Here is a 64,922-nt window from a genome sequence, read left to right as displayed (position 1 = left end):
TAACCTTTATAAGTTGAATCACATTATGGCAAGCCAAGTAAGGCCTAGTCCACTCCCCCAGCCCCCCTTAGTATAGTAACTATCATTTGTTCAAAAAAAAAAAAATTTTCTTTTTAATTTGAGGGTGGTGGGTTCGTTTAATTCTACAAGGGATACTAAAAATTTCTCATATGGAACTTCTTCTTCTACTTTTTTTTTATATTTCTTTTTACGAATGCAATGTTGTTGATCCCTAAACTCTTAACTCCCAATTTCAATATGTGACTGAAAAACATAATTCTTTCATTTATTGGATAACTGTTAAGGGACTAAAAATTTCACATTTAGTTAAATTTACAAAAGAAATGTTAAGGAGACTCTCTCAAAGTGGGACTGTCCATGAATTCTCTGTCACCTCACAATTTAATGTTAATTTTCGTGCTAACATTTTAAAACATTGTGCTAAAAACATGAGGTAGTGGAGAGTCTATAGAGACTCCCATTTATGAGAGTCTCCTTAGCATTTTTCAATTACAAAGTGACATTAAAGAATGACCTTATAAATAAATGGTTTGGTCATGGTGCAACTTTGGGAAATAAAAATGAGAAATGAAAGTTTGGAAATGCTAGCAAGACTCACCTCAAAAGCGAGTCTGCTAGGACTTACTATCCACGTGGAGTTCCAGCTTAAATAAGGCATAAAAGAGTTGGGGTCACTTAGTACTACGATTTGGTGGTATTCTTCATTACTTGAAAGTGAAAGGTCTTAGGTTCGAATCTTGTGGATGGCGAATTCAATATCAAATTAAGCTGTCTATTGTGTGGCTTAGCCAAACTCCCATTCCCCTTAGTGTAAAAATATTGATGTACTAATTATTATTACTTAAGTGTTGGTTAACGTGTTATTATCTATTAGAAACACAACATTTAGTTTGCAAATTCAATTTAAATTTTTAATCTCCCTATTATTACCCAAAAAAGTTTGGCCCATTAGCTATGTTTAATATTCAATATTTCTATTTCCCTTTGTACCCTCTCTTCACCCAAAATAAAAAAAAAAAAGAATTTTCATGAAAAGGGTTTACGTTAAGTTTATTTTAATAAAAAACCATGCTATAAATTTATTTAATTAAAAAGACTTAAATTTAAATGAAAAACCCTTAAATTTTAATAAAAAAGACAAAAAAAACTTAAATTTTAATGAAAAAGACATAATTTTAATAAAAAGGACAAAAAAATCTGACGCCGGACTCACGGTACACTGTTTATAAAACTTACTACACTGTTTATGAAATTTAGGACACTATTCATGAAACTTACTACATTGTTTATGAAAACTTATGACACTATTTATGTAACTTACTAAACTATTTATGAAAACTTACGACATTATTTATGAAAACTTACGACACTATTTATGAAACTTACGACACTGTTTATGAAAATTTATGCTCACGATGGTATATCACTGTGTTCCGGGCATATTGAAAAGTTTCTCGTCATCATAACTACTATTGAAAAACAACACCACAAAAATAAAACTGAATAATGTAATTCAATTCGAAGTTTTTTTTCTTATTCTAAGCAAAAAAAAAAATAATTTATTAATCTAGCTGACAATAGGAGAAAAACGTGAGATAAAAAAGTGGAGTGTCGAAGGGGATGAAGATCTTCCTGACCACGAAATCTGGGCCATTCAATTTTAATCCAACGGTTCTAAACAGGGGGTCTCCTAAAAGTTATAATAATTACAACCGTTGGATTAAAATTGAACAGCCCAGATTTCGTGGTCAGGAGAATCCCCATCCTATGCTCAGAAGAGAATCCTCTTCCTGTCGAAGGGAAGGGGATGTCACGCGCCTAATTTGCTCAAGCTACAAGACGAGGGGTTTTCAAAGAGTTGAAAGCGCAGAATTATGGCCCCAGAATGTTCCAAGACTCAAGAGGAGATGGAGGGGGAGTTGGAAGAAAAGAGACAAAATATGCGACTGGAAAAGAAAGAGATTCAGGACAAGTCCTGTTTTTCTGTGCGCAAAAGTTGCAGCAATATTTAATGGTGATGTAGACAAGTATGTCGAATTCCTGGAGCAACTGCACCAATATTCCCAGAAAGATGTAGACCTGACCGAGTTTCTAAACATTGGCAATGACTCGGTTAGTGCCGACGACTCTCAGGATTTTTTTTTTAATTATTTTTTTGTCATTTTTATTAAATAAAATTAGTGGATGGTTTTTATTAAAATGTAAAAATTTGAAGCCATTTTCATTAGTTTTCCTTTTTAAAAAAAAAAACCCCAACAACACCATCTCCTCTTGGAGTTTGGGAGATGACGAAACCCCCTTCGCTGTTAGCCTTGGAGTCTGCAACCTCTCTGACCAGAGCTCCTAGAAATTTTCCTCTCAGAATTTCGTTCCTCAATTGAATTGTTGTCCTCTTCTCCCTTACAAAAAGAAACAGAGTCGCCGTCGTTGTCTTCTCCGGCAAGATTTGCCTAAAAAGAAATTCTACCAAGACTTAGTAGCCATTTAGCTTTTCAACCTCTCATTGAATTCTAGTTGGCTTCCTAATCTAACATCTAGTCTAACAAATCCATTGTTTGACAAAAAAAAAAAAAAAAAAGAAGACTTTTTATCCTATGCAATCTAGCCATTGTGCTTCTTACTCAAGAAAAGAAAAAGATTTTTTTTTAATCAACCATTAAACTCCTAGCTCTGCAATTTCCTTACCTACCGTTGAGAGTTTCGAATGAATGTCATACTTAATCTCTTTATTTACTATTCTTGATATAATTAGTAGGTTAATTATCTATATGGTCCTTGATTTTGTCAATTAGACTACGATTTTCCAAAAAGTTTAAATTTTTCGCCTGAATGAGGTAAAAAAGATCCTTGACACACATGAAGAGAGGTGAAAAACTTTCGCCCAAATGATAAAAGTGAAAGCTCATAGCACTCTACAAGAAAAATGTTTAAAAGAAGATAGATCCCAATTTAATGCGTGGCTAGATGAGGAAACATTTCCTTTTGTTCTTCGGTTCAAATAAGTTCCATTTAAAGTAGGGCTGGACAAACGGGTATAGGAACCACGAATTAGGGCAGGTAATCATGGTTCAGGGCAGGTACGGGGTCGGTTCCTAATTTTTAAAAAGAGAAATGGGGCGGGGCGGGGTGGGGCTTTGAAATTTTAAGGGCGGACCGGGTCCAGAAGTATAAATAAAAAAGGTACTTGGACCAACCCATTTGTGTAACACCCTACTTCCCTGTGTTTCCCCCCTCCCTCAATCTCTCAAACCTTCTCCATCATTCCTCCCCTTGTTTCTTCTCTCCCCATCTCTCCAACTCTTCTTCTCGGAGCATAGACACACCACCCACACCCCACCGCGATTTCCACCTTCATGGCGCACACTCCGTCGAGCACCATCACCACATATGGACCGTTCCTCCTCCCTTTCTCACCTCCCTGCGATCTCACTCCCTCTCTCTCTCTCTAGACAGTCAATGTGCACTATCTTCCCCAACGAAGGTGGAAGAGTTGAGGGGTCGGAATTCCTGTGATTGGGACTCCAGAGGCTTGAGGGATTCGAGGTTGAAGGAGAGGATGGCGTGGCCTTGGAGGAGTCCTCATAGATTCTAAGGCTCGATTTCTATCATCCTCTTCCACCTCTGTCGTCTCTAGAGCCTTGGTTTCTTCGCCCCGCAGGTCGTTGCGCCATCACTTCACTTCCTACCGCTTCCTCAGCACCTCCTTCACCGCTCGCTTCTTCTCTCATTGAAGCTTGGTCTTTGATCCCCTGCATCACCCTCAGAGTTGCCTGGTACACCACTCTGTTTGCGTACATCAAGCTCATAACCCAGATCACAAATTTTTCAGAAGATCAAAAGGGTTGCAGTTGCAAATCAAATTAGCTGGGAGTTAAATAATTTACTTGCATTTATAGAGAGAGAAAGTAGAAAATGAATCCCAAGTTTTGGAAATTTATGGTTTGTTGATTGCTGAGATGTGGCAAGCAGACAACTGCGATGTATTTATCATAGCGAACTTTGTCATGGAAAACTGGGGGTCGCAGGCTGGTGGTAGTATACCCAAAATCGAATAAAAAAAAGTAATTGGACCCCTGGACCCGTCCCGAACTTTGCCCGTTTGAAACGGGCCAAGCTATGTCCGGTTCCCAAACTCAAAATCCCTCTACCTGGCCCGTTACATTTTAAAACGGGTAGGGTTAGGTTTCTCCAAATTTGGGCCTGGCTTGGCCCACGCCCAGCCCTAATTTGAAGTGTGATTGGATCAAAAGGCTAGGGAAAATTTTTCCATTTCAACCATAATTAAGGTTCGGCCTAAAAAATTTGTCAATTTGGCCAAGGGAGAAGTTAGGCCACCTATTCATTTGACTTAATCAGAAAAGTTAGTCAGCCTAGAAGAAAAAGCCAGACCACCTATTTTTTTCAATGAAGACTAAAATTCGGTTGGCCTAGAAGAAAATATTCAAGTTTCTGAACCAAATACAAAAATTGACTCAGAAGATGATTCGTTAGAGGACTGCTCCAATGACAAATAGGATAGAAACACAGTTTTAGACCCCAAAACCATGGCAATTGATATAATTATTGGCGATAAAGCCAATATGGGTCAATTTCTTTTAGCTAAGTTATTCGAGTTAAAAGTCGAAATTAGCGAAGTAATTATGCTCGGAAGGCATAATGACTCAACGCATTTGGCAATCGAGAATCAAACATATTTGACCAAGTCAAGATTATTTAGAGATGATCCTTTATTCGGCCTAGAGCGGAATCAAATTAAAAACAAAGAGATAAAAAGATCTCTCGGAATAAAGCATTGTTGGCCTCCTTATCATCATGGCTATGCCACTCTTGTTTTTTGTTTTCTAGGAAAATAATTTTTATTTTCTTAAGTATTACTGTCTAGGCCGATACTTAAGAATATATAGAGGCAACAAGCGGTTGTCCGCAAAGAAAGAAGGAAAAAGGTAGTTGTTTGGCAAAAAAAAATAAAATAAATAAATTTGGGGCGGATGGGGCAATGTGTTTGGACCTAATTTTGCACACACTCAGCCCATACAGTTGAATGAGAGAAATATTAAGGATCAAGATTGGTTTCGGGATAAAGGTTGAATCAATTGCATAATCAACCTAGGTTCAGAGTTCTATCGAAGACGACGAGGCTTGGCAATGATAGAGTTTCAGCCAAGAATAATTTCGTGCATATTCAAAGAATATGCATATGCCAAAGAATTGGAATATTATTAGAATTATGTCATTCTGTAGACTTGACCATCATGGAATCACCTATAAATACAAGAGGTTTTGCAATGTAGAGAGCCCCCTTCAACTCAATAAACTCAAAACGCTTTATGTGAAAACCCTCACTCTGCGCGAAACCTTTTTCTCACCCATGAGAAAATACTAACTATCCTAACAAAGAGAGGGACTCGAAGCGGTGGAATTTCTTCTTAGGAACCTCCACTCCGCCTACACCGCTGCCTAGACAGCCGCCTAAACCGCTGCCTAGACAGGCGCTTAACAGCTCCCCGATTTTTCTTAGCGATTCGGACCTAATCGCATTGGCACCACCACGCCCAGGCCTAGGCGACTGCCTAGGCCCTCTTTTAAAATACTGCGTTTTAGATCAATCCTAAGAGATTATATTAAACTTTCATCGTTTCTGCATGGATCTTAATTTCAAAATAATTGAACAAATTTGGTATTCTTTTTCTTGGATTTAAGATTGTAACTTCTTGAGAAATATACTCTAGACTGAAAAACTACATGGTGTTAGTAATGTGTTATCAAATGAGTTAATGATAGTATCATGTGATCGTCATGTCACACTAAAAAACCTACTCTAGGCTGAGGAAGTAAGCAAATTAAACAAGTAAGGTAACATGGAGCTATCTAGTACAGAAGAAAGAAATTTAACTTATAAGTAGAAATAAGTGTGGTATAATGCATGCTTACGATGGCAAAACTTACATAACCAATCTTACGTAACCAAATTATTCTTGTTTATCTTCGGATCGGCAAGGTCTGGCTTAATATCTTCTTGGTAGCTAGGGTAAGATATTCTTGATCATACTTGCCTTAAATTACAAGTAGTGGAGGAATCATTTGCTTTTGGCTTGCCATATAACACATGGGATGCTTTAGAGGATATATAAAGTACGTGAAAAAGATAGATTCCATTTCCCCATTTCCATTATTAAAAAAAAAAAAAAAAAGGCATATCCTTTTGGCATCTCTTTCTTTTCATATTTTGCTTTTATTTATTTTTATTAATATGGCCTATATTTAACCTAATAGGAGATGGGACTTCTTGTTACAGTTACTAATGGGGGTTCAAAGCCAGACAAGACACGCACCCCTGTTAGAAAATGGTAGAAGGACGCTCATAAGGGAAAATGGGAAGGTATTAATTCCTTGGATAGTTTGGCATACAAGTTCTCTTTGACCATTGACATGATGATTTAGAAAACTCCCATCTTCTAATTGAATCTAGATTGATTGGGAAGGAAGATAAAAAGTAGAGCTCAATAATTTTATGGTACACATTCCTTTTCACTTTTGACTATTTTGGGATTTCTAGTTGCCACAAAAAATATTTCCAGATTTATTTGATCATACCATACCAATTACTGCATCTTATTTTTCTTTCGTTAGAAAGATGGTTTTGAACATTGAATCTTTAGTCTACTCTTGAACATCACCGATCTTATCAATTATTGTATCTTATTTCAAATCAACATCGTTTTGAAATGATGATCATTTTCTTTTAAAAAAATTAAAAAAATCAAATCTTAAGTTGCCTACCTCTAACCCTAGCCTCGCTGAGAAATCAACTTTGGTGCAAATTATGAAAAATAATGAAACTTCAAAAAGACCCTCAAAACTTAAAATGTAGTTTTGACGTAACAAATGAGTTCTGTTCTATTTTGATATAGCGTATTTTGAGCTCAAATTGATTGGAGCTCGAAACTCATGGTGGATTTTGTTGTTTCTGAACTTATTACTCCTATCTCAACCAATTTTCCTACATCACTATATTACTTGCAGAAGTAGAACCTATTAATAATATGTGGATAATCTCACTTGTACGTAAGACATTGATCATATAAGTCCATATGAATCTTACTTTTGCAAGGGATGTGATCAATCCAAAATGCACATACAATAGGCCAAGGTCCTCATCATATGAAAATGGAGCACATCACCATTGGAAAACACCATTGTGAAAAACGAAAAGGAAAAAGGAATGTGAAACAAAGAGTACACTTTGCCCATTGCCTCTCAGGTCTAGAAGATTTTTATGTTACATACAACAAGAGAGTGTACTACGCATGAGGGCGTATGTAGCTTTATATACATAAGAAGTGATTCAACGTATTTATTACAAGAGGAATATTTATATCATTAAGTGCAGATAAAGCTCTAGCTTATTACATATAGATCTTTATTTAATTAGCTAGCTAGCTACTAATTACTTATACCAAACTAATTAAGTACGATTAGCTAGGCCATTAGCGGCGACTCCTAGGATATTCTCTTATCTCTATCCCCCCAAATAACAAGGCTGCGTCCTTGCTAGTAAGAACAGGCTGATCTCCACGAGCTTGCTGATGATGATACTGATGAGCTGGTTTGTGAGGATCTTGAGTAAACGGAGGCCTTGTAGGGTCCCTCCCTGCTGGCCGGCCATAGTACTTGTCTATCATAGCAGAAGCCTCCACTCCAAGCTGTACTAGCTTTTCCTGCGTTGCCATGATAAGACTGCTAAGTTTACAAGTACAAAAGAAGCAGACACACAAATAGTGTATTCAGGTAACTTGCTTTGCCTTTGTTTGCTGGTAAAAAGGTTATCTACCAAGCCCCATTATATAGGAGTTAAAAAGGTGATCCCTTCATGGATGTGCTTTAGTATCTTACAATGGATAATATTTGGATAACGCGATAAAAATATCTCTTTAGAAAATATCTCTTCTTCCAAAGGGGCTTTCTACTTTTGGTGATTCCATTGAATTACAAACATTTGGAGTAAATCTTTGATTTTGGAGCTTGCTTAACTTGGAAATTCATGTAATTAATTAACTAATGTTGCAAATTACAAAATTAGTTTCATGGCATATTGGTCGAAAACACATTAATGAAAAATAGGAATAACGATCAAAATGGAATTTGGGAGGTGAAGATATTATCTTTATCTTCCTGAAGAGATTGAAAGGAATCGATATGGGGTTTACCACTTTATCTCGTTTTCCTTGGGTGGCTTGAGGATTTGGTACATGTTTTGCAAAAGTTGCTCCTCAATTTCTATCCAAAGATGATAATTATCACAACTTTACCAAAGCAAAGTCGATAACAAGGGTGCACAAAGATTTTAAAGGGAAAGACATCACCCGTAGTCATTATGCCAGGGAATACTACCCCAACAAATTAAATGAGTGGGAGCATCTTCAGGGATCCAAGGGTGGAAGTAATCAGTTAGCAGTTGGTTTACTATGCTACGTAGGTTATATAGACTACATGCATTAGCATAAGCAATTAAAACATGAATTTACTAAAAACCTTCTTGAACTACAACCCACTTAAACCTTATGGGTGGCTCCGCCATTGACTAGGATTTGAGGTAGGCAACTTTAGATTTGTTTCAAGCTTTTTTTTTTTATCTGAGAATTGTTATTGACACTTCAAATTTCTCATTCTACACTTCAAACTTTTTATATTTAGAAAGAAAAATACACTTGTGAGGAATGTAGAATGAGATTTTTAGAATGCCAATAACACTTCATTTTTTTTTTTTGAAAAGATAATGATCATCACCTCAAAACGATACTGATTTGAAATAAAATACAGTAATTGATAAGATCGGTGTTTGTCAAGAGTAGACTAAAGATTCAAGGTTCAAAACCATCTTTCTAACCAAAGAAAAATAAGATGTGGTAATTGGTCAGGATCAAATAGTTCTAAATCTGGAAATATATTCTGTGACAAATAGAAATCCCAAAACAGTCAAAAGTGAAAAGGAATGTATACCCTAGAATTATTGAACTACTTTCTATCTTCCTTCCCTAATTCAGATTCAAGAAGAAATGGGAGTTTTCTAAATCATCATGCCAATAGTCAAAGTGAACTTGTAAACCAAATTATGCAAGGAATTAATACCTTCCCATTTTCCCTAAGGAAAGTCCTTCGACCTTTTTCTAACAGGGGTGCGTGTGTTGTCTGGCATTGAACCCCATTAGTTATAACTGTAACAACTGACCCATCTCCTATTAGTAAAAAACAGGTTAAGTGATCATGTCTTGGAAATTCCAACGGTGACAAAATTTTATTTACTACTCCTCATGTAAGAACATGAAGCAAAAATATGAGTAGCTAGGAAGCAAAATCGAGAGATCAGGCAGCTGTAAGCCACCTCACATCATCGTCCGCAATCCCTCTCCTCCCACCGCCAATAAAAACTTTTGCTCTAAACCTCTTGCATCTCTCTCTCTTTTCTTCGCTACCCAGAGACCCACCTTCAACCAAAGAAAATCAAACACAAAATGATGATGGATAAGACCAAATTGATTTGAAGCCCACTTTCAAATTTAACACAAATTATAAGACCGAATTTTAAGAGGGGAACGCAGGTGATGAGAGACATGTAATGTGAGGGTGAAATAGGAATTTAAACTTGATGAGACATTGGAGGAAAAAAGTTTGTTATCGTTTGAATTTCCAATGCAGGAATAATAAACAATTTGTATTTTTTTTTTTGTTTAAGGCATGGCCCCCAACTGGAATTCAATGAGAAATTAAAAAGCTACGTGGCTAGTGAGTCCTGGCGGAATTCTTTTTTGGGCAAGTCTCGCTAGCAACTCCCAAACTATAATTGTATATCAATATATGACAATATACATAAAAAATATCATTAACCTACGTGACACTTTTATGATACTTTAAAAGTTTATCGCTCCTATACACTCTTCAATCAGGGCTTCAAATTTTAATTTTACTTTGAAATATTATTATCTTAAGTTTATCAGTATGGCATAACGATCATGTGATTCTATCAATCAACTCATACTATAACACACTAATAACACCATGTACCTTTTTAGCCTAGAGTAGATTTCTCGAGAATTTACAATCTCAAATCCAAAAAGAAAAGAAAAAAAAAAAAAAAAACCAAATTATTCAATTATTTTGAAATTAAGATCCATGCAGAAACCATAAAAGTCTAATATAATCTCATAGGATTGATCCCTACTTTCATAGCTGCAGTTGTCTCCATTAACTAATTGGTTATTGTTGGTGCCATAATGTCCTCTGCGAGATTGTTGAACTCCATGTCGCTTTAAGATGGAGGAAGATTCTCTACCCTTTCATGCTCTCATATTTGAACGATCACAGTTCAACCATGTTAACATTTTATATTGATTTTTTTTATAAAAATAATAAGACAAAAAATAATATGTGAGAGAAGGGGATGGAAGAGAATGGGAATAAGAGGGTAGAGAATCCTTCTCCCTTTAAGATTGTCTTTGACGAGCCTTAAGTAGGCTTTCAAGCTCTCTTAAATGAGTTAGTAATTGTTAGGCGTTCCACTGTTGGTCAAGACCAACAAATTGATTGATTGATTGTTTGTTTCAAGTTGCTTGTTTGCACCACAAGTAATTCAACTTAGTTATCGAAACGATTGTACAATAAAGAGGTTTAATCTATGTTAAGTTCTTTTTTATGTCTTGGTGACAAGAACTTTATATTTTCTTTATGTTGATGCCAAGAGAGAACCACAAACTAATCCAATGTATTCAAGTTAGTTTGCCATTCTCATGTGAATGTAAAGATAGAAAGCAAGATAAATTAGCCTGGAAAGTAGAGTGCTGAAACCAATGAAATGTAAAAGCATGCTAAATATTTAATCAACATAATAATAACTTGCATGAAAGGCTAATAACTTGAAGATCGACGATAATACAAACAATCGGGCAAGATTTGAACCTATTCGGGCAAGCTGATCGCTAGCCGCGCAAGTTATTGCAAGTAAAGGATGTATTTAAGGAAGGAAATTCAATACAAGAAATCGATACTACAAGGAAAGTAGTAGAGCTATAAATATAAAGAGTAGGCTGCAAAGCTTTGAAGTCGTTTAAACGTTGAGTTGAGTGTCCTTTTCTTTAACTTTTATGCTATCTTTTATAAAACCACATCTTTCTTCTAGAATAAGCCATTCCCTCTTAGTTCCTTCCCTCTGATCCAAGTGAATGATGTAATTATTGTCACATAATGAGTTTTTACTTAGATACTCGAGCTTTTATCTACTTGAAACTACGAACTTGCCATTGGAAAGTACTTTTCTTCTGTAAAACTCGACCAAGCAGTCTTCGATCCTTCTGTGTAAGAGGGTATTTTTTTTCTGCCAACAATTGCAGTTTGTTAAGCATTGTTCTTTGTTCATCCTTTGTATTTGAATGTATAATGAAGGATTGAGATTAGACTAGCTCATAGGCTAGGATTGCACTAGTTATCATAGCAGCTGATAGTGTTTTAAGTTGTAACCGTGCCCTGCACGTCAGCCTTTCAAGTGTGTGGAGCGTGTGAGTTTGTAATGGTTAGTTTTTGTCCTCTCTTCATTCATTTTTATGCTGTGTGTGTTAAGAAGCAACGTACTCCATTGTTCTTGCTTCCATCATTTTCTTCCTTCTCTCTTAAATTCCAAAATCTAATTTCTGCAAAATACAGAACACAGAATCTAATAATGCAAGGATAAAGTGTCCAAGAAGGGTCCTGGGTATTATCAGAGGCTCATGCGCTTGAATCGAATAAATTTCTGCAGTGGAATCTAATGCATAATTCCAAAACTACACAAAATTAAGGAGGGGAAAAAGGTATAACCTGGGTATATTATTCCCTATATAACATAATTGTATTCTGTGGTAGATCTATAATAATGTAGCTCTTGGCCGAACCTTATCAGAATATTGCTTATCAGGACCCAAATTCATCTCAATCGATTCAATTTGATTTAGGAACTATACAAAGAAAAACCTCATTATCGACAACGTGTATTAATCAGGGTAGTAAATAGAGAATCAAAAAATTTAATAGTGTTGTTGTTTGGACCATGCTTACTAATTACATTGATGATCACCCCTCTAATCCGTTCTACATATATATATATGGGGTCAACCTCTGTTAAGTAATACAATAGGATACAATAACCAAGATCTAACAACTGAAAAATCTAACGTACAAAATACCTTGGAGCATGATAAAATTTTCGCTTTTGCTTAGTAGTGCTTTAGGTAAAACTTTGTTATTTTAAAATTCTGTAAATGCACTTGGAAAATTAAGCTACGCAACCTTTCAGTCAAACTTCGTTATATATTAATGGATAATCTCGAGACCTAGTACAAGCATACTTTCAACATAGTATCTGGGTCATAGTAGAAAGGATTTTTTCATAGATTCGTTTCAATAATATTATCCCTACTAGAAAAGGAAGCATAATGGAGAATCGCCAAGAAACTGATCAGAAAGCCCACTTGCGAAGCTCTCTGGGACTCCTATATATAATGTGGCTTGACTCTTAATTATTTCAGCAAGACAAGCACAAGGCAAACCAAGCTTGGTAGCTCCCCTTGATTCACTCATTGTGAGTTAGCAATGGCTGGTTATGAACGCGTTGTTATTAGAGAAACTGTATTTCACCGGAAGGTAGCTGCCCCCATTGCATCCGAACACCACGCCATCATCGAGGACTGCCACGGTGTGCTTTACAAAAATAATCGCACGAATGTGGCAACTGACGAGTACTACGATAGCTGGCCTCAGAAGATGATCAACGCTTCTTCTAGGCCTCCTCTTCCTCCTCCCCGTCAGCAGAATCAGATTATGATGCAGATAAAGGGCAATGCTATCCTCAATAGCACCGAGGCGGCCAAGCGCTATGGCGGATTTGTGACTACTGAATTTTACCCCAGGAGGTCGACCTAATTAGCTTCAGTTACATATCTTGGTACACAAGGCAAGGAAATCATGATTCTGTCAAGCTTCTAGCTAAGGATCTTATATATATGTATCGCCGCCTGCATATATAATATGTATCTTCTTTTCTTTTTACTTTATTTTTATTTCAATGGGCAGGACTTCCGGGGCAATCCAACAAGGATTGACCCTGCGAAAGTCGCCGGTGATTTATGTAAATCGAGTTGTCCCCTCAGAATCTGATCATCGTGCTGCTCAGCTTGTATTATTAGTTGGATATAAAAAAATGTGTAATTTACTATGCGCTTCTCTCTCTCTCCCCCTACCCCCGGGTTCTCCTTCTGTTCCTTGACGATGAAACTGTGTAATTTTATGGCATTTTAACTAAAATGGTTTTTGAGATTGGTATAAATCCTCACTTTGGTTTTTGAGATTTGAAATTGATAAAATCAGTCCATGAGTTTGTCCGCTGTCAATCATTTTGATCGTTCTGTGAAAAACTTATAAAATGCTGTTATTCCCATCCCAGTATCTTATCTCTCCACCCACCTTTTTCAATAAAAATTTTAATTACAATTTTGCCCATTTATAAAATAGCTAATAAGGATGTTAAAAGATATATAATAATATTTTCAACCATACCTATGCCACTAGTAGCAGGTAAAGAGAACTTTGCTTCCAGCTCAACTGAAAGATTTTGGTGTTTATTCATGATGTGAAATTTCGGTTTGTTCGGATGGTTTCAAGTTTATAATTTTACAGTTTGTTGGCTTCCATTAATATGCTTGAAGACTTGAAGTTCATCTGCTTGCCGTTTTTCGGTAAACATGGCTTCCTCCAGACTTGTCTACTTTTCCGCAAACCAGATACTTCCTTGTCTAAATCAACAATTCTCTTGTTCTTCTCTTCAATCTCTAGCTTTGTCATATGTTTGGCCCTTCTCAAATCTTCGGTAAGCTTTTCAATGGTAACCAGATTTTGTACTACTTCTAAGAACAATATAAATGCACTTGTCAAGTCTTGCTCTAATGACGAGCCATTACTTGGAGATTTTTTATGTTCTCATATTTCGCATTTATAACCTTGAAAAGCCTGTCTTTCTCTAGTCCAATAGCTTTTCTCTCCATCCTCGTGATATCATTTTTGAGATTTTCTATGTAGTTATCCTTTTCCTTACAAGGGTTCTTACTGTTTGTGTGAAAAATTACTCTCTTGAATTTAATCATGATGTGAAATTTTAGTACGTAATTATTCAAGAATAGAGAAGAATGTAGATATGTAAATTTCGTTGCATACAAATGATGCATCACAAAGCTCCACGTGGCATATGACTAATAAAAAATGGACAAGTCATCAATGACATGTGACATAAATCAAGTAAAGGAAAGTAGTAGAGCTATAAATATAAAGAGTAGGCTGCAAAGCTTTGAAGTCGTTTAAATGTTGAGTTGAGTGTCCTTTTCTTTAACCTTTCTGCTATCTTTTATAAAACCACATCTTCTAGAATAAGCCATTCCCTCTTAGTTCCTTCCCTCTGATCCAAGTGGATGATGTAATTGTTGTCAGATAATGAGTTTTTACTTAGATACTCGAGCTTTTATCTACTTGAAACTACGAACTTGCCATTGGAAAGTACTTTTCTTCTGTAAAACTCGACTAAGCAGTCTTCGATCCTTCTGTGTGTAAGAGGGTATTTTTTTTATGCCAACAATTGCAGTTTGTTAAGCATTGTTCTTTGTTCATCCTTTGTATTTGAATGTATAATGAAGGATTGAGATTAGACTAGCTCAGAGGCTAGGATTGCACTAGTTATCATAGCAGCTGATAGTGTTTTAAGTTGTAACCGTGCCCTGCACGTCAGCCTTTCAAGTGTGTGGAGCGTGTGAGTTTGTAATGGTTAGTTTTTGTCCTCTCTTCATTCATTTTTATGCTGTGTGTGTTAAGAAGCAACGTACTCCATTGTTCTTGCTTCCATCATTTTCTTCCTTCTCTCTTAAATTCCAAAATCTAATTTCTGCAAAATACAGAACACAGAATCTAATAATGCAAGGATAAAGTGTCCAAGAAGGGTCCTGGGTATTATCAGAGGCTCATGCGCTTGAATCGAATAAATTTCTGCAGTGGAATCTAATGCATAATTCCAAAACTACACAAAATTAAGGAGGGGAAAAAGGTATAACCTGGGTATATTATTCCCTATATAACATAATTGTATTCTGTGGTAGATCTATAATAATGTAGCTCTTGGCCGAACCTTATCAGAATATTGCTTATCAGGACCCAAATTCATCTCAATCGATTCAATTTGATTTAGGAACTATACAAAGAAAAACCTCATTATCGACAACGTGTATTAATCAGGGTAGTAAATAGAGAATCAAAAAATTTAATAGTGTTGTTGTTTGGACCATGCTTACTAATTACATCGATGATCACCCCTCTAATCCGTTCTACATATATATATGGGGTCAACCTCTGTTAAGTAATACAATAGCATACAATAACCAAGATCTAACAACTGAAAAATCTAACGTACAAAATACCTTGGAGCATGATAAAATTTTCGCTTTTGCTTAGTAGTGCTTTAGGTAAAACTTTGTTATTTTAAAATTCTGTAAATGCACTTGGAAAATTAAGCTACGCAACCTTTCAGTCAAACTTCGTTATATATTAATGGATAATCTCGAGACCTAGTACAAGCATACTTTCAACATAGTATCTGGGTCATAGTAGAAAGGATTTTTTCATAGATTCGTTTCAATAATATTATCCCTACTAGAAAAGGAAGCATAATGGAGAATCGCCAAGAAACTGATCAGAAAGCCCACTTGCGAAGCTCTCTGGGACTCCTATATATAATGTGGCTTGACTCTTAATTATTTCAGCAAGACAAGCACAAGGCAAACCAAGCTTGGTAGCTCCCCTTGATTCACTCATTGTGAGTTAGCAATGGCTGGTTATGAACGCGTTGTTATTATAGAAACTGTATTTCACCGGAAGGTAGCTGCCCCCATTGCATCCGAACACCATGCCATCATCGAGGACTGCCACGGTGTGCTTTACAAAAATAATCGCACGAATGTGGCAGCTGACGAATACTACGATAGCTGGCCTCAGAAGATGATCAACGCTTCTTCTAGGCCTCCTCTTCCTCCTCTCCGTCAAGGACAACATTTTCCTCCCCATCAGCAGAGTCAGATTATGATGCAGATAAAGGGCAATGCTATCCTCAATAGCACCGAGGCGGCCAAGCGCTACGGCGGATTTGTGACTACTGAATTTTACCCCAGGAGGTCGACCTAATTAGCTTCAGTTACATATCTTGGTACACAAGGCAAGGAAATCATGAATCTGTCAAGCTTCTAGCTAAGGATCTTATATATATGTATCGCCGCCTGAATATATAATATGCATCTTCTTTTCGTTTTACTTTATTTTTATTTCAATGGGCAGGACTTCCGGGGCAATCCAACAAGGATTGACCCTGCGAAAGTCGCCGGTGATTTATGTATACCATCGAGTTGTCCCCTCAGAATCTGATCATCGTGCTGCTCAGCTTGTATTATTAGTTGGATATAAAAAAATGTGTAATTTACTATGCGCTTCTCTCTCTCCCCCCACCCCCCGGGTTCTCCTTTTGTACCATGACAATGAAACTGTGTAATTTTACAATGGTATTTTAACTAAAATGATTTTTGAGATTGGCATAAATCCTCATTTTGGTTTTTGAGATTTGAAATTGATAAAATCAATCTATGAGTTTGTTCATTGTCAATCATTTTAATCGTTCTGTGAAAAATTTGTAAAGTGTTGTTATTCCTACCCCAGTATCTTATCTCCCCACGCACCTTTTCAATAAGAATTTTAATTACAATTTTGCTCATTTATAAAATAGCTAATAAGGATCTTAAAAGATATATAATAATATTTTCAACCATACCTATGCCACTAGTAGCAGGTAAAGACATTTTTGCTTCCAGCTCAACTGAAAGATTTTGGTGTTTATTCATGATGTGAAATTTCGGTTTGTTCGGATGGTTTCAAGTTTATAATTTTCAGTTTGTTGGCTTCCATTAATATGCTTGAAGACTTGAAGTTCATCTGCTTGCCGTTTTTCCGTAAACATGGCTTCCTCCAGACTTGTCATACTTTTCCGCAAACCAGATACTTCCTTGTCTAAATCAACAATTCTCTTGTTCTTCTCTTCATTCTCTAGCTCTGTCATATGTTTGGCCTTTCTCAAATCTTCGGTAAGCTTTTCAATTGTAACCAGATTTTGTACTACTTCTGAGAACAACATAAATGCACTTGTCAAGTCTTGCTCTAATGACGAGCCATTACTTGGAGATTTTTTATGTTCTCATATTTTGCATTTATAACCTTGAAAAGCGTGTCTTTCTCTAGTCCAATAGCTTTTCTCTCCATCCTCGTGATATCATTTTTGAGATTTTCTATGTAGTTGTCCTTTTCCTTCGTGTTTGTGTGAAAAATTACTCTCTTGAATGTTTAATCACGATGTGAAATTTTGGTACGTAATTATTCAAGAATAGAGAAGAATGTAAACATGTAAATTTCGTTGCATATAAATGATGCATCACAAAGTTTCACGTGGTATATGACTAATCATAAATGGACAAGTCATCAATGACATGTGGCACAAATCAAGCAAAAGAGGGAAGAAATCCTTTAAAATCAGCAAGGAGCCCAAATTGCTCCCAAAACCAGAAAGAAAACTAAACCATCTTCACAAAATAAGCAAGAATTGAAGATTGCCCACAAAATAGGCAAGAAAGCCTTATAATTCGTCCAAGAAAGGGAAAGTGGCTAAAACAAGACACAAAACATGCCTAAATTCTCCCATGGACGAATCAAGACACAAATCAAATGCAAGCTTTGAGAAGTTTATAAATACAAGGACCCAAGACAAGCATAAGGTAGACAATTTCTACATTCAAGGCTGAAATTCTCACAAAATGAGAACCTCTACCAAATCTTTGAAGACTAATATGTTGCCTAAGTTCTATTCGAAGAACATACAACCAAAGCCGAGGCTTTCTTTTGACAAAAGCCGAAGCATTCCCTTGAAGAATCAACAAGCATTTGTGCCGATTCCTTCAAGACTTTGTTGCAAGCTTAAAACTTGTAACAACATTCGATTCAAGATCAAGTCGCCAAGACCCTTGAATCAACAAAATCCCACATCAACATCACCTTTTCCGCAGGTCATACGCAAACCTAGAGGTGAAGACTATCAACGTATTATTTCAAGCTCAAAACTTGAAGCAATTGTTCAATCATTCGTCCGAGATCAAGTCATCGCGACCCTTGGATCAACAACCCACACATCTACATCAAATTTGAAGACTGAATTAGAGGAAAATTGTACACAGAGATTGTAACCCTAAAAATTCATCAATACAAATCTACTTTGTACACGTGTTCTCATCTCATTCGTTACAATATTTTCATGTTTGGCACGCCTAGTAAGACTTCTCTACCTTTCGTCTTTATCTTCAAATCCACAAGAAACACACATGGCATCAAGAAAAGATCAAGTTGTTCCTGTAACCAACGCGAAGAACAAGAACACCCTTGCCCCAAGTGGTGGCACTTTGGGCGTCACAACCAGAAGCAAGGCAAAAGCTCTCTCTGCCCTGCCTTCCACCCCTACATCAACTTTGCCAGAGAAGCAAGAGCACTCGAGGCACGAGTCCGTGATCACCCTAGCCTTCCTAAAGGTGCCAAGGGAAGAAAACCCGATGAGGTACTTCGAGTCTTTGACTTCCGATGCCGACTCAAGCAGTAACTCGTATCCCGTAGCCATGCAAGTTATGACTACTGGTACGACTTCAATCGAGAAGCAACTGGCACAAATGAGTGAAGCAATCGCAAGGCTAACAAGAACCGTGGAAGAAAATGACTTGTAGATTGCTACACTCGTCAATCGTCTAAAGGCACAACACGACGAGAAAGCTGACCCAAAAGTTAATCTACCAAAGAAAGAAACCGATGAAAAAGATGAGCTTCTGGTGGAGAAAGCCAAGGAGAAGCTAGAGGTGGACCGAGCTACCACGTTCATGGTATCTCTCTCTATCCAATAGCTACAAGAGATGATCAGAAGCATCATCAAGGCGCAGTACGAAGGGAGCTCACATGACTTTGTGCTGTACTCAAAGCTCTACTCCAAGAAGATTGACGCCTTGAGGATGCCAGGGGGTTATCAGCCACCTAAATTCATGCAATTCGATGGAAAGGGCAATCCTAAGCAACATATTGCCCATTTCATTGAAACCTGCAACAATGTTGGGATGGAGGGAGACTACCTCGCCAAACAGTTCGTGCGCTCGCTAAAAGGTAACGCTTTTGACTAGTACACTGACCTTGAGCCCGAGTCCATCAACAGCTAGGATCAGCTTGAAAGGGAATTCCTCAACCGCTTCTACATCATCCACTTCATCGTAAACATGCTGGAACCAACAAGTACGAAGCAGTGGAAGGATGAACCTGTCGTCGACTACATCAATAAATGGCAATCATTAAGTCTAGATTGCAAAGATCGGCTTTCTTAAACATTCGCCATTAAGATGTGCATTCAAGGTATACACTAGGGGCTACATTACATCCTCCAAGGCATAAAACCAAGAACTTTTGAAGAATTGGCAACTCGATCCCATGACATGGAGTTCAGTATTGCCAATCATGGGAAGAAATAGCCAATCATCGACTTAAAAAAGGATAAGGTGTTTGCTCCAAAGGTAGACAAGACTAGGAAAAAACCCACCAATGAAGCTTTTGCCTTTCATACTACCCCCATCAAGACCTCCGCCGCGCTCGTCAAGATCTCCTCCAAAAGCAAAACAAATGAGATGAAAAGTGAGCCTTTTTGCACCCAAGATAAGTACAAAAACACCTTGAGGGAATTGGAGCAGAAGACGTACCTTTTTCCTTACTCTGACATGGCTGCAATACTAGACGACTTATTGGAAAAGAAGATAATTGAGTTACCTGAATGCAAGCGCCCCGAAGAGATGAATCGCATTAACGATCTTAAGTACTACAAGTATCATCATATTATGAGTCATCTTGTTGGCAAGGGCTTCGTCCTCAAGAAGCTCATCATGAAACTAACACAACAAGGGCAAATTGAACTCGACTTGGAAGACACAGCCGCAACACACACTACCACGATTATGTTCAGATCCTTCGATCATGTGCCTCTCCAAGTGATGCATGACCATTCTTGTTCATGCTCAAGCTACGCATCACCTTTTGCACAACCAATGTTGGGGGCAAGTTACCAAAATGCTCCTACCGATGATGAAGAATGATGGACATTGGTGACCTACAAAATGACAAAGAAGCCAAGACCACAAGCCACAAGGCCAATGGTGGAACAAGGGAAAAAGCACCGCCACCGCAATAGTAGGAAGCCCAAAAAAAACGTAAGAGCTGCTAAGCCAAAGTACATTAGGGAACCTATGGAACAAGAGCATGCATTCCCGTTTCCTTGCACGAGTACTTCTCGAATGACTTCTTCCAACAATGCACTACCGTTGAAGTAGAGATAGAAGAGCCCTTAACAGGCAAAGTTATCTCTATTGAGGAAGAGAAGACCCTCAAGCCCAAAAAAAGCCTGCCAACATACTTTAGCATCGAGGAAGCACTACTATTGCCCAAGAAGAAGCGAAAAGCACGAGTAGCGGTATTGGCGAGTCTCGACGACAATGAAGTGTAAGAAAGCAAGGACAAAGGCTTGAAACTTCAGCCACATGAGTATGCCACGTGTTATGCCGCCAATGACACAATCAACTTCATTGACGAAGACTTGCTGCTAGGATCAAAACCTTACAATTGTCCTCTCTTCGTCTCTAGGTACATAAGAAAGCACAAAGTCAACCATGTGCTTGTGGATGGTGGATCGGCCATAAACATCATGCCAAAGTCAACAATGACCACAATCGGCATCAAGGTGGATGAACTATCCCGAAGTTGCTTCCTAATCTAAGGTTTTAACCAAGGAGGACAAATAGCGATAAACATGGTCCGAGTGGAGATGACCATTGGTGAACTCAAATCAAGCACGATATTATATGTGATTGATGCAAGAACTTCCAACAGCTTGCTCTTAGGAAGGCCTTGGATCTATGAGAATGGAGTGGTGCCATCAACCTTTACAATGCTTAAAGTTCTACAGAGAATGAGTCAAGGTGGGCGACACCAAGCCATTCACCGAAGCTAAATCACACTTCGCGGATGCCAAGTTCTACATGGATGAAGACATGGTCCCTAAAGCTCTTCCAATTGAGATCAAATACACAAGCAAAGCCGCACCTAAGAAACAAGAGTGGCAAGCCGTGCCTAAAAAGCAAGAAAGGGAAGTCGTGCCATCTTTAAACAAAGGCGATGATGAGCCTACCAAACCTATAACAATCAAAAGGAATGTGATGCCCTGAAAAGGACCAAACACACCCGTCTTCTGATACATCCCAATGTCGAGAAGAAAGAATGGGCAATCCCTATTTGAAACTATAACAAGCAAAGTCGACACACAGCTGCATAAGGACGATGTAAAACTGCTCAAGACAAATGCAGTTTTACCTCTGACACAGCTAGGCGACGCTAAAGTTTCAAAACCACCACAAGGTTTCGTAAAACCTCTGCCAAAAGGGGCATAACCAAGCTCTATTCCAACCAAGAAGACCGAAGAAGGTTTCGACCCAAAGGCTTACAAACTCATGTCAAAGGCTGGGTACGATTTTGCCTCATCTTCAAATCTTGGAAAGAAGAATGCAAACACCGTTAATGACAAAGAACGTGACATCACCAAGACTCAAAAGAAGTTAAAGGAGCATGGTTACGGAGTTGACAACAACAAAGCTGGACTTGGCTTCACACCAAATACACCTGTGAAGATTTCAAGCAAAACAAAAACGTTAGCGCTCAACACATTAATGTAAGCGTTCAATAAGATCAAAAGGCCTCTTGAACGTCAGTCTTCGATAGGCTGAATTGTTCAAAACCCAGAATTTCGACACTTGATCGCATTGGTAATCAAGACCAAACTTCTGTCTTCAAACGGCTCAACACACTAACACCCCAAAATTGTGTTTTCGAAAAGTTGTCAAAGCCTAATAAGCAAAGCAACACGACTGGCTCTCCTCCATGACGGTCGGCATTCGAAAGACTTAAAGAAGCTAAGAAGCCTTCTAGAAGAGGAAGACGTTTGAAGCTCAATTTCTTCAAGGATGATGTGCCAAGCAACCTTAGAAGTCAACAAAAAAGGACAACTAAAGGTAAAAAGGCACATCATCATACACACTGGCCAATCTTCACGCCAATAAGCCCAAGGGGACGGCACTAAAGAAGAGGTCCAAGACGTTTTCCACATCACGATCCAAGAAGACTAAAAGGACGAAACCCCCGAGGAAGATATCACTGCTGCACCACCATAACTCGAGGATAAGGGGCAAGCCACGATTGATAATCTCAAGGAGCTCAACTTAGGCACAAACGAGGAGTTAAAGCCTATCTTCGTAAATGCACTACTAAGTGCGGATGAGATCGAAAAGTACTACCAACTGTTATTAAAGTACAAAAACGTCTTTGCTTGGACCTACAAATAGGCCTTAACCCTACCATCACCGTGTATCGTCTTGCAGTCAAGCCTAGAATGCGACTGATAAAACAAACTTAAAGACATTATCGATCCGAGCTCATCCCATAAATTGAGGCCGAGATTGACAAACTAATCAAAGCAGGCTTCATTCGAGAGGTGCAATACCTTAAATGAATCTCTAGCATCGTCATTGTTCTTAAGAAATCTGGATAAATACGTGTTTGCGTAGATTTTCGTGACCTCAACGATGTTGCCCAAATAATGAATTTCCCTTTCCAATCATCGAAATCATGGTGGCGCAACCACTGGCCACGAGGCACTACTATTCATAGACAGCTTATCTGGATACAATCAAATCTGCATGGCTTCTGAAGACGAGGAACTAACAACCTTCCACACTTCAAAAGGTATGCACTACTACAAGGTAATACCCTTTGGCTTGAAGAATGCTAGAGTTACATATCAACGCTCAATATAGAAGATCTTCAACAACATGCTACATAAAAACGTAGAATGCTACGTGGATGACGTATTTGTCAAGACCAAAAAGAAATCTGATCACTTTAAGGATTTACAAATAGTGTTCAACAAACTACGGCACTACAACCTCAAAATGAACCCGTTAAAGTGTGCATTTGGCGCCACTTCTGGGAAGTTCCTCGGCTTCATTGTTAAGCACCGTGGCATTGAAGTGGACCAGTTAAAGATTAAGGCCATTCAAAGCATTCCCGAGCCAAGGAATCTACATGAGCTGAAAAGTCTACAAGGACGGCTATCATTCATTAGGCGTTTCATCTCTAACCTTGCTGGACGCTGTCAACCCTTCAGTTGACTCATGAAGAAATACACTCTATTCATATGGGATGACGCATGTCGTAATGCCTTCGAAAGCATAAAAATGTACCTGGCAAACCCACCTGTCTTAGGAACGCCCTTGCCTGGAAAGCCGCTCATTCTATACATTGCCACACAAAGGGGTTCCATTGGAGCATTATTGGCATAAGAAAATGAAGAGCAAAAGGAAAGAGCACTCTACTACCTAAGTAGAACTCTTACTTGTGCCGAGCTCAACTACTCACCAAATGAGAAGATGTGCCTAGCCCTATTCTTCGCCTTCCAAAAGCTAAGACACTACATGCATGCTTACACCATCCATTTGGTTGTTAAAGCTGACCCAGTCAAGTATGTTATGTTCAAACCCATTCTGACAGGGCGACTAGCTAAATGGGCGTTGCTTTTCAATCAATATGAGATCATCTACGTCCCAGTTGAAGCCGTCAAGGGGCAAGCCCTAGCAGATTTCCTTGCCAACCATTCAATCTCAACCAATTGGAAAATCTCAGACGACTTGCCTGATGATGACGTGTTCTACATCGACATCTTCCCGACATGGACAATGTTCTTCGACGGATCTGTACGAATGGACATAGTATAGGCAGGAGTAGTATTCATGTTGCCACAAGGACGAAAACTACCTATTCCTTCCGACTAAGCAACCTATACTCCAACAACGTCGCTGAGTACCAAACGTTGATCATTGGACTCCAAATGGCGATCGACATGGAAATCACAACACAAGAAGTGTATGGTGACTCTAAACTTATAACCAATCAACTCTTTATTGAATATGAAGTAAGGAAAGATGATCTTGTCCCATACTTTCGGCTAGTAACTCAACTACTACAAAAGTTCAAGGTCGTGACGCTAGAACATGTGCGGAAAAAAGAAAAGCAAATGGCAGACACTCTAGCTAACCTAGCCTCAAGTATGGCACTAGAAGAAGACGCAGCTGCAGACATGCTAGTTTGCCAAATATGGGTGATCCCACTCGTTACTGAAATGCTACTAGATGATACAAACGTCATCTCAGTACTTTCAGCCAGCACTGAAGAGTGGAGACAGCCGCTGATCAACTACTTGGAGCATCGAAAGCTTCCAGACGATCCTAGACACCGCTCTGAAATACATCAACGAACACCTCACTTTATCTACTACAAAGAAACACTATACTGACACTCTTTTGTATGAGTACTTTTAAGATGCCTAGGTGAGGAAAAAGCCAATCAAGCCATGGAAAAAACACACTCAGGCATATATGAAGTGCATCAGTCTGGATTGAAGCTACTCTTCCAACTCAAAAGAATAGGTTACTACTGGCCAAGCATGGTGAAGAACTACCTGGAATACGCCAAAAAGTGTCAAGCTTACCAGTTTCACACCAACTTCATATATCAACCACCTGAACCATTACACCTTACAGTTGCTTCATGGCTATTTGATGCATAGGAAGTTTACATCCTAGCTGCAACAGATTACTTCTCCAAGTGGGCTGAGGTTGTACCCCTAAGGGAAGTCAAGAAGGAAACTGTCGTCCATTTCATCAAGGAGCATATCATCCATCGATATGGTGTGCCTCGTTACGTCATCATCGACAAAGGAAAACAATTCTCCAATTGACTTATGGACGAGCTTTGTGAGAAATACAAATTCAAGCAACACAAGTCTTCCATGTATCATGCTTCGGCCAATGGTCTTGCGAAAACATTTAACAAAACGTTGTGCGACCTCCTGAAGAAAATGATCGGTCGAACAAAGAGAGACTGGCACGAAAGAATAAGTGAATCACTTTGGGCATATAGGACGACACATAGGACTCCTACCCAAGCTACGTCTTATTCTCTCGTATATGGCGTGGAAGCTGTTCTGCCACTCGAAAGTCAAATCCTCTCACTAAAGATACTATACAATAAGGCTTGACTGAAGAGGAAAATGCAAAGCTATGATTTCAAGAGTTTGAAGCACTCGACGAAATGAGGCTCGAAGCTTAACAACACTTGGAATGCTACCAAGCACGGTTATCCAAGGTATTCAATAAGAAAGTCCACCCAAGGTCTTTCCAAACTGGAAATCTTGTCTTGGCATTACGAAGACCTATCATCACAACTCACAAGACAAAAAGCAAGTTCACATCAAAGTGGGATGGACCTTAAGTTATACAAGAGGTCTACACCAACGACACTTACTTAATAATGATGGAAGACGGCTTAAAAATCGGCCCCATCAATGATAGATTCTTGCAACGTTATTAACCCTAAACTAACAAGCAATACTCCTCGCCTGCATGAGACTAAACTGCACACGGGACAATGCTCCTTGCCTGCATGAGCCTAAACTGCACACGGCACAAAGCTCCTCTCCTACATGAGCACAAAGTTTCTCGCCTGCACGAGCCTAAACTGCACACGGCAACAATGCTCCTTGTTCGAATGAGCTTAAAAGGTGACACATAACACTCCTTGTTCATACAAGCTTAGAAGGCGACACTCAACGCTCCTTGTTTTCATGAGCTTAAAAGACGACACTCAACGCTCTTGGCCCGCAAAAGCATAAACTGTGTACAGCAAAGCATAAAAGAAAAAAAAAATCAAAATCATCATCAAAATCACCATCAAAACCATCAAAAACAATCCATCACTCCTTTAAACTACGTATGACTTGATCCCTCCACAACCGAGGGTACGTAGGCAACTTGAAACTTCAAAACTTCAAGTACAATCACATCATCAAAAAAAAAAAACACAAACACTTTGAAGAATAAAGAGTAAATTCAAGAATGTGAATATTCTTTAAAAGAAGAATTCGGCTACAAAGCCTTATTACAAAATGAGCAACAAAAAAAAAAAACAAAGAAGGCTTAAAGTACCAGGAACGGAAGACACTACTTAAAATTTATGTCCCTAAAACTACGACAACTGTCTTCAAGCAAGCTTTCCAAAGTCTTCAAAGTCTCCACATCGGTGGGCGACAAAGTGGGCAACTCCATAGCCATGCATTTCTCTTGCTCTAGGCATGAAATCTCCTCTTGATACTAAGAAAGTATAGCTTCCTGCTCCGAAAGAACACCTTGAAGTCGTGATGATTTGATTTCCAACTGTTCTCGCTCTCGCGCCAACGCTTCTAAACGCAGGAAGGACAGAAGGATGTCGATCATAACTAAACAAAGATGCATACACAACGTGATAAAGGCCCACGTTAGTAAGCATATCTTTGAATTGGCTCAAGAGATCTTCAAGCCATTCCCAGTAAAACTCAGCAAATACAGCTTCTCTAGTAGTCGACAAGGTGTTATTCCAAGTCATAGCTTTGGTACGGATGCGATCGCCAAAAAGCTCAAATGAAGCCGGTGGATTGTCACGAACATGGTGTGAAGGATTCAAGATAAGAATCCTCGACGTACACGCCTTATTCTTCGTATTTGTTGACCAAAATATGTCACTTCCCAAGATACTTCAAAAGACCACGACTTGATATGCATCGAGTTGTCTTTTGCAGAAAGAACAAGCGTCTTAGGGCTAGTCAATGGTGCACAGAGTTTCAACGTTGTTCCCCTATCTTGCGAATCACTTTCCTTCACAAGAATAGTGATGGTATTGTTCTTAATGCACTTGAAAAACACCATGGCTACAACGAAAAAAAAATGACAACATAAGCATAAGGTGGGACGGCAAAGAAAAAAAAAGATTGCTTCACTAAAGCAAGAGACATGTAAGACAAACCTCGTAAGCATTAAAGGATGACGATGACAAAGTCACAACAACGAAAAGAAATCAACCACAGAGCTTGAGCAGCACGGCAAAGAGGGCAGTTATAAAACGGTCATTCAAAGTACACTACAGTAGCAAAGAAAACCAAAATGTTACATAATCACACTACGCAACCCCGCAGCGATTATGCAAGCAGTTTCTTGCACTGCACGGCAACGTCACTACCAAGGGAAAACTGTGACCAAAAGGCACTAGACAGCTTAACCCCGCTGCAATCTTTTGCACAGCACCACATGGTAAAAAGTAATGCACTACAACAAGCACCAAACAACAAAACTCACGACAGCAAGTAACAATTGCACATGACACAGTAGCAAGCACAATGGCAGTGCACGGCAAGGATAGTTTGTGACAAAAACACACACCCAATTGTTCTATAAATAAGGGTCAATTGCTTCCTAATGCTATAAGGAGAATACATACCAAATAGCCCATGAAGAAAATTTTCATTCAAGATCAAGTCTCTACAGCCCATGAAGAAAATTTTCATTTCTTTCAAGATCAAGCCTCTACGACCCTTGAAGAAAGTTTTCATTTATTCAAGACCAAGCATCCATGGCCCTTGAATTAAATTTTCATTTCATTCAAGATCAAGCCTTTACGGCCCTTAAAGAAAACTTGAATGAAACATTTCATTCAAGATTAAGCCTCTACGGCCCTTGAAGAAAATTTTAATTTCATTCAAGACCATGCCTTAACGGCCCTTAACGAAATTTATCATTTCAATTCAAGAAATACACCTCAATGGCCCTTGAAGAAGCAAACTAATTCAAGATAAAGTCTTGACGACCCTTGAGTTAGAAAATTCACATTATAGGACTTCAAAACACGTTTCCTACATGTGACAAGCACATGCCTACAACGCACCTTGAAGTGGGGGCATTTGTAGACATGTAAATTTCGTTGCATACAAATGATGCATCACAAAGCTCTATGTGGCATATGACTCATCACAAATGGACAAGTCATCCATGACATGTGGCACAAATCAAGCAAAGGAAGAATAAAACTTCCCCAAAACTCGGCAAAAGGGGGAAGAAATCCTTTAAAATCGGCAAAGGGCCCAAATTGCTCTCAAAACCATAAAGAAAGCTAAAGCATCTTCACAAAATAAGCAAGAATTGAAGATTGCTCACAAAATAGGCAAGAAAGCCCTATAATTCGGCCAAGCAAGGGAAAGTGGCTGAAACAGGACATAAAACGTGCTTAAATTCTTCCATGGACGAATCAAGACACAAATCAAAGCCAAATCCATCCAAAAGCAAGCTTTGAGAAGTCTATAAATACAAGGTCCTAAGACAAGAATAAGGTCGACAATTTCTACATTCAAGGCCAAAATTCTCACAAAAGGAGAACCTCTGCCAAATCTTTGAAGAGTAATATGCTACCAAAGCTCTCTTCGAAGAATGTACAATCAAAGTTGAGGCTTTCTTTCGACCAAAGCTAAAGCATTCCCTTGAAGAATCAACAAGCACTTGTGCCGATTCCTTCAAGACCTTGTTGCAAGCTTAAAACTTGTAACAACGTTCAATTCAAGATCAAGTCGCCAAGTCCCTTGAATCAAAAAAATCCCACATCAACACCACCTTTGCCGCAGGTCATACGCAAACCTAGAGGTAAAGACTATCCACACATTGTTTCAAGCTCAAAACTTGAAGCAATCATTCAATCGTTCGTCTGAGATCAAGTCATCGCAACCCTTGGATCAACAACCTATGTATCTACATCAAATTTGAAGATTGAATAAGAGGAAAATTGTAAACAGAGATTGTAACCCTACAAATTCATCAATACAAATCTACTTTGTACACGTGTTCTCATTTCATTTGTTACAGAATTTTCTATTTACAAAGAATTAATATAATGGGCTCAAGAAGTTGGGAGGGTCAATGGTTTTGTTATTGTGACGTTACGATTATGGAATCGAGGCAATGAAGTAATTCTCTTTTTCCTAAGAGACAAGTTTATAATTTAAGATACATATTAGAGGTTAGTTTAGGAATAATAGTGGGTGAGAAAATAATAGTTCAATTTTTTAACTTTTTATGGTGGGTGAGGAAATAGGACAATAAGGTGGGTCTAACAGCTCTCAATTTATATTAAATAAGAACCAAAATGACAAATATACCCTTAATTTAATAAACAATAGGCCAAAATGATTTGACCTAAGTTGAGAGTATTTTTGTCATTTTATCCTTATTTAACGGAGATTTTTCCCATAATGGCCAAAATGATTAACGGTTGACAAACTATGAGACCAGGTCTATCAATTTAAAATATCAGGAATCAAAGTAAGGAGTTATACCAATATTTGAGACCATTTTAATTAAAAAGCCTTCCAAATTAGTGTGGTCCAAATACAGAATGAGACCTAACGCCTATAACGTTCCTTTTTTATTTAGAGTAATGCTAATTTTTTATAAATAAAAAAATTAGCCCCATAAAATTGGAATACTTGACATACTTTTACGTTTAAGTGAGTTTCACACTCTGTCTGGACTACCTCAACTAGAAAGTGTGTTAGCAAGTGCATCAATTGTGTCCAAATATAATTGTTTAAGCTGTATTTTAAGGATTTCTTTTTTGTTAGGCTATAATGTGCAATTGGAATCTCGTGTCTCTACATTTAGCCTCAGTGCATTAATTTAGCCTCAGTGCATTAACATTCATTTAACATAATCTTAAGTAGAGACTTCAGAAATGGTTATGATTTTGTTAAATGCAAGTAAATGCATAGAAGCTAATGTAGAGACTTGAGATCTGTACAGTTGAATCCTTGAAGATCATGCGTATTTTTAATTACACATCTTTTATGATAAAATCTCATACCTACTAAACTAATAGATAACAAAGTAAAAAGTTATACATCATTACATTAAACTTTGAGTGATTTAATTTCTACTTGCACATGGACTTTTCATGATAAATTTTACAACCGCAAAGCTAGCACAGGCAGTATATAAATAGGGAACATGACAGCAATTGACCCTTTAAAGCTCCTTCTCCAAAATACAAACATATATCATTGTTTTTTCGTTGATGGTGACAGTTGAATCTTCACAAACTAATTGATTGCGGTCCATACGGTCGGTGCAAGGGATATAGTGTCCAAGAAGTGTCCATGGTAATATGAGATGCTCATCCATGTGCTTGAATCGAATAATTTTCTGCAGTACAATCTATTGTATACCACTAAAAATCTATCCCAAATTCATCTTTATCGGTTCAAATTGATCTAGGAAATATACATTACAAAAACCTCATTATCAACCTATTGCATACCACTAAAGATCTATCCCAAATTCATCTTTATCGGTTCAAATTGATCTAGGAAATATACAGTACAAAAACCTCATTATAAACAGCAAGTATTAGTTCGAGTAGGAAGCCGAGAACTGAAAAATTAAGGATAATACTTGCATTGTTTTATGGGAGAATGCACATATCTCGTTTATTTTGGAAAATAATATTATATTCATCATATAAACTTCATAATTTGAGTATTTGATGAGTCGATTTTATATTATATATTATTTCTCTATTCTTGGTATATTTTGGTGAGATTTTGACATTTTGTTATGTATTTTTTATGTAGGACATGCAAACTTGTTCTGACCATAAAGTAATCAAACAGTGGAATTTTTTAGTGATTCCAATTGGAGCGGGTTCGTGAATCTGTCAAGAAGGTTGTCTCAAAATTTCATATGGATTTTGGACTTGGGCTCTTCTTGGAACTTGAAGAGGAGGTCCTAATCTTTAATTTGAGTCATTTTGGGCCTATTTTAGAGCCCTGAAGATTCATAAGCGTGGCTATCTCTGTGTTGGGCAGATTTCCTAGTCATAATAGGAAAGTAATTCCTAGTTATCCTTTTATTATTTTATTTCCTAGTTTTTAGAAAACCTTTTCTATGAGGGTTTTAATTTGGAGTATTATAAATAAGGCTTTTTAGCCATTAGGGAAGGAGACGAGGAAACGCACGCACACTTTAGAGTGTTTTTCAAGTTTATTTTCTAGGTGTTTTCTATCCTTATTCTCAATAATATTTCGTTTTATGATTGTTCGTAGCTAGTTTCTTTTGCTAGGGTGAAGCCACAAGCCTTAGCATGAATATGTGATTTTATTAATTAGCTAATGAATGAATGCATTCTTGCTTTGAATTATTAATCACTACGATTAAACTATCTAATTGTCTTAGTGATTCGCGACCATTAGGACTTTTAGACAAGTAATTTGATGCAATTTATGTTGGAACAACACCCTGAAATTGAGGAGAGTTTCTTGTGATTAGTAATTGTAAGTTCACTTAAGGCAAACATCACGCTCTTAAGGGTTGCATGATTTTTCAAAAGATTTTCACAAAGTTTAATGAGTCTTGCATGTTTATATTTGTGAAAGCCGGCCAGGGTTGCGGAAGTGAGAAACGATGATGCTGACTTAATATATATAGGAAGCTACTAAGGTTTTCCCACATACACACTACATGGTTGGATCTCAGCATGAGCATCAGCTTTCCTTGTTTCCTCCAGGTCGCGAGTTGGACTCCAGGTGACTTTCTTCCTTGTTTCTCCTCTCTCTTCTTCTTTTTTTTTTTTTTTATCTTTGTTTACTTTTTTTTTTTTTAACGCATGCTTTCTATTTTTTTTTTTTTTTTCTAGGTAGCTCTTTTATTTGCTTTCTGTTTTTTTTTTTTTTTTCAGTTTTAATTAGTTCTTTTTATTTTATTTAAAAAAAAATTCCACACCTTGAGGACAACGTGTGAAATAAGTTTGGGGGTGGAAAAGTAAAATTTAGGATTTTAATTTTCGTGTCTGTTAAAATTTTTCGTTTTTAAGTTAGTATCCATAGATTATTTTAAAGGGAGTTTTAATGAAAAGGGTTTAGACAAACAAATATTTAACCAACAGGGCTCAAAGTTTAATAAAAAAAACCATCAAAAACTGTTGCCCACGGGTCAAACTTACAAGTCCAACCCACTACAAATCTACACTTCCATAAATACCCTTAAATGATTTGATATTGTCTTGACTTTTCACCAACCTCAACCTAGCATGAAATTGCCATGATAACTCCATGTCTTCCTATCAAATCGAATTCCCTTATTTCAAAAACAACCAAACCAAAGTTCAAATTAAAGTTGAAAAATGAAGCATTCATCGGAACAAAGCCGCCGAAACAAATTTAAAGAAGTTTAATGGCAGAAACTAGCGAACAAGTGTCTAGGAAAAAAAAAAAGAACCAAAACATAAAACTGTTTCTGGATAACCCAAAACATAACACTGTTTCTAGAAAAAAAATTAGATACAGTGTTTGTTTTGTCTGTGCACAAACGAACACTGTATCTGGAAAGAAAATAACCAAAATCTAGAAACAGTAACTTAAATTCCAGACACAGTGACTTAAATTTCAGAAACGGTGACTTAGATTCCAGAAACAGTGACTTAGTTCCAAAAACAGTCTATGTTTTAACCTTTGACTGTTTCTTTTCTTTCATGCATCAATTGATTATATTTAAAAAAACATGGTGCTTATTTTGCTTTGAATCCAAATACAATGAATTTCACTATTTTTTTTTTTCTAGCTTACATTTAAGAAACAGTGTGTCTATTTCATTTAGATCCAGAAACAGTGTCTATTTCATTTGGATCCAAAAACAGTGTCTTAGATTCCAAAAATAGTGTTACTTAAAATCCAGAAACAGTTTATTTTTACAATCCATAAATAGTGACCCGTCGTTATTATTGAAAAGCATGTAGATCTCAAATTTATTTTCTGGAGAAACAAACGATGAACTTCATTGACGATGAAAAATTGAAAAACAGTATCTCAAATACACTATGAATAATAACGACGATCACATTTCAACGAAATAATGCAAAATATAAATTAAATACCATAAGGATCTATATTTTTGTTTCAAATAAAAAGAAGAGGGTCTGCAAAATAACGATGAACTCCATTAAAGACGAAAATCTGGAACTCAACCTAAAAAAGTTAGGGGTAAAATCAACAAATCATAATTTATTATGGTTGGGCCATTTTTAGTTGAACTACTTTAATATGGGCCTTGTGACACACCCCGACCCAGAAAGTCCACTTGGACCCTGAATCGAGCTGTGCTGGCCGACACCTGGAAGGTGACGAAGCCATAAAATGTGATAGTGTATAAAAAGTGAATAAATTTGAATCTAAAAGTGTCTAAGTACCAGAGTGCGCTATGAGTGGGAGCGAACCCATTTCACACGCGATGTGAGAGCATAAGTAAGGTACAGTAGTGTGGGTAAGAATCATACCCTCAGAAATATCCATTAATACTAAGATTCACCACAGATTCTTGTCGATACAAACTCAGCAGCTAAAACCTGGAGGGCACCAAACAGAAGGTGTGAGACAGAAGGTGTGAGTAAGCAATAAAACCAAGCTTCCCAAAGTTATTACCTCTCTAAAAGTAATGCCCTAAATGTAAAACCCGTATCGTTTTCCATAAGACAGTACAACATATATACATATATCCAAACCATACTCAGAAATGACCAAAACCACGGTTTGCCATCAAATCCACCATACATTAATAAGTAGGCCAAATGAACTAAATCAATACAAAGTAATATATCAGTCAGAGTCATCTAAAATGACATGTACAACTTATCTGTATCTCATCAATCATGGCTAGCATATAAGTCGGAGTCACCTATAGTGACCTGTACGACTTATCCATATCTCATCAGTCCTGACTAGCATATACGTCGGAGTCACCTATAGTGACCTGTACGACTTATCTATATCTCATCAATCATGTCCTGGCTAGCATATAAGTCGGAGTCACCTATAGTGACCTGTACGACTTATCTATATCTCATCAATCCTGGCTAGCATATAAGTCGGAGTAACCTATAGTGACCTGTACGACTTATCTATATCTCATCAATCCTGGCTAGCATATAGCTCAATAAGTATACCTGCACACGAGTCGGAACCACCTAAAGTGGTCTGTACGACAGGACTGGGTGTAAATAAATACGCTCAAGTGCTACGATCACGTGAAGACTGGGGGAATAATCGCGGGTCACCTACGAGTCGGAACCACCTAAAGTGGTATGTACGACAGGACTGTGCACCTACCTTGAATCCAAGGTGAACGTAAGGTGCGGGAGGTGATCACGTGAAGGACTGTGCCCTGGCCACGGGCGGGAGCATTAACACCGGGGTGCAGGTTTATGAGCTCTCAATACATCTCAATATAACATGTGCAACTCATGGCAACCAGTACGACAGTATCGAAGTTGCCTAACTCATAACTGTAGTCATGCTATAACGCAATCGATTCAACTATTACCATAAACTCACCTGAACTTACCTGGGTGTCCTGAGTTCACCTTTGCACTTGAAAGCATTCCCAATAATTATATGCAAGTAATATACATATGGATATATCATGATGCAATCTACTACTTAACCATGTCGTAGCATTTTCAATTATAAACAATATGGTGTGAAGTGTACAATCAGTAACGCCCTACTCCCAAACTACTTATTTTCAGGGATAATTATCCATGACAACCCAATTAACTCTAATTTAACTAACTAATTCACAAAACTAAAACTTGCCTTTACAAATTTCCTTCGCATTACTCAATTTCCCAAGCAAGGCTTTTGTCTCAAATATTTTATGGCTGCATCTAACGTCTCGTTAGACTGCCTACGTACCCTAGACAGGGATCAAGCCATTCGTAGTTCATATAGGTACTTCAAGCATTCACAATAATTATATGAAGGTAATATACCTAATCAATTTAAAAGTATCGATAGAACTCTCAATAATATGCACAATAAAAAGGAAAAGATCCACTCACCTGGAGTTCACGCTATACTTCTCTAGCACGCGCATCGAGGCGTCCTGAATGATCGGTCCCTGTGGCCAATTATCAAATCACATCTCAGAACTCTTATCCGTAGAATACGCAATTCACATAAAACACAACCTCAACGACATTCTGAAATAGTTTGATACCCATTGACCACAAGTCAACCGCCGATCAAAGATCGACGGTAGGGTTTACAACCCTGTATAACTTGACCCGGAAGATCCGCACATCAGATTTTCAATCCACAATTCCCAACGATCCACAATATGTTTCTAGAATAACATATTAAAATTTCATTACGATCTAACGGTCAGATCTCCGCCAATTGCCTAAAACAAGTGGCCGTGAACATTTATTTTACTAACTTACAAATCCAATTCAGGAAGATTCGTAAGTCTGATTCCCGATCCGTAAATTCCTATGATCTTTAAATATTACGTATTATAATTTATCCAATTTTGGTGGCGATCCAACGGTCGGATCATCGATTCACATTTTTATCAAGTAACGTATCATAACGAATTTAGGTTCCAACGATCAACCTACGTCATTCAAATGACAAAACTGAATTCAAAACATTCGACATAGCCTAAAATCCAACTATTTCCAAAAATTCTCAAACTTCACAGAAATGAAGATCGCAGTGAGTGGAGCAACTTTAATACCTGCCACGAAGTCCAAAAGTGGACGGAAGATGGTCAATTTTGCCCACGAAGCCAGCGGGTGCCTAAAACTTCCTGACGTCGATTCGTCGTCTACGGTGGTCCAACGGGGTCAAGGTTAGTTGGGTTTTGCTCCTGGAATGATGGGCTACAAAGCCCAAGTGGTGGCATCGGCCATTGCTTTGCCGATTTGTCGGAAAATCGAGAAGGGTGGCCAGAGCACCATTGATTTTCGTCAACTTTCGTGGCCTCAAACTTCCACATCCCATGGTTAATCAAGGTGGTTCTTGGGTGGGTTTTGTAGAGGGGAATGAGAGCTTCAAGATGGTGGTGGTGGCATCGAAAAACTCCACCGGAGTTGGCCGGAATCGGCCTTGGAAAATGGGCACCCGCGGTGGGTGCGGGTGGACGAAAACCCATTTCCCTTCTTCTTTTTTTTTTTTTTCTTTTCTCCCTCCATTTCTGATTGGGCTTCCTTAACATTGAATAACCAATTTCGAACGTCCGTAACTATACCGTTATAATCCGGACTCGCAAACGGTTTTCGCCTATAAGTTCGTACCAATGAGTACTACGAGGATATGCTAAAAGAATAAGTCCCACATCTTTCAAGTCGATGGTCAACGGAAGTCAAAGTCCTTGCCTCTAGGGCAATTTCGTAAATTCACGCTTTTAAAATAAAATAAAAACGTAAAATTTGGAACGGGTTGTCACACCTTGTACTTATTATTAAACAAAACTTATAACCTGGTTTTTTATTAAAACTAAAACTTTTCAAACTCTTTTCATTAGTTTTCCTTATTTTAAATGTTAAAACAAATGGACATGGTGAAAGTTAATCTCACACTAGAATCTTTTCTATTTATTGTTGCTTAGACACTAATTTATGAGTTATACTTTGAAAATTGCACATTCACACCAACATGGTTTGTGGGGAGTGAGATTGGAAAACTTACTTTTCGTCTAAGTAATTTTTAATTTTTGTTCTAAATAAAGTAAAGTTAGTTGTTATTCATAAAGTAATAATTGTTCCACCCCGAGACTTTTCTTAGTAACTGGGCCAGTCCTGCTTGATCAACAGTGATTTTGGCTTCAAACGGTAGAGTCTTGGCATGGAGCAATGTGGTTAGTTGGTTTCGTAGCCTTTTCAGCTCGAGTTAATAAGTCCTTAGGGGTGTTCTACGCTAAGTGCCCTAAAGCCTTTGTGGTTTGGGAGTCATTGACCTAAAGCTCGCTACACGGGTTGGGTTGAAAGCTTAAGTGAACTAACATTGCACAACCACCACTGTTACTAGAAAAAGAAAAAAAAAAGTTATTATGTGAAGTGTTAAATAAAGAGGACGAGAGGTAGGAATTTTAGTCGAATATCCTTAACTATGTTGGTTCAATTTACACCAAAGGAAGTTCATGAATTCTCTTCTTAGTGATTATAAATAGCTTGGACTCTGTTTTGGGATTAGTTGGAACTTTTGGAAAGATGTTTTAATTTTTATTGTTTTCTATGGATTGCGACTTGAAGGTGAAAATTTGTTTATGTTAATTTTCGTTTAGAGGTTTAGTTTGCTAATTTTATTTTCCTTTTTGAGTTTTGTTTTGCTTGAGGATAAAAACACTTAAAAATGTTTAAGTAATTGTGTTTTGTTTAGAAATACCCCCAGTTTAGAAATTGAATACTGGGGGTATTTCTAAGTAATTGTATGTTTGCTAATTATATGTTTAAGTAATTGTGTTTTCTTTTTGAGTTTAGAAATACCCCCAGTATTCAATTTCTTGATAGGATTTTCACCACTTGTAAAAGTAGGGATAAAAACACTTAAAAATACTTGCAAGAGTACAAGGTTATCGTAGTATAGCAGCTCAAGTAATGTCATTTTCCATAGGGATTGAATGAATAATTTATGTCAATACCAAATCTTAATTAATTATTTGAAAACAAAAATTGGAAAAGGTTGATTTTGAATTTAAAAATAATAAAAACGAATTTAATTAAAAAGGTTAAAGAAATTAGCAAAGTAAAGAAAACAAAAGAAAACGTTTTGAAAACCAAATTGTAAAAGCCTAGGGTTTCGCCGTCCCCTTAACAATCCTATGCAATTTTACCAATTACTTATGAATTTTTACATACATGCTTTGAAGGTTAGATTTTCCTAATACATATTTTCCTCGTGATGTTCAAGCAAAAACGTATATCTAACATGCAACCCGTCTGTGATGTTCAGATCAAATATAAACATGCAAGACTCATTAAACTTTGTGAAAACCCTTTGAAAAAACCATGCAACCCTTAAGAGCGTGATGTTCGCCTTAAGTGAACTTACAATTACTAATCACAAGAAGCACTCCTTAATTTCAGGGTGATGTTCCAACATAAATTGCATCAAATTACTTGTTTAAAAGTCCTAATGGTCGTGAATCATTAAGACAATTAGATAGTTTAATCACGATGATTAATAATTCAAAGCAAGCATGCATTCATTCATAAGCTAATTAATAAAATCACATATTCATGCTAAGGCTTGTGGCTTCGCCCTAACAAAAGAAACTAGCTACGAACAATCATAAAACAAAATATTATTGAGAATAAGGATAGAAAACACCTAGAAAATAAACTTGAAAAACACATTAAAGTGTGCATGCGTTTCCTCCTCTCCTTCCCTAATGGCTAAAAAGCCTTATTTATAATACTCCAAATTAAAACCCTCATAGAAAATGTTTTCTAAAAACTAGGAAATAAAATAATAAAAGGATAACTAGGAATTACATTCCTACTATGACAAGGAAATCTGCCCAACACAGAGATAGCCACGTTTATGGACCTTCAAAGCTCCAAAACAGGCCCAAAATGACTCAAATTAAAGATTAGGACCTCCTCTTCAAGTTCCAAGAAAAGCCCAAGTCCAAAATCCATATGAAATTTTGAGACAACCTTCTTGACAGATTCACGAACCCGCTTCAATTGGAATCACTAAAAAATTCCACTGTTTGATTACTTTATGGTCAGAACAAGTTTGCATGTCCTACATTAAAAATACATAACAAAACATCAAAATCTCACCAAAATAATAACCAAAATATACCAAGAATAGGGAAATAATATATAATATAAAATCGACTCATCAGTATTCAATTTCATAAATCTTCATTTGAAGATCTTTTCAACAAAAAATCATTTAAATCAGAGATCATATAGTCGTCCAAATGCATAGAATACAAGGATCATAAGCAATATCTGATTCGCATGATTTTAGAAGAGATGATTTTCAAATGAAGATTAAGAAATGTAACAGTTTTGATTATTGAATTTATATAATAAAGATATGTTATTAGGAAGGAAACAAAACCTAAAGTGCAGCCTACTACAAAAGTAAAATAACGAAACAAACCCCAAAAGTGAGTCTATAAGAATCCTGTGCTGAAAACTCTAGCTCTAGAAACGAGAATCAGCCTCCTCCACCAAAATAGATGGACCACCATTACCAAGTCACCACCAGCGAGAAAAAGAACTAACTAACCGAAAGGATGGACAAACAATGGAGGTGGGCAAGCCACCTATGCTTAAAGTGCTCCCGTAATCCTACCAAATAATGTGTATTTCACTTTAACAGCCACGAAATCCAAAGCATGCCTCCTCCAACCGAAGTCCATAGAGGAAGAACTTGAGGAGCCAAATAGTCGAACCATGTGTGCAATAGCTCGCGGCTAGAAACATCAATTTGGAAAGAAAAAAAAAAGACATGAAACTCTAATGAACGACAAGATTTGCCAACAATTGAGACAAAACCAAGAAAAATGAGACAAGTTCATGGCAAAACTACTAGAAATCAATGGCCAAGAAAAAGAAAAAAGAGAAGTTGGGGGGTTAGGAAAGAAGGAGGAGGGGACTATGAAAGAAGGAGATGGGGTTGCCACCGTCGTCCCTGTCCAAAAGGAAGGGGCGGCGGCTATAGGTTGTAGCAGAGTTAGGATTTTCAAATAATGGAGTCAAAAAAATAATAATTAAAAAAAAATCTTTATTGGGCCATTTTGTCGAGCACTTAGTAGGCACCTGCCAATTATTGCCAACATATGCCAAAAGATTATGCCAACATATGTCAACAACTACTATTATTTGTAGAGGTTTGTCGACATTAGGTGCAGAATATTGTAGAGTTATGTTGAAGACTGTCAAGATTTGTCAACTAAAGTATTTCATTGAGCACATGGTGCGTACAATAAAGTCGCGCACAAGAAGAGAGAAAATGATGACAAATAACATAGAAGAAAATAGCTATAAATACATGAGATTTAAAATAGCTATAATCTAACTAAGCCCACCCTCTCTCCCTTAGTGTAGATAATATCGTTTGTTAAAATTGTTAAGGTTAAGGACAACTAGTAACCTCATGCTATACCTCCATTTTGTGTATGGGGGCTTTGACTTTGGAAGAGAGAGACCAGCGTTAGGGTTGAAGGAGAACAATTAAATAATTGTGTCGTGGTACGTCTCTCTTTTCATGGACTAGTCACTAAACACCAAACACCCATCTTAAAATCCACCTCAAATTACAACTCCTTTCCCTTCCAACATTTTGGAGTCTCCTGTTCAGAGATCAGTTATTAACCGACTGATAACTCATGAATAGTTAGAATCAAGGGACGGTTTATTAGTTATTTGTTAGTATATGAATTGAGCAACAGAATTTTTTTTTTTTTTTCCTTAACTAAAAGGAAAAATACAATCTGTTGCTTTTTTTGAAATCAATCTTGTTGTGTTGGTGGGAGTCTGGTAATAATTTGGTGGCCATGCAAAAGCAGATGAATGCATGGAGAAGAAGTAGCGCCCTACAATGGTGGAAGTGAAGGACCACAATGTTTAAACATGCACCTTAAACATAGGGAATTAGTCATGCACACACAAAGCGTATCACCATTTTTAGCCAAACCAACTAATTAAAACAATTCTTAAAAAGAAAAACTAATTAATCTAACCTTCACCGTAGAGTTCGAGCCTCCCCGCACAGTTCGCAGCGGAGGGTAATTAACAATTTTTTTAGGTAGTATAAATACAGGCATTCAAAGAGAATTAATTTCATCCCCTACTTTAATTGTCAAGTCTCCCCGGAGACCTGTTATGTAATCTGGGAAAAAAAGTAGGTAAATTTCTTTACATCATATTTTAGCTAGCTAGCTTGTAGAGTTGTGAGGGGGGGGGCCATGGCCATTGCTGGAGGAATATCTTGCCACGCCATTCTTGTCTTGTGCTTAGCTGCATTGGCCTCTCGAGCCACTGCCTCGGTTGCCATTCCTCCGGCTGTGTTCGATGTTTTCCGTGGTAGTAATTTGGGTGTTCATGACAAAGCTGATCCTGATGAGAAGATCTTTAACGTGGTAGATTTCGGCGCCAAGCCTGATGGGAACCACGATGCAAGCATGGTATACAAATTTGATAAACCTAACATTATTTGTATTGTATAAATGTGAGGTCCATATACACATTCTGACAACGACTGTGCATAACTCACAATACTAATTCATTTTGGGTCTGACAAATTGAGTTTGTCTGGTTATTTGCAGAATTTCATAAAAACATGGCTTGCAGCATGCCACAACACTGGGAAATCAAGGGTTCTGATCCCACCAGGGACATACAAGAGTGGGCCAGTGATATTTCAAGGGCCATGCACCAGTTCCAAACCCGTAGTTGTTCAAGTTTTAGGGACCATAAAAGGCCTGAATGATCTGTCCTTATATGCAGAGCCATACTGGTTCTTGTTTGAGAATGTAGAAGGCTTGGTCATTATCGGCAACGGCGTTTTCGACGGACAAGGTTCAAGTGCCTGGAAAGTCGCTGGTGACTGCGGCAGTTCCAGCGATGGTTGCAGTCCACTCCCATCTGTAAGTTCTACATTAAGTTACCAACGAGTTAGAGCTCTTATTTATAAGAAAGAAACTGGCTTTAATTATTGGATTAATTAATGCAGAACATCAAATTCAACGGCGTTAGAGACGGGGTCATTCGAGGCATTAGTTCCCTCAATAGCAAAGGAGTTCACCTTTTCATCACTAACAGCCAGAATGTTAGGGTTCGCAGAGTGAATATCTCCGCCCCTCGAACAAGCCCCAACACTGATGGCATCCACATCAGCAACTCCAACAATGTCAAGGTCGCCAGAACTCACATTGCCACCGGTGATGATTGCATTGGCATGATTAAGGGATCAACCAACATTGCCATCAACAATGTAATTTGTGGCCCCGGACACGGCATTAGGTATAATTTGAGTCTTTATTATTTATACTCTTCTGCTATAAATCTATATGTTATGTTGTCAGACAATAAATTTAGACTATGGATTCATTTGAAAGAGAGTTAATTAATGGTTTAAATTAACAGCCTGCTAACATAATAAATTATTCCGCTACCATGCCTTATATACCACCCAAGGATCCTTCCTAAATGTTCATGGACTAATTGTGTCCCCATTTTGTTGATGACAGTGTTGGTAGCCTTGGCAAGTATGAGCACGAAAATGACGTGACAGGAATCACCGTGAAGAAGACCACATTTTTGAACACAGACAATGGGATTAGAATCAAGTCATGGCCAGGATCGGGTCCTAGTCGGGCATCGGGAATGGTTTTCAAGGACATCATCATGCAGAATGTTATGAACCCTATCATAATTGACCAAGAGTACTGCACTGGGGGATGCAACAAGAACCAGGTTTGTTAACCTAGTTAATCCTATAACCCTATATAATTACTTTTTCATCTGGTACGACGGATAAATGACATCGAACTCTTGAATTATCCTAATCCTAACCTTCTTTGACCGACTTTCTTCAACATTGTGCAGCCATCGCGCGTGCAGATCAGCAATGTCCACTACATAAACATTAGAGGGACAACACCGTCAAATGTGGCAGTAGATTTCATTTGCAGCAGCCTGGTTCCTTGCCAAAACATTCAGCTTCATGACATCGATTTGAAGTATACTGGTCCAAATGCTGCAGCTCTCACCAACGTATGTAAAAATGTAAAAGCTGGTTTTGGTGGCATACAAAACCCACCAGCTTGCCACTGAGAATTGAGTTCCCGCAGTTGATCAAGACACCCTCAGCCAGTCCTGCGTCCTGCTTAACTAACTACTTATATCTATATCATCGTTACTGGAAGGGTCGGGGAATAAGGATAGGAGAGCTTTTGGTGTCTCTGGGAATGGAATGATGCATGTACTAAAAGTTACAATTTTTGTGGCATCAGTGGCATATTGTGTTTTGATGGCCAGCGGGACCGTGGCCCCTCCCAAAACTTTATAAATAATATTAAGTAATTTTCCATTATGCTAATTATGTTTTACTTTTTCATCGGAGTTGTTTAATTCATATAAAATGACTTGATGATTATCAGAACCGCTTATAAAATCCCTATATGAGAATGATGTGTTATAAAACCCAAAAATATTTTCGCTAAAAGAGCTTTCAATCATTTTAAATGTACTTGTCAAAACTACCTTCAAAATATCTCTTTTTCAATATTTTTTTTTCGTGCAATAGAAAATTTCAATCAAAGTTAAACAACGTCAACATCTCTCAAATGCACCTCATGTTACTATATGAGTATGAACATAACATTAGGTCCGGTTATAGTGTGAGAATTGCATATGGAATAGTCTTGTTAATAAGCTTTAGTAGTCCTAATCCTTATGGGATTGGTAGCTTTGGTATAACACTTAAAATAGTACTGGGATTGTGTTATTCATATGTTTTGGTATGAATTGGATAGTTGAATCCTACACTGATTCTAATAGGATATCAATGAGGATTGGCTCGGTATATAAACGCTAACCACTGCTCTTGCAATGTACGGCTCAATTTTATTCAAAGCCCTATTCTTTGAGAGCACTAGTGAATTGCTAAAGAAGAGAAAGTTAACTATTTCAAGGAGTTTCAATGGCTTCATCATCTTCACCTGGTGCTCCAGGTATGTGTTCTATCTCATCTCTGCATATACAATCTGTTCTTGATGATTGTGGTTCAATGGCATCTCTACGATCTATGACATGGTATGTATGCATATATCTTACACGTGGTATCAGAGCCTAGGTTGTTTATTGTTGTTGAATTCGAAATTCTTGTTCAAGAACTCAAACTAGGGCATCTGGATGTTCATTCAAGAACTGTCGAAACCCAAAAATAGAAGAAACTTAATTTTTAAAAGGGTTTGAAATAAACAATGTCGTTTAGACAATATAGCCGTTAGCCCATTAAAATTTTAAAAAAATATATCAATATGACCGTTAAGAGAATCTTGGTTCTCTCTCTCTCTCTCTCTTTCACTCCTTTGTCACTGATTTTTCTGGAGATTGCACGATTATGCACCAAAACTTGCATCAATTCCTAGATCATCAATGAGAATTAAACCTAATCTTTAGAGGTATGTTCATCGGTTTGATATATTACTACAGCCTATATATATATATATATATATATATATATATATATATATATATATATGATTTGTTTTCCTTGTTTGGGAAAGATTGTAAGATCAAAGTCAATTGAATTTGAAAAGATTTAGATCATTGTTGCACTCTAAAATCTCACTTGACATCTTTCAAACTAATTAATGTTTCCGCTGCCATTCATAAATTGCATTAATAGATTATGTGTAATAAGAGAGATTGAATATGTAGATACGTGTGATGTGTATTTTGGACATCTTTTGAACATGAATCTGTGTATTATACTCATGATGAATTGTTTATTCTAAATACGTCTTCTTCGCTATGATTGTAAGGCTATATATATGATTAAATTGGTTCATTGTGTATGATTTGAGTAAAGTAGGATGGAAAATGCACCTCAGTGTGTAGATTGCTTGAAATGAAAGATGATCAATGTTAGGAAATTGGATACTGGAAATTATACATACTGATGTCTGTGGTCCGTTTCCAATCAAAACCATATGTGGGAATTTGTACTTTGTGAGTTTTATTGATGACTTTTCCAGATATTGTCATCTTTTTCTAATTAGTGAAAAGTCCTCAGTCCTTAATTGCTTCAAGATCTTCAAATGTGAAGTTGAAAAACAGTTAAATACAGTGATTAAGATTGTTAGATCAGATAGAGGAGGGGAATACTTTGGTAGGCACATAGAGGCAGGTCAACAGAAAGGTCCATTTGCTTGTTTTCTTGAACAACAAGGGATTGTGACACAATATACCACCCCTAGAATACCTCAACGGAATGGGGTGGCATAAAGAAGGAATAAAACATTGATGGGGATGGTAAAGAGCATGATCACAAGATCCAAGCTATCTAGGTTTCTCTGGGGAGAATCTCTGAAAACTGCAAACTACTTATTGAACAAGGTTCCTTCGAAATCAGTACCAAAGACACCATTTGAAATCTAGACAAGCAGGAGACCTAGTTTTCATCACTTTCATGTTTGGGGTTGTAAAGCAGAAGCTAGGTTTTATAATCCTAATGAGAAAAAACTTGATTCCAGAACTATATCATGTTTTTTCATTGGATATTTTGAAAAGTCAAAAGGTTTCAAGTTTTATTGTCTTAGAGCACATACTAGGGTTCAAGAAACTCGTAATGCAGTGTTTCTGGAAGATGATGATGTTTCTAAGCTAGTACAAGATAACTTTATATTTGAAGAAGTTGAACAATCAATTGAATGTGCACCTCAGATGGATTATGAATATGTGCCCATATTAACTAGGTTGCCTGCATCCAACCTTGATTTAGACCAAGAAATGGATGACACTGTGAGTGCACAAGATACTCAAATAACAGAACAACCAAACACTGAAGGTGTTTACATTCAAGATCAACATACTCAGGCAACAGATCAGTCATTGGTACAACCTTCACCAAGAAAATCTGGGAGAATTTGAAAACCAACCATTTCACAAGATATATGTATTTGCAAGAAGCAGAGTTTGATTTAGGAGACATTGATGATCCTGTAACCTATAATTAAGCAATGCAGAGTGATTAAGTTGTTCTATGGCAAAAGGCAATGGAAGAGGAATTGGATTCAATGTCCAAGAATAATGTTTGGACCCTAGTGTATAAAACATCACAGATTAAGCCTATAGGATGTAAATGGGTTTACAAAACCAAGAGAGATGATGCTGGAAGAATTGAAAGGTATAAGGCTAGATTAGTGGCAAAGGGCTTCACTTAGAGAGAAGGAATAGACTACAATGATACCTTCTCACCAGTCTTCTAAGGATTCCAAGCGGGTTATCATGGCATTAACTACTTATTTTGACTTGGAATTACATCAAATGGATGTAAAAACAGCTTTCTTGAATGGAGATCTATTGGAGGATATCTACATGATTCAGCCTACTGGATTTGTTGAAATGGGGAAGGAAAATATGGTTTGTAAGTTTAATAAGTTAATCTATGGACTTAAGCAAGCTTCAAGGCAATGGTTCCTCAAATTTGACCAAGTAATCATTGCACATGGGTTTATAGAGAACAAGTTAGATGATTGCATTTATCTCAAGTTCAAGGGATCAAAGTTCATTTTCTTAATTATGTATGTTGATGATATTCTCCTTGCAAGTTCAAACAAGCAATTACTACAGGAAACTAAGGTTGTTCTCAGCACTAATTTCGATATGAAGGACCTAGGTGAGGCCCATTATGTTCTAGGAATCGAAATTGTGAGAAAGAGAAACAGAAAGTTACTTGGTTTGTCTCAGAAAAGGTATATTGAAAGGGTGCTGAACAAGTTCAACATGGAGAATTGTAACAAAGCAGATGTTCAAGTGAACAAGGGAGATAAGTTCTGTAAAGACCAATGTCCTAAAAGTGAAAATGAGGTCGAGTTCATGAAGATGAAACCATACGCTTCATTAGTTGGTAATCTTATGTATGCTAATATATGTACAATGCCAGACTTAGCATTTATTGTTGGTTTGTTAGGTAGATTTCAAACAAATCCAGGTGAGGCTTATTGGGTTGCAGCAAAGAAGGTTTTGAGATATTTGCATTAAACAAAAGGGTACATGTTGGTGTATGGCAAAGAGAATTCATTAGAACAGATTGGTTTCGTAGATTCGGATCTTGCAGGTGATAGGGATGAGAGAAAGTCAACGAGTGGTTATGTGTTTATGTTGAATGGGGTTGTTGTTTCATGGAAAAGTGTCAAGCAAACCATTGTATCAACTTCAACAATGGAAGCTGAATTCGTTGCTTGTTTTGAGGGAATGAAACAGACAATTTGGCTTAGGAATTTTGTCAGTGAGATACAAATTGTAGAATCTGTGAAATGACATGTGAAGATGTTCTGTAATAATAGTGTTGCTGTGTTCTTTTCTAAGAATAACAAGAGAACTTCAGCCTCAAGGTTGATGGATGTCAAGTTTCTTAAAGTTAAAGAAGTTGTAAAAATGGAGAGAGTGAAATTTTGTTTCTGCCAACTAATTTGATGGTTGCAAATCTACTTACAAAAGCACTGCCAAATAATGTGTTTAAGGGACATGTTATGAAGATGGGAGTCTTAGAATCTTTTGACAAGTTAGGGTGAACAAGAAATCAAAAGCTTTGAGGACTGCAATTGATGTTTCTTTGGTTAATCTTAGTTGTTGAAGTTGTGGACCTCGTGGTACAAGTTAGTTAGCTAGTATATTGTGTTGGTATGACTTGTTTAGGCAGTGTTCCAGCTTATTTCTTTTCCTTTGTTGTTGTTTTAGTTGTCAATAAGGGTTCAACTTTCTTTTTATGGGAAATAGATTGAACCAAAAGACAAATTTTATGAATAATAGTTTGATTTGCTAGAAAATCGATTGTGGTTTTGTTGAGGCATTTCTGGAAACTATTGGTTTACATTGATTGGCTAAAGTTTTTAACTTTTGTTGAGATCAGTTGGAGTAATGTGATATGACATTGTTATTTACATATGTTCACAAAATACAGGCTAGAGTACATTGTGATTCTTGAGATGAAATTTGTGAGGTTGCAGATGAAATTCTAGAGTTTTGTACTTTAAATGTATAGGTGAAATTTGGATGTAAAGATAAGCTCTTGGTTAACTTAGACTTGGTGATCACTTCTATAAAATTGGATGTACTAGATGTTATGTTTCATTCTCAAGTGGAAGAATGTTAGTATATGAGTATGAATATAACATTAAGTCCAGTTATAGTGTGAGAATTAGATATGGAAAAGTCTTGTTAATAAGCTTTAGTAGTCATAATCCTTATGGGATTGGTAGTTCTGATATAGCACTTAAAGTAGTACTGGGATTGTGATTATTCATATGTTTTGGTACGAATTGGATAGTTGAATCCTACACTGATTCTAATAGGAGATCAGTGAGGATTGGCTCGGTATATAAACGCTAACCACTGCTCTTACAATGTACGGCTCAATTTGATTCAAAGCCCTATTCTTTGAGAGCATTAGCGAATTGCTAAAGAGGAAAAGGTTAACTGTTTCAAGGAGTTTTAATGGCTTCATCATCTTCACCTAGTGTTGCAAGTGTGTGTTCTATCTCATCTTTGCATATACAATATGTTCTTGATGATTGTGGTTCAATGGCATCTCTACGATCTATGACATGGTATGTATGCATATATCTTACACCTCAATCCTCATCTAAGACCAACAAAGGAAGCGTGAATGTTTTTAGCGAAACGACACCATTTTTAGCAAAGTTTAAAGTAAGTCATTTTTCTTAAGATTATAAAAAATCCATTAACTATCTTTCTCCTTCTAGTCGTCTTATATATAAGAGCTATTCCCAATCGTCTTATAAAAGGCCATTTACTCTGTTTGACCTATAACAATGTTGATTTAAAGACACAATTAATATAGCATTAAAAGGTGGGATGTACGCTCAGCACACAGTGATATTGGTTGGCCAAGTGCTCAACAAAATGTCTCATCAAAAACACTAAAGAAAAAATTTTACCGCTACGCGCGCTATTGTTTAAATGCAACAAGAATAGTCTCATCCGCTACTATTTAGTTTTGTTCCAATGAGCTAACATTCGAACTTTATTTATTTATTTTTTTTTTTAAAAAGGAAAGAAAACAACTCTGCAAATGATTGGTCAGAGTCCATAACCTTATTGGCCCTAAACGGCGAGGAAAAAAAAAGGGAGTTGCCAGCAATTACGGCAAATGGCGGCTCTCTCGCCGGGCTGGTTTGGTATTGCTATGCTTTGAAAAAAAAATTGTTTCTACTGTGCTGTGAGAATAAGCTCATTTTTGCTGCTTCACGTTTTCAGCTTTTTTTCTCCCAAAACTGTGAAAATAAGCTATTTTTAAGTGTTTACCAAACACCTTTTTGAGATCAACTTTTTTTAATATCCACTTTTATAAAAGCACCTCAATACCAAACAAGTACAAAAGTGAGGTATGTTTTCTTTTGGGAAAATTAGAATTCCCTACAATTTTTCTATATCATTTAGATTAAACATCTATGCCTTTTTAAAATTTGATTAAAGTGTTTTAGCCAATAGTCACCTCTATTTTTTAAAATTAAAATACTTTTTGAATTTATCATTTTATCTGCATGATGCACTTTTCCTTATTTAGTAGAGATATTAGTAATTAAACTATATTTTCTCTTCTTCCAAATATGTTTTTTTTATCACAGTTAGTTTTGTTTTTTTTTTTTTTTTTTTTTTTTTTTTTAGGTTATGCAAACATTTAATATTATTTCTTTTTCCAAGTGGTTTTTTTCTTTTTCAAATAGTTGGTGATCAACATAAAAGCTTCGTGGAATTTTTTTCAATTTTTTTGTGAAATTTTTTTTTTTTTTTTGCCGTTTTTTAAGTATAGTTGTTGACGAATTATTATTAAGTACAATACATTACGTATATATTATCTGTGGGTACGATTGAATTTATAAAAATCATTAATTGATACGTTTATTTGCAATTTTGTTACGTTTGATTTAATACTTATTGTTAATATTGGTACATTATTTTTATTTTGGTACGTTTTATTTTGTACACATTATGTATTGGTACATTTATATTATTCTCAATCCTATTTTCTCTTAACGTACCCAAAGAAAAACTTATTTTGGTACGTTTGATTTTGGAGGATTTAAAAATATTTTAAACTATTTTGGAAAGAAAATATCTTAATTCGTAGATAATTATTGCTAAATTGTAGCATTATTGTGAAAATAAATTGAATCTAACCAACTTTGTTTATTTATTTTTTTTTTACAATTATCTCTAACGGAAGGAGAGTGTAATCAAAATGCTAGATTATAGGAAATTTGTTACAATATAATGTGCATATAACACCAAAATTATGACAAAAGAAAGTTTAATCAAATCACTAAAATACATGGATATTTGATCTAAAAAATTCAAAACTGAGATGCCTATATCAAAAAATCTCTTTTATTTTTATTAAATATTTAATTTCTTTACCAAGGGTAAAAGTGAAATATAAGAAACTGTGGATGGTTGTGCCTCAATCAAATTTGTCATAGTTTAAGGACTTAAGGAAAAAACTTTTCCAAACGTCGTCGTTTCTTATCTTAATAACATTTAGAAAATGGAAATCAGAGTCACCCTTCTAACTCATCGTCTCAGTTTTTGACACTCGGAAGGCCGTAAGAGCGACACAAAAAAAACTGCGAAATGGCATACGCCGCCGCCCGGCGCACATTAGCCTCGGCCCTCAGCCGAACCCTCGCTTCATCTTCCGCCTGTTCGAACTCCTCATTGTCCTCTCGCTCTCGCTTCGCCATCGCTCTCCTGAACAAACAACACGCCCAGCCCGTACCCGGTTCGGCGAACGTTCGGACCCTGTCCAGTAAATCCGGGTCGGGTTACTCTCCCCTGAACGACGCCTCTCCGAACTGGAGCAACCGCCCACCCAAGGAGACCATCCTCCTCGACGGCTGCGACTACGAGCACTGGCTCATCGTCATGGAGTTCGAAGACCCCAAGCCCTCCGAGGAGGAGATGATCAACTCCTACGTCAAAACCCTAGCCACCGTTCTCGGAAGGTACCGAATTGACCAGCTTCTTTAATATGTTTGGATTCTTTTAGGTGCCTTTTGATGGTTTTTGGGATTTCAGTGAGGAGGAGGCGAAGAAGAAGATATACTCAGTTTCTACATCGACGTATACCGGATTTGGGGCTTTGATTTCTGAGGAGCTTTCTCTGAAGGTCAAAGGTAATCGTTTTCGGGTTCTGGATTTTAGGGTTTAAGGGTTTTGGTGCTTGCCCTGCTTTAAATATTGGGTATTTCTGTTTTAGGTGGCTAAGGGTTTAAGGGGTAAGGATTAATGTGCTTCTCTTTTTATGAATTAGGGGTTTTTTTATTGAAATGGATCGAGATATATAATAAGGATTCAGGTTTTAGGGTTTAAGTATAGTTCTTTGTATGAATAATGGTGATTTGGTTTGAATTGCAATTAGATGTTAAGGGTTTAAGGGTTAAGTGGTTGAGGGGTTGCTTTTGATTTGTTTCGGTTTCAAATATGTAATTTGTGATTGAATATGATGGCTTTCCGGCTTGGTTTTCTAAGCCTCCTGCTAATCATCTTCTGCATTTCGTATACAATTTGATTTGTATTGGATTGTTTTGTTTAAACAGGGCTGCCCGGTGTTCTATGGGTTTTGCCGGATTCATATCTCGATGTGCCCAACAAAGACTATGGAGGTCGGTATATGCTGAAACTTAAAATCATGTAGAAGTTTTCAATTTTCAATTTGAACTTACCTTTCAAATCGTGATTAGCTGTTTATATGGTTTCTTAAACCAATTGTAGGGGATCTATACATCGATGGGAAAGTCATTCCTAGACCACAGTATAGGTACAATGAAAGGCAACAACAAACTAGAAACAGGCCTCGTCCACGATATGATAGGCGCAGGGAAACAATGCAGGTTGAAAGGAGAGAGCCAATGCCAAGACGGATCATGGGCCAGGATCAGAAAGAGCCTGTGCAGCAAACAACTCAAAATGCAGCTCAGGGTGGAGGGACAGAGTTTAACAGGGGCAATGGTTTTTAGATCGAAATATAGTTGCAGAGTCGCAAAGTTCTCAATCCTAAGTTACTAAGTTACCATGAATGAAAAGTTGGTGTTTTTGCACTTCGATTAATATTCCCTAGCATCGTTTTGAAGATAAGAAAGTGAATATTTGTGTCAGTCCTTTCTGGGATTTTGCCCGGTATTTGCTTTACGTCTGTTTATGTTAAGCTGTGCACTGAAGAACATCAAGTATTAGAATGAATTTAGTATGCTATTATCTATCTGTTGCCTTTATTCCATTCCTAATTAGAGAGATCCAAATGCATATGTTTGTAGTATGGTCTTATACAGTAAGCTTTGGGACTTGGTCATGGCAAAAGTAACTTCATTTCGCAGGAGGCATGTTAGTCTTCGGTGTTGGGAGAGGGCAACCACCATGGAATGGAAACTTGGGCATGAAATTTACTGATTGGTGGGGTTTTTTTGGGTGGATTTGAGATGAGAAGTTTCCATTTCATGTCAGTTGAAAGAAGCGTGTCCGTAACAGTACAAAAAGAAGGCCCGACTCTAAGTTCAAGATGCCTCTGTTATGTTTACTAATTCGTAATCAAAATTAAAATGTAATATGGCATGTTTATTGTCCATAATCGGAACCAAATTGCAATCAAGCAACGCTGAAGCAAGTCTCTATTTGAAGACATTATGGTTGATTGGGAGAAATTTTCACCCATTAACCTTTCCTTTTTCATCAGCCGGTACTCTCCATGGAACACCGAGATTGGTATCCATTTGCTTTCTTGTTTGTCTCTTATTCTCTTTCTATCCTTCATTCCCTCTCTTGTACCAAACCCCCGATGATGGGTATTTTTTGGCTGAGAAAGGGATCAAATGGTATAATTCTTTTGTTGGTAGATTGGAGGATTAGAAACATGACTATTGCTTTCCAATTGGCTGTTTTTGCATTAACTAGGTCAAGTGTTGAACTGAAATGTGGTACCAAAAGTGATGTGATTGTGAGCCTCAAACGAAAGTTTAAACGTCTAGCTTTAGCTTGAAAACGAGATTACAAACGGTACTTGTTCTGATCTTCCTCCATTCTCATCAGACACCTACACTATCATATCAATTGATAAATAAATTTTGTTAATGAAACATCATTAATTATATATAGATTTTTTATCACGCCATTATACATGCAACAAGAATTATAATTTTGAATTAGATTACATTTCATGCTTGGTAACTTGCATAACAAATCCATCAAAAACGGAAGTGGTATTCTAATTAAGCTAAACTTAACAAAGGGGTGAAGAACTCAAACTAAAGGCATAAGGCACATTTAAACACGTTTCTCTAGCCAACTTGAATACGCTAAAACTTGCAGCACGAAAACGTCTACATTTCCAAATTAATTTTGTTGCATCAAATAGTTAAAAAAACAACCGTGGCAAGAACGTCAAAAACAAAACAATATATCCGTCCACATTTCAGGCCTCAGCAGTTAGAAAGACACACCCAAAATAGAAGGGTGACAAATTGGCACCAAAATAAATCAAAACAATATTCCAAATAAACTGTATACGAGTTGCCTTTCCCATCCTTCTCCACCATTTCATGACAATCTACCTAGTGCGTGCCATCACCGACTTCCTCTTTCTCTCTCTGTCTCCGGAATCTGCAGATCTCAGAAAACTCTCCTCTCTCGGGTAAGCAATCTTACCGGATCTCATTTCTTTTGATCCAGACAAGTCAACAATTTCAATTCCAGTACCATGAATTCCAACTTCGACTTCGATCTGGGTCTCGGATCCAGCCGACCCAAATCGCTCAACGATCAGAAGAACAAGACCTCATCCTTCTCCTCCGCCACCGCCGCCCAATCGCGACCCGCCTGGCAACAACCCACCGCCGGCAGAACCACGTCCTGGACCCACCAGCCGGCTCCGACCCAGACCGCCCGACCCGGATTGACCAACGCCCCAACTTCCATGGTCGGCGATATCTTCGGCAAGAGCTGGACTTCCGCGGCTCCGGCGGTTTCCGCCACCCCGATCACCGTCGTCAATAAAAACCCAAATTTGTTTGGGGATTTGGTCAGCTCTGCCATGGGTGGTAAGATCAATAGTAATAGTAATGTTCCTTTGAAGAATGCGACCCCGGCTTCGAATAAGAGCTCATTTTCCATGGGAAACGTGGCCGATTCGTTGCCCAAAACCACCACCGCTGCTAGTAACAGTTCGGTGAAAAGTGGTGGTGCAAATTATGGTGCTTCTGGGAATTTTGGGAGTTTCTCTGGTGGGTATAATAGCAATGCCAATAAGGTTAATAGTGGTGTTAATGCTAATAGTAATATGAGTGCGAATCTTGGAGGTCCTTCTCTGCGAAATATGGGCAGTGCTAGTGTTGGTGGCAGTGGATTGAGCTCTAAGAAAGACCCTTTTGGTTCTTTGGTTGATCTCGCGTCGAAACCATCGGCTACTATTAATTCAGCGAGTAAAACCAGTGCTAAAAGTAGTGTTGATGATGCTTTTGGAGATTTTCAGAATGCTCCGAAACCAAGCACCGCCAATACTTCATTTGCCTCGAGTGCCTTCTCAGATAGCGGTTTTATGGGGTCAAGTTCGGATTCTGGCTTTGGGGATTTTGGGGTTTCGGCAAAGCCAAGCCCTGTTCAGTCTACTAACAATGATCCCTTCGACGTGTTATTTACCCCATCTTCGGTTTCGACTGGAGGTGCAGCAACAGCGAATAATGGGGTTGGAATGCAGCAATCCTCTGAAGTTGATGATTGGGGGACAGAGTTTGGAGGAGGACATGATGACGGTGGTTCAACAACTGAGCTTGAGGGTCTTCCACCTCCTCCTGCTGGGGTGTCAGCTTCAACAGCAAAGAATAAAGGAATGGATCATTACAAGCAAGGGCAGTATCCTGACGCTATTAAGTGGCTTTCTTGGGCTGTAGTTCTTCTTGAGAAAGCAGCTGATGGTGCTGGCATTGCGGATGTTTTGTCAAGCAGGGCCTCATGTTACAAAGAAGTTGGGGAGTATAAGAAAGCTGTGGCGGACTGCACAAAGGTATCTTCTTGCTTTTCCTTAAATTGTTTTCAACATTTAGAAAATTTCATTTCTGTTCAACAATTTAGTTTGCACGTGCCAAATGTGAATGCATATCATTGTAATTATTGGATTGATGTTGTTTGGTTGAAGTTGTAGCAGCTGCACAATTTTGTAAACTAGTTGGATTTAAATATTGGTTCCTAAACAAATCGGACAACGAAATGTTAGCGTAAAGTAATGTTAGTGCAATACAGGTAACCTTATCCCAATTTTGCATGAGATGGGTAGATATTATTTCAATTCTTCTTGTAAGCTAAAGAAATGGAAACATTACTGCAATGGGTGTACATATTAGTCGTCCTTGCGTAGAGACCAATTAAGTCCGACTTAGCTACTTTGCCCTTGTGCGTGGCAGCCACTTCCCATTGTCACCTGTTTTGTGGATGCGTGTAATATTTTCAAACAAAAATACCTTTCCTTTTCTCTAGCTATTTTCAATTGGCCATGTTTTGATTGATGTGATAAAAGAAACATTGCTAATTCAAACGGTCCAAACATTTTAGCAGTGCATGTAGATGTATGGTTCTGAACTTCTGATAGACAAAATGCACAAATTCAACATTCGGAATCACTTGTTTCGCCCATCAAAGCTGTTGATTAGTTTGAATCAAATGATATTATGTGTTCCCTCTCCTTTATCTATATGTAGAAGAGAGTTCATAGATATTGTTCAATCCTGTGCAGGTTCTAGATAAAGATGAAGCAAATGTATCTGTTCTGGTACAGCGTGCGCTCTTGTACGAAAGTATGGAAAAGTATAGACTTGGGGCAGAAGATCTGAGGACTGTTCTGAAGTTTGATCCAAGTAACAGGGTTGCAAGAAGCACTGTTCACCGCTTGACGAAATTGGCAGACTAGAGGGTTGTTGAAATTTTATATTTGCTAGTATATTCATTTAGGTTCATTGATACTTACGCTCTCTCCCCTCTTTACAGTCATAGATTTCTGGGGAATGTTACTCAATACTTACTTGGCCGTCGAGGATGGTTTTCACATGGATGATGTATTTTCTTTCTTCTGTTGTTTGCTACCGGAAATGGTTCTTTGTTACTTGAGAGTGATGTTGGAATTGAAAGATTGAATGGCACTGTACTATTGTCTTCCAAATATATTTGTTTTGGTCAATAAATTTATTTGTTTGGGTGATATAGCTCCCTGTGTTCTTTAATGTTGTCGATGGGGGCAGAAAGCCCCAAACAGAAACCAACCAAAGTTATGTAACAGAGTACACATTTGGGCCAGTCTGGGCATGGAAACCCCAAATATATATTGCTGAATTCCAACGTTATATTCGGTAACTAACTTGCATTATTTCTGACGCTTCAGTGTAATTAGAAGTAAAACTATTCAATGTATTTAAGTTCGATTCTTGGTTTTTTATTTTCTATTTAACCGTTTATACAATTATCCAACAAAAACGTAGGACTCGGATGTAGCTCTTAATTGGTATGAAAGTTATCGCGGTTAGTCTCCGGCGGTATCCGTAGCCCATCCCTAGTAAGGATCCAAGTTGTGTGTTTGGGAAACCGCAAAACAAAGTAGCAAACCGGAAAAAGAAAAGGGTTCCGTACGTACCTGTTGGCGTGCATACGTACAAAATGAATTTGTTGAAAGATGACATGTTTTATGGACGAAGAGATTGTAGCATCGAACTGAAGATCACCAACGTGCAAGATCATCATCACTTTTTCAATTCCAAGATCACCACTCGCTGTCTCTCACCATAAACAAACAGTCATTTAAACGGCTGCCAGCAGCCAGCTCACCTGATAAATAATGGGACCACACAAATATCCGAGTCCAGAATCCAGATCTGCTGTGCCCATTCTTCCTCTGCCCTATGATTTTCTTCGATGCCTATCTATATGTGTATGATGTAGAAAATTAAGCGACGTGTCATCAATAAAAAATAAAATACGTGAATTTAGACTTAAGTAATAATCTAATTATCTTTCACGTCATATAATTTACAAATTTAATTTAAAAATTTAGTTTTCTCATCGGGTAATCCGATGTAATACGATAATTGTGAAACAAAGATAAAAGATATAAGGATGACATCGTTGAGATGTGAGGAGTTTATTTGTTTGTTGGAGGCAGAAACAGAAAGCGTTACTTTGCAACCTTATCTTCTTTCTTTGCTTCCTAAAAGCCTGCCGCTCTGTTCTTGATGACCAAATTCTATCCCCCTCTCTATAAATAAATATTAATAAAATAAAATAAAATAATTAATCGCATTGTTTTTCGGGCCTTTGTGGTCCCTGCTGGCATTTCCTTGGGCAATTAAGCCCATCCATTCTATTGGGCTGTACCTCCAAATTCCTAGCTATTCCTACCCTTTTGCAAAACTTTATTACAATTAAGCCCTCAAACTTCCCTTTTTTTTTTTTTTTTTTTTTGTTAACAATCTTTTCCTTATACTAAATGCTTTGGGTAACTTTTTAAAGACTATTTTGGTGAAATTTGTAACATCCCACATCAATCAACGGAGAGGGAGTGATGTGTCTTATATGTACATTTTCACCTTCATATAGCACGAGTCCTTTAAGGAGCTCACTAGCTTCGGATTCGGACGAGAGCAATCCCAGAATGGATGATCCACTGGGAAGTTCTCGTGTGAGTTCCCAGAAACAAAACCGTGAGGGTGTGAGCAAGGTCCAAAACGGATAATATCATGCTATGGCGGAGCCGGTTTAAGATGTGACAAATATGGTTTGAAGAGGAGCATTTTTATTACAAGTACTTTTATAAGAAGCATGATTCTTAAAAGCATAACAAAAATGTTTATTAGAAATTTAAAATTTTTTTTTTTAAATAGAAGTGTTTCCTAAAAAATCTAATCGGTGGTGATTATCCAAAAATCTCTCCCTCTTCTATGAGAGATTTTTTAGTGTATTGGAAATACAGTCTAGTACATTAAATATCATAATACAAGGTATTGAACACTCGAAAAAAAAAAATTATGACCACTTGTATGATGACACTTTGTGTACCATATTGTGTTCTTAGTACACTAAAAATTTCTCCTCTTCTATAATTAGTGTCAAACGAGCTATTCATCTTTTGGTAAATATATAGGTAACAAATTAAGAACTATCGTTATGTTGGGAATATCGATAGCAAAATGATGTCCACACACTTATTTTTTTATTCAATCTAAAACTCTGAAATACACAAGAATATAAAAAGAAAGAAAAATGTATAGAAATAATTTAACGTTAATATTAAGTTGTAATACATGATAAAATATGGTATGCTAAAAGTAGTTTTTTAAAACTTTGTTGCACTCCTTTTATAGGTATAAGAGTACAAGTGGAGTGCACAAATAGCACTCCACTACAGATTTACTATACTTACCAAAAGTTGGAAAGCTTCATTCTTTTTCTTATGTATTGAAAATGGTTAAAAGTTGTGTGCTTGTTTAATTCAACAAGTATCAACGAGCACAAGCACAAGATGGGAGGTTAGGATGAGCCTTTGCTTGCATGTTTTGTGTGTTTCTCTCATTGACATTTTGTTACAAGCATACAATGGTTCGTTTGGAAGTACTTTTAAAATTACTAAAAATGATTTTGGTGAAATTGATTTTGGGTTTCAAAAGCATTTTAGATGTTTTTTGGAAGAAGCACCATATATGTACTTCTTGTAGGAAGCACTTAAAAGTATTTTTTCAAAATCCACTTGAATTTTTACTAAGGATTGGTTTAAAAAAACATTCACCAAAAACGTTTTTAGTCATTTTAAAAGCACTTCCAAACGAACCCAAAATGTCTATTAAAAACTAAAGTGCTTTCTACGTTCAAATAAACAATAGGGATAAAATTAGAAGAAAAGATATTGTGTCTATTTTAACTCAATATTACATAGTTTGATAAATAAATAAAATCACCCAAACGGATCGTAGTAATCGAAACATTCCAAAAGTGTGTAAAGATATATAGTTTAAGTAATTAAGAGCGTTTATACACATAAGATTATGTATTTAATCCCCTCGCTATCAAACCAAAAATTTGTGGCTGACATTGTAATTAGCTCAAGTCTTGGAGTCATTTAACAGCGACGTCAGTCCAAATGAGCTAGTGCACGCAATGCCTTGTTGCCCTAAATCTCAACCGTTAAAGTTTGGAGCCAAATCTAACGCACGCGTTACGCTTCGTAACACGGTCAGCATAACCAACTGTTCCTTTGCACAGCGAGACAAACCCAGGTAACAGTTTACCCTCTTGTAACTGCAAAGTCAGATCCTGCCACATCACCGGCCCTTCAGTACCACTTGCCACCAATGGACCCCACGTCAATCGTACGTTCAAAATCAAATGCACGTATTTCCACCTCACTCTTTTGATTCCTTTACTTTTTTCGGCATTTTCTGTTTCGCATCAAACTTTTTAGAGCATCTCGTTGCCGTTTGATCACTGAGGGGATTCTCAATTGAAGTATGTTATAATCTTAAAAGTTAATTTTTCATAAATTTTCTGATATTTTATGTTTTTTACATAATATTTTATAATAATAATGTGAAAATTATCGTTAAATTGTGAGGTAACAAATAATCTTTTTAGCATTTCTCTATAGGAGTATTTTGAGTTGTGCACTTAGCTCATTTTTTTTAGAAGTACGAATTTTTACATTATTACTAATAAAAATTTAATGAAAATTGTTATTAGTACTTCTAAAATCTCATTTTGACTTTAAACTTTTTATAATTAAAAAGAAAAATACACTTGTGAGGAGTGTAAAATGAGATTTTGAAATACTAATAACAGTTTCCTTTAATATTTGTACATAACTTTTTCATAATATCTATTATTTATGTGCACATGTGAGATTGTGATTGACGACAATATTGAAGCCAAAATTTAGGAAAATTAACTATACGTGGCTAGAGGTACCCTTTATATCAAATTTAGCTTCCGATATAAAATCTGAGACCAATTTATTCTAAGAAAATGTTGTTGGGCTCTGCCCTTCTCTAAGCAAAAAAAGCACCCCTCATAAACATTGGATAATAATTTATTCACTTTCTGCATGCACTTTTCTTTTTTCTAGCCCTACGATATTGAACAAATCAAAGAACAATTAAGGTCAAAATTAGAAGGCCGTGTGTGTATAATGAAAAGTGGTGTTGAGTAATCACTTCCTATATACTATATGTTACGTTACCCTTATATTTACAATATGTAATGCATGCTCATAACAACTTTAGGTCATGACCAATAATTAGAGGGATAAGGTGCCCTCTTCCCTTGACAATATGTCAATATCTAATGCATGCACTTAAAAAATCAGAGGTACAAAACTGATTTTATTGTGATCGTATGATCTCAATGGCCCCACCTTCTCTCTCCTATATAATGATTAACATGATATAAGAATTCATACTCTCAACTCTTAAAAAAAGAACCAATAATGTTCGTTCAAATTAATTACGCACTTATCATTTCAAGTTAATTACGTATTTGTCATGTGGAGTCACGTAACAATGTTGATGTGCATTAAATACCGTTACAGTGATATCCTTTCTTTAGTAAGCTTCTCATATGGGCCGTGTCCTGAGAAAAGAAGGCCCACTAAGACAACTTATTGTGTTTTTTGTCGTTATGCAAAAATGTTGGTTGCAACCGACAGTCGTCTATAAATACAGAGCTCTAGAGGAGAAGCTTCTCGCATTGTGCGTGTGTCATGAGAAAGCACTTTTTTCTCTCAAAGTTTCTACAAGAGGCAACCTAAACATGTGTGGTGGTGCTATCATTTCCGACTTCATCGCCTCCAAGCGTGGCCGGAAGCTGACGGCGGAGGACCTCTGGTCGGAGCTTGACACCATCTCTGACCTCCTCGGCATAGACCACTCCAACAGCATCAACAAACAGCCTGAGGATTACAAGGTGGTCCAGAAGCCCAAAGCATCTTTCACCAAAGGTATCTATCTATACATATAGATAAATACACACACACACAATTTTTTATATATGGCATTTTCTTTACTGGGTTTTGTCTAGAATTTTATCTACTTTCTTGTAAAGCTTGCATGATTAATTGTATTTATTTCTCAGAACTTGTCTGTCTCTTCTGTTTGCTTTGTTTTACTTGCATGATTTTTTTTTTTTAATCTGGTAATTGTATATGAATTATACTTTTCGCTAGATTTTCAATTAAATAATTGAGTTCTTTGTGTATATTTTGTTGCTGTTTAGCTGCACTAGCTTTTAAATATTTGAGTTCTTTGTATATATTTTCTTGCTGTTTTTGCTGCACTAGCTTTTTCTCTTAATTTTCTGGAATATTTAGAAGGGTTTTTTTTTTTTTTTCTGAACAAAAATATTTAGAAGGTGTTTAATTATTGTATTTGGCTAGAATTAAATTCTCCAATTAATTAAGTTCTAATTTAATGATCACACAACTACTAATTTATATTAGTAATTAATCATATTCTACTACCTCTTTGTGTTTATTAATTATTTGTTTTAATAGAAAGTTAGATTTCAGTGCAACTTTCCTGAAAGATTGAAATAAAAATATGATTTTCTCTTGACACTGTCAATTGTTTTTGTTTGTAAATTGAACAAATTAAAAAAATATCAAACGACAAAAATTAATTCAGAAGAAGAAAAGAGATGCAAAGAATTTATTTTCCTTGATTTTAAAATTAATATTTTTGTCTTCTCGTTTTTTTTTACTGAATTAACAAAAGAAATGCAGTAGTTAACTTATGGTTGGTGTGGTTTGATCGGAGTAGCGACAAGTGATGAGAAGCCCAAGAAGGCGACCGAGGCAGCTGCCGCTGCTGCTGCCGAAGGCAAGAGAGTGAGGAAAAATGTGTACAGAGGAATAAGGCAGAGGCCGTGGGGCAAATGGGCGGCTGAGATTCGCGACCCCCGCAAAGGCGTCCGAGTCTGGCTCGGCACCTACAACACCGCCGAGGAAGCCGCCCGCGCCTACGACGAAGCCGCCGTGCGCATCCGCGGGGACAAGGCCAAGCTCAACTTTGCACAACCACCACCCTCTTCACTGCCTCCGCCTCTGGCTCCGGCTACGCCGCCGCCAACAAAGAAGCGGTGCATTGTGGCTGAATCAACTCGGGTGAAGTCTACTCAGCCGAGTTTCCAGACCGGTTCTTACCATTATGATCCATTTTATCAGGGTGGCGGTGATATGTATGCTAAGAATGAGGTGGCGGGTGGTGACGGAGGGTATGAGCTGAAGGAGCAAATATCGAGCTTGGAGTCGTTCTTGGGGCTGGATGAGGTGGTGGCGGAGCAGCCGAGTCAGGTGGCGAGTGGAAGCGGTGAATCGGACTCGTTGGACCTGTGGATGCTGGATGACCTGCTGACACACCAGCAACAGCTGCGGGGGCAGTCTCTGTATTAAGGCAGCAAAAAATAAATATTAATTAAATTATGAATGTATGGTTAATTCGCGTTTGTGGATCGTGACCGGGTTTATGTCATGTGTGTTGTTTTTTTTTTTTTTTTGGAACAAAGTCGCATGTGTTTTTTGCTTTGTTGTTTTATCTTTAAATAGTAATTAACTGCTTTTGCATTTGTGCATGTTATAATCAGTGCGTTTCGGTTTGTTAATGTTGAAAGTGTTTATCAGTATGTTTATAGCAAACAATATATATAAAGCTTTTGCTTTATAAAAGAGTTTTTTTGAGAAGTAACGCTTCTCTAGCGAGGAAGCATGAGAAGCACTTTTAAGTAAGTGATTTTTTATCACTTAGTATTACGTTATATTCTTTCTTAATTATAAGAAAAATGTTTTAAGTTCGATTCTCGTCAAATGCGAATTTGAATTATATTATTACTAACTTAATGTGAGGTTTAGCCCACTTCCCCACGTCTTTAAGGTATATAATATTTTGTTAAAAAAAAAAAGTAAGTGTTTTTTCAAGAAGCATGGCATTTTTAGTAGAGGTGTACTATCTACATACCTCTTTTCACTTCTCACACATTCTCTTGATTTGGGGATCATCGGATCAAATAAATTGAAGAAAATTAATGAACTAAATTAATAAGGGATGTAAGAAATAAAAATAAAAAGTACGTGGATATCACATCCATTTTAACAAAAGGTTTTTGTGTGTCCTTGATGATAGCACTCAACAAAAAAGTAAGCAATATTATGATAACATCTTGTTTTCTTTTTCCATTTTTAGAAATTTAGAATTTAAAATTCGTTTCTATTATATTTTCACCAAAAACTTTTTTTTTTATATTTCAAATTTTTGTTTTCAAAATTTTTATTTGAAAAAGATTTGAAAACTATAATAATTATAAAAATGCACCTTATTATTGCTAATTTTCCAAAATTATCATTCTACACATCTCATAAGTGTACTTTTTTTCTTTTTCTAATTATAGAAAGTTTGGAGTGCCAAATGAAATTTTTGAAATACTAATAATAATTCCCTTATATAATAGATAATATGACACACCCCGACCGAGATCGGAGCGTGCTGGCCGTCACACGAAGGTGACGTAGCCATGTGCACGTGCGGAAGCTAATAAAGTAATAATATAAAAGTACGAATAATTTAAAAACTAGCATACAAAGTACTAACACAAGTGCTAGCATAAGTGAGATACAAATTCAGAGCAAGACTACAGCAGTCCAAAAGAAAAGTTGCGATAAAAGTACACCCGAAGGTGACCCTACGCTGGTGAGTATCTGTCAGAAAAGCCGAAAGAACCCTCTGGGAGACCACCGAAACCGCTAAGCAACTAGAACCTGGAGGGGCGCAAAACAAAAGCGTGAGTGGGCAAAAACAAAGCTCTTTGAAAACCATTTAGCAAAATACATTCTAACCCCTCGCCGTAAAACCTGTATACTTCCCAGAAAATAACATATATACGTATGTAAGATATGCCAAACATGCTCAAGGGTATGCCAATCATGCTCACGAATATGCCATGTCAAAACCTCATAATGGAATGCAAGTGCTCAGGTATATTTCATAACGATAACATATAATCTGGCAGCCGGAGTCACCTAACGTGACCTGTACGGCTGCATATAGAGCTCAAATCTCAAAATCAATAACTGAACTTGCCCACGAGTCGGAACCACCTAAAGTGGTCTGTACGACAGGCCTGGGTGTAATATAAATATACGCTCTAGTGCTACGATCACATGAAGACTGTGCGAATAATCGCGGGTCACCTACGAGTCGGAACCACCTAAAGTGGTCTGTACGACAGGACTGTGCACCTAACTTGGATCCAAGCTGAGCGTGTGGTGCGGGAGGTGAACATCACGTGAAGGACTGTGCCCTACTCTGGGCGGGAGCACTAACACCGGGGGTGCAGGTTATGAGCTCTCTAAGCATCTCAAACTACTGCTGATATGTAAACATGTATACCACTTACCTGGTACTTACCTGTGCGTCCACGGCACCCAATATGCATATGTATGTGTACCACTACTAATGTATGCAATGATGCATAAACGATAACAATAAAGTGCATGGCATAAAATAAATAACCCTTTTTAATCAATTTCTGGGAATATAAATGTATATAGGTATATACGGAAAACAAAAACCCACTCACTGGTAAGTGGAAGGGTCGTAGCCCCCCTGCCTCGAGTGCGAACGCTCGTCCTCGGGGTACGTGTCACCTATATGCGAAATAACTATAAAAACGTTAACTTTAAAGCACATAACCAACTTCTCGTAATAACTTCTCATACATTGCTCAAATTGGACAAATGAATATACCAACGTGCTCTACACAACCTCAGGATCACAACCATATTTTGAGAAAAATTCTCCTCCGCCGCACCCGCCCCCACGGGCCGGCCAAGGCACGGCCACGCGCAGGCACGTGTGGCGCACACTGACGGCGTCAACTGACGCCGTTAGGAATATTCCGTCAGTTTTGACAGATTCCGTCAACGGCGTCAGGAATATTCCGTCAGAATTGACGGAATATTCCGTCTCCTTCTCCGGCGAGACTCCGGCGACGTCGCCGGCGCCGGAAAACTGGAAAAACTTCAAACCTTGTTTTCTCGTTCGTTTCTCAACCATTTTTCAAGATTCTTGAACCAAAATGAAGCTTAGAACATGTAGAATCACGATATACTACCTTTAAAGGCTAAAAACTACGCGATCATACCTGTCTTCAACCTCAAAAACCGGCCAACTTCG

The 64,922-nt window shown here is 37.3% G+C and overlaps 4 protein-coding genes and 1 long non-coding RNA gene across 6 annotated transcripts; 4 read left to right on the top strand and 1 right to left on the bottom strand.

The window, feature by feature from the left end:
• Window positions 1-34,637: 34,637 nt before the first annotated feature.
• LOC148689942 (uncharacterized) lies at window positions 34,638-36,164 on the bottom strand. The gene is made up of 2 exons (XR_015957980.1): window positions 35,709-36,164; window positions 34,638-35,090 (listed from the first exon to the last, which is right to left on the bottom strand). It is a non-coding gene; the product is annotated as an uncharacterized LOC148689942 (long non-coding RNA).
• Window positions 36,165-40,677: 4,513 nt separating this feature from the next.
• Window positions 40,678-43,027, top strand: LOC137732488 (exopolygalacturonase-like). The gene is made up of 5 exons (XM_068471803.2): window positions 40,678-41,117; window positions 41,259-41,579; window positions 41,666-41,955; window positions 42,183-42,408; window positions 42,541-43,027. Exons 1-5 carry the CDS (start codon window positions 40,899-40,901, stop codon window positions 42,766-42,768), a joined length of 1,284 nt encoding a protein of 427 aa, XP_068327904.2. The 5' UTR covers window positions 40,678-40,898; the 3' UTR covers window positions 42,769-43,027.
• A 7,213-nt stretch (window positions 43,028-50,240) lies between these two features.
• On the top strand, window positions 50,241-51,943 carry MORF3 (plastid developmental protein DAG). Its single transcript, XM_068471076.2, has 4 exons — window positions 50,241-50,687; window positions 50,761-50,858; window positions 51,282-51,347; window positions 51,457-51,943. The coding sequence occupies exons 1-4, from the start codon at window positions 50,317-50,319 to the stop codon at window positions 51,699-51,701; spliced, it is 780 nt and encodes a 259-aa protein (XP_068327177.2). The 5' UTR covers window positions 50,241-50,316; the 3' UTR covers window positions 51,702-51,943.
• Window positions 51,944-53,113: 1,170 nt separating this feature from the next.
• LOC137731552 (uncharacterized) lies at window positions 53,114-55,928 on the top strand. Its single transcript, XM_068470683.2, has 2 exons — window positions 53,114-54,736; window positions 55,463-55,928. Exons 1-2 carry the CDS (start codon window positions 53,435-53,437, stop codon window positions 55,634-55,636), a joined length of 1,476 nt encoding a protein of 491 aa, XP_068326784.2. The 5' UTR covers window positions 53,114-53,434; the 3' UTR covers window positions 55,637-55,928.
• A 4,502-nt stretch (window positions 55,929-60,430) lies between these two features.
• Window positions 60,431-62,317, top strand: LOC137731499 (ethylene-responsive transcription factor RAP2-3). 2 transcript variants are annotated; one of them, XM_088688221.1, is made up of 2 exons: window positions 60,431-60,697; window positions 61,512-62,317. In XM_088688221.1, exons 1-2 carry the CDS (start codon window positions 60,511-60,513, stop codon window positions 62,144-62,146), a joined length of 822 nt encoding a protein of 273 aa, XP_088544347.1. In that variant the 5' UTR covers window positions 60,431-60,510; the 3' UTR covers window positions 62,147-62,317. The 2 variants fall into 2 exon arrangements, with proteins under 2 accessions (XP_088544347.1, XP_068326719.2); XM_068470618.2 differs by having other exon boundaries at window positions 60,433-60,697; window positions 61,515-62,317.
• Window positions 62,318-64,922: the final 2,605 nt, after the last annotated feature.

This window comes from Pyrus communis, chromosome 16 (genome assembly GCF_041283825.1).
Source record: "Pyrus communis isolate YQ-2024b chromosome 16, ASM4128382v1, whole genome shotgun sequence".
NCBI lineage: Eukaryota > Viridiplantae > Streptophyta > Magnoliopsida > Rosales > Rosaceae > Pyrus > Pyrus communis.
This window is presented reverse-complemented; position numbering and strand designations above follow the sequence as displayed.

Coding starts and splice junctions, on each gene's coding strand:
- LOC137732488 (XM_068471803.2), top strand. CDS start 40,899: ATGGCCATTGCTGGAGGAATATCTTGCCACGCCATTCTTGTCTTGTGC. Junction 41,118..41,258: donor GGAACCACGATGCAAGCATG/GTATACAAATTT, acceptor GGTTATTTGCAG/AATTTCATAAAAACATGGCT. Junction 41,580..41,665: donor GTTGCAGTCCACTCCCATCT/GTAAGTTCTACA, acceptor TAATTAATGCAG/AACATCAAATTCAACGGCGT.
- MORF3 (XM_068471076.2), top strand. CDS start 50,317: ATGGCATACGCCGCCGCCCGGCGCACATTAGCCTCGGCCCTCAGCCGA. Junction 50,688..50,760: donor CTAGCCACCGTTCTCGGAAG/GTACCGAATTGA, acceptor TTGGGATTTCAG/TGAGGAGGAGGCGAAGAAGA. Junction 51,348..51,456: donor GCCCAACAAAGACTATGGAG/GTCGGTATATGC, acceptor AACCAATTGTAG/GGGATCTATACATCGATGGG.
- LOC137731552 (XM_068470683.2), top strand. CDS start 53,435: ATGAATTCCAACTTCGACTTCGATCTGGGTCTCGGATCCAGCCGACCC. Junction 54,737..55,462: donor CTGTGGCGGACTGCACAAAG/GTATCTTCTTGC, acceptor AATCCTGTGCAG/GTTCTAGATAAAGATGAAGC.
- LOC137731499 (XM_088688221.1), top strand. CDS start 60,511: ATGTGTGGTGGTGCTATCATTTCCGACTTCATCGCCTCCAAGCGTGGC. Junction 60,698..61,511: donor CAAAGCATCTTTCACCAAAG/GTATCTATCTAT, acceptor GTTTGATCGGAG/TAGCGACAAGTGATGAGAAG.